General features: G+C 46.9%; 2 protein-coding genes and 1 non-coding gene across 5 annotated transcripts; 2 read left to right on the top strand and 1 right to left on the bottom strand.

Annotated features, from left to right (window-relative positions):
• The first annotated feature begins 24095 nt into the window (after positions 1-24095).
• LOC136496518 (UMP-CMP kinase 2-like) lies at positions 24096-29170 on the top strand. 3 transcript variants are annotated; one of them, XR_010769070.1, is made up of 10 exons: positions 24096-24323; positions 24429-24476; positions 24612-24660; positions 24872-24989; positions 25089-25245; positions 25751-25831; positions 26196-26303; positions 27266-27330; positions 27823-28046; positions 28196-28817. XR_010769070.1 is itself a non-coding variant. In XM_066492217.1 (9 exons), the coding sequence occupies exons 1-9, from the start codon at positions 24216-24218 to the stop codon at positions 28200-28202; spliced, it is 741 nt and encodes a 246-aa protein (XP_066348314.1). In that variant the 5' UTR covers positions 24098-24215; the 3' UTR covers positions 28203-28817. The 3 variants fall into 3 exon arrangements, 1 of the variants encoding a protein (XP_066348314.1); XR_010769069.1 differs by lacking the exon at positions 27823-28046 and adding an exon at positions 28824-29170 and having other exon boundaries at positions 24098-24323; positions 28196-28318; XM_066492217.1 differs by lacking the exon at positions 27823-28046 and having other exon boundaries at positions 24098-24323.
• A 10708-nt stretch (positions 29171-39878) lies between these two features.
• On the top strand, positions 39879-42796 carry LOC136496517 (UNC93-like protein 1). The gene is made up of 2 exons (XM_066492216.1): positions 39879-41199; positions 42270-42796. The coding sequence occupies exons 1-2, from the start codon at positions 40022-40024 to the stop codon at positions 42511-42513; spliced, it is 1422 nt and encodes a 473-aa protein (XP_066348313.1). The 5' UTR covers positions 39879-40021; the 3' UTR covers positions 42514-42796.
• A 25129-nt stretch (positions 42797-67925) lies between these two features.
• On the bottom strand, positions 67926-68031 carry LOC136498727 (small nucleolar RNA R71). The gene has a single exon (XR_010769734.1). It is a non-coding gene; the product is annotated as a small nucleolar RNA R71 (small nucleolar RNA).
• Positions 68032-72089: the final 4058 nt, after the last annotated feature.

Below are 72089 nucleotides of genomic sequence, written 5' to 3' on the forward strand. Positions count from 1 at the left end.
CCGGACGCGTCCGGTCGTGATTCCAGAGGATTTGGACCTCTCTGGAATCGATCGGACGCTGGGTGGTAGCGTCCGGTCGCTACCACCGGAGCGTTCGGTCAGTAGATCTCGCGCGTCTTAAGGACTCTTTTCCCGTTTCCTTCTCTGTCGCGCGTTGGGGGTTATATATTCGGATCTCTCTTTCTTCTTTGACCTCAGCCCGAGCCGCCGCCGTGCCCTAGCCCACGCGCCACCAAGTCACGCCGCCGCTGCCTCGCCGAGCCGCCGCCGCGCCCAAATCGCCGCCATCCTTTGCGCCACCGCGCTCGGCTCACTTGCCAGCCACGCGCCGCCGCAGCCCAGCCGCGTGCTACCGAGCCCCGCGCCAGCTCATCTCGGAGCACCGCCCGCGCCACCTCGCCTGCTCAGCTCCTCGCCGGCCTCCTCTCGTCCAAGGCTGTCGGTCTTCGCCAAGTGTTCTTGCCTTATTCTCTCTGTGATTGGTAAGGCAAGTCTTGTGCCTCACTATTGCTCTCAAATTGTGACCTAGATCAAAGTCTAATCGCACTGATTTCCAATTGCATTCAGAGCGTTTTGACCTAACCCTAGCCGGTTCCGAGATCCCCCGCGTGACAACTTACCTCTTCTCGGTTCGCGGTTCGTCAGGTAGAAAGCCATACGATTCAATCTCGCATCTACATTGCTTTCTCTATTAGGATTTCGCATCTATTAGATATATGGTATTTATTTGTATATCCATCTATTCTATCGTGCAGCGAGTCGGTTCCGTTGTGTTTCGTCTGGCAGTTGGCAGTAAACTCGGAGCCAAGCTCGCGAGTAAGGATCGAGGCCAAGCCTCGAAAGCAGCAGTTTGACAGTTGATCTTCATCAGCGACAGTTCACCATCTTGTCAGTTCAGATGGCTCGCACCAAGAATGTTGGTGGTGGTCCAGGTGATGATGATCGGAGGCCCCCGCCTCGACAGCCAGCCGGATCCAAAGGCAAGTCAACCAAGCAAGTAACATCCAAGAAGCGGAAGTACCCCGACGCCGAGACAGTGAGAGCAGCAGCTGTTGCAGAGGCCGCAGAGCGTGCCGAGAGAGGTGGTACTCGCAGCGGAGTTGTCATTGCAGATTAGCCAGTTTCACCCGCATTCAGAGCTGCGATTGAGGAGGCTGAGCGTCGTCATGGTAGTCCAGCTGGGACTGCCACGTTGGCAGGACGACGGGTTGCCATTGAGGAGGGTCCGTCAGCACAGCAGCAGCCCCCACCAGCAGAGCCTCAGCCAGCCCAGGAGACTCAGGAGAGTCAGGAGACCGAGCCGGCACCTCAGCTACGCCGCTCGAGTCGTACCAGTGCTGCAGTTCCACCGAGGCCAGTGACACGGCGTAGGGGTTCACGTCCTTCACAGGGTCCGCCTCCAGTGGTTCACCTCGACTTGAGGGCCGCTACAGCCAGGCAGGTTCAGCAGCTGCGGTTTGTGGAGTTTGAGGTTTGGTTTCCTCCCAGGAGGGATGAGAGAGCAGCTGAGGGGTTCTACACGCCACTGCATGAGGATTTCTACAATGCATATCTTAACAGTGGGGCAGTGTTCAGATCACAGAGGGTCTGTCAGATAGAGTCCATTGTGGCAGCAGCCGGAGAGAGCATTCGGCAATACTTGTCATACTTGCCAGGATTGTCAGATCTGATTGGACGGACGGGGATATATGTACCATCTTGGGTCCGTCAGTTTTATGCCTCGCTCTATGTTGATCCTCATCACAGATTCATTCACTTTGCCTTCAACGGCAAAGACCACAGAGTGACTAGTGGCAGAGCCAGGGAGATACTGAGACTACAGGAGCAACCCATAAAGATGCATGAGGTTTGCTATGGACAGCAGGGACCTCCCAGGCGTCCCCATGGAGGGTTGGTGCCCCCTACAGACTTAGTGTAGCATTGCTTCAAGGAGCCGTTTGGTGAGGGGTCGAGCAGGAACCCCAGTGACTTGACTCCTACAGCGAGGATACTAGAGGCCATCATCAGGAGGACACTGCTTCCCAGGTTGGGATACAGGGAGGGCCTGACTCGCTTACAGCTCTGGCTTCTCAATGCCATCATGCAGATGACAGTGTTTGACATCTGGGACCTCCTTCTTTTTGAGATGGAGGATACTATAGCTGAGGGATTCAAGGGTCGCAGGCAGCTTCCCTATGCTCACTGGATCACCTTCCTCATTCGCAGAGTTGTGATGGATAAGCCCCCTGGCATGATGGATGAGTATACAGGTGCCACCACAGAGTTCCCAGCTTACAACCTGTCACAGCGGATCAGACACGCCACTCCTCAGGCACCCAGTCAGCCTAGCCGTCGCCCCGACGTGCCAGAGTCTGCAGCTCAGCAGGATGAGATCATCAGAGGGATTGCAGCTACTGAGGAGGCGGAGCTAGAGGCACAGCAGGAGGTGAGCGAGTACAGTGATAGCTCCGACGACGACTACCAGCCTATACCTCAGATGCCTCCACGCAGACACGATGCAGAGGCCGGTAGCTCCAGTTCTGCTCCACCTGCTCCACAGACAGACCCCGCTCTCATTGCTATTCTTGAGCGGATGCAGCAGGATCAGACACGACAGGCACAGGAGACAACTGCCAACTTCGCACAGTTTTAGGCTCGTCAGGACGAGTTCCAGCGGCAGCAGCAGCTCCTTCAGCACCAGCAGCTACTAATGCAGCAGCAGCTCATGGGATTCATGCAGCATGTAGTGACAGCTATTGGGGTCCCCATGCCACAGCCTTCGCCCCAGCTTGCACAGCCTCCTACCACTTCGACGACTCCAGCAGTACAGCCCATCGGGCTTCAGAGTCAGGGACAGCCTCCAGTTCAGTTCACGTCACCTCTAGTACAGGTGTCCCAGTGGTTAGCCTCACCGGGTGTTGCCCCGCAGTTCACGCCCTTTCAGACGGGCTTTACACCAGAGCAGTCTTCCTCGCTGTTCGTGCCTGAGTCGTCAGTCTCCAGGAGTCTTGGAGCATCATTCAGCGAGTTGACCGGCATGCCTACTCCGCCTCACATGCATACTGCCAGTCCGTCTACAGCAGCTCCAGCTATCATGACCACTCAGAGGCTCCCCTCGTCTGTCGCCTCGTCAGATCCTACGACAGACTTACTTGCAGCGTCACAGGCAGCACCAGCCCCAGCTCAGACCCAGACCGCTTCAGCGACACTTCCTGCTTCAGAGGGTCAGTCAGTTCAGAGCTCAGGATCTGATGATGATGCCGCCCAGTTCCATCTTGCTCCACGTACTTCAGCGCCCGACTCGTCCGCTGCGGCCCCGCCGTCCGACCCTTAGGTTTTGGTGTTTGACGCCAAAGGGGGAGAGGGTTTGAGTATGTAGACTTAGGGGGAGCGAGTTTTAGGGGGAGCTAGTTATCTAGTAGTAGCTTATTATATACATTTGGAGTTTTATTTGTGTGATACACTATTACTTATGCATTCGTGTGTTTACTTTCATGCATACTATTATATATATGTGATAGTGTTATCTACGTGATTGTGATATTTGACATGTGTGATTTCTACTTTGCATTATCTATATGTCATATCACTTGTGTAATGCTCATTTGCTTTTGCTTCCGCGTTTATACTTCGAAGCAAATGAGCTTTGTTATTTGTACTCTTGCTTAATTCATATCCTTTGAGTACATTGTGTTGGCTTGGGTCATATAAGCTTGACTAACTCTTTGTTCTTATTGACAAAAGCTTATATGAACCAAGCCCGTCAAAAACCTCACTCCATAACATACTCGAGGTGGTATTGTCATCAATCACCAAAAAGGGGGAGATTGAAAGCATCTAGGCCCCTAGTTGGATTTCGGTGATTAATGTCAATACAAGATTACTATGACTAACGTGTGTTTTGCAGAGGCAATTAAGTTAGGTCATGGTAATGGAGATCGATTGGGCAATCGAGGTTGTCATGCCCCTACGATGGAAATCGTTTCGGTTTTCAAAGGATGAACGACAAGGTTAAGGATAACTAGTTCTAAGTGTCGATTGGAGTTGGAGAGACACTTAGAGTAGTTTAGGACTTTGTTTTTCCTTTGGCCGTACTATGAAGGGGGGTATGAATGAGTAGCTTGACCTAGTTGAGTCTAGTGAGTTAGGTGTGGTGCACACTTGTTAAAACTAGCTCTAGGTAGCTCCTATGAATGCCTAAGATCCTTTGGAGCAAACTTCATTCACATATGTTCGAAAGTTGGAAGTGAATGGAGGGTCAAACACTGACCGGACGCTGGCTCCGGTGCGACCGGACGCTGGCCGCAGGGTCCGGTCAGTTCGTTTGACTGAGGTGGTTAAGTCTGTTGTGACCGGACGCTGGAGGGTCGTGTGACCAGACGCTGAGAGCTAGCGTCCGGTCGACTCCAGTAAGGGTCCAAACTTGGGAAAGTGCGACCGGACGCGTCCAGTCAGTGCGACCGGACCCTGAGCGTTCAGCGTCCGGTCGAGTCCAGTAAGGTTCCAGTAAGGGTTTTATACGACCAGACGCATCCGGTCAGTGCTGACCGGACCCTGCCAGCGTCCGGTCGACTCTTTAAATACTGGTTCGCGGGTAGAACTGACCGGAGCGTCCGGTCATCACGACCGGAGCGTCCGGTCATCCCGCAGAAGCTCATAACGGATAGTTTTTCAGGCTGCCTTATAAATAGAAGCTCCACTCGTGAGTGGAGTAACTTTTGCTCATTCCAACAGCTGAGAAACACGTTTGTGAGTGCCAAGAAGAGCAAGGTCCTAGTGAGGTGTTTGTGATTTGAGAATCCAAGAGAGTAGCCTCACTAGCAAACCAAGAGTAGCAAAGTGTGCATCCATCTTCTCATTAGGCTTCGCGTGGTCAAGTGAGAGTTCGTGCTTGTTACTCTTGGTGATCGCCATCACCTAGACGGCTTGGTGGTGATTGGGAGTTTGGTGTTCACCCGGCGGAGCTTGTGGGTGACCCAACTCAAGTTGTGAGCGGCTTTGGGTGATTCGCCGCGACGGAGTGTCGAAGAATCAACCCATAGAGAGCACTTGATCCTTGCGCGGATCAAGGGGGAGCTTCACCCTTGCGCGGGTGCTCCAACGAGGACTAGTGGAGAGTGGCGACTCTTCGATACCTCGGCAAAACATCGCCGCGTTCCTTTCTCTCCCTATTTACTTTGAGCACTTACTTTGAGTATTTACTTTGAGCAATTCAATACTTGTTTTACATCCATAGAATTGCTTGCTTGAGTAAGGTTGGAACATAGGTGGTGAGTTCGTTGTGCTTTAGTTTGATAGAAACACTTTTCTAGGCACAAGGGGTTAATTGGGCTATCCGTAGGATTTGTTTATTGCAAGAGAATTTCGAATTAGCCCAATTCACCCCCCCTCTTGGGCATCTTGATCCTTTCATGCTTGATCCATGGTGAGCCAGATGGACCTTAAATCAATAGTGCGTTCTCGTCATCAATCTCATGGAGATCCATGCCAGTCCACGATGACGATTCATCACTAGCTACACCAGCCTCCGTGATAGTAGATCCGATCTCAGAACCACCTCTAAGGTTGCCTTCACCAACAACTCACCGCCCGCCAGGAGCTCACCATCAATGCCGACCAGATAACGACATACGTAGCCGACTAGACTTTTTGTCTAAAGCTAAGTCATGCTTTAATATTTTTCTAAATATTCTCCAATCTCCATATATCGTCATGATGTTTCTCCGAGCTATTTTCTCCATGTTTGCTCTCCAAATGATTTTCCGAACCCCTGAACAGTCATGTTGATGCTCGGACGTCTCCAGAGACGGCCCTGTCTCCGGCTCCTCCCTACACATGCACGAGCGTCTGCCCTCTGCATTATGGGTGGTCGGCAGCGGCTCCTTAGTGACGTCTGTTCCTCCTACACGTGCACAGGCTCCGTGCTCGACGTTATGGACTATGGGCTAGCTAGGGCTGTAGACTCAGCTACACACTAATTGGTCGGGCAGTTTATATTAAATATAAATACATCTTCGCTCCAACTGATCGCCGAGCTACATACATTATATTTTTTCTCCAGAGCCCATATATTTTTACATCATGTACTACCCGTTCTACATGCTTGTACTGCAGGATCAATGTCTAGGTTATCGGACCACCTGGTGCTCGAGCTTCTCCATCCGTTCAACTGGTCGGACCGCTTGGTTCATGGACTCCGTCACCGACTAGTTGATCGGACTGTTCGCCGGTCGCTTCTACTCAATGCTCAATTCGCCACCGACTAGTTGACCAGACTGTTCGTCACTCATGCATCATCGCTAGCTACGCCGGGGATTCCTCGATGCTCGGTTTCTTCGTGCTCGAGGACTAAGTGGGAACACTTCACTGCACGGATGCCGCCAGCTACGTCGGTGCTTGGACCTCGCTAGCTTCACCAGGAACTCCTTGGTGCTCGGACATCGCTAGCTACGCTGGGGACTCCTCGGTGCTCGGACATTGCTAGCGACGCTGGGGACTCCTCGCTCCTCGATGCTCGGACATCGCCAGCGACGCCAGAGACTCCTCGCTCCTCAGTGCTCGGTCATCGCCAGCGACGCTGGGGACTCCTCGCTCCTCGGTGCTCGGTCATCGCCAGCGACACCGGGGACTCCTCGCTTCTTGGTGCTCGGACATCGCCAGCGACGCTAGGGACTCCTCACTCCTCGGTGCTCGGTCATCACCAGCGACGTCGGGGACTCCTCGCTCCTCGGTGCTCGGTCATCACCAGTGACGCCCAGGACTCCTTGCTCCTCGGTGCTCGGTCATCACCAGCGACGCTGGGGACTCCTTGCTCCTCGGTGCTCGGACCTCGCCAGCGACGGTGGGGACTCCTCGCTCCTCGGTGCTCGGACATCGCCAGCGACGCCGGGGACTCCTCGCTCTTTGGTGCTCGGACATCACAAACAACATCGGGGACTCCTCGCTCTTCGGTGCTCGGACATCGCAAGCGACGCCAGGGACTCCTCGGTGCTCCCTTAGTGGTCGGATCTTGCTACATCTCATTGGTGTGCTATCAAGCTACTCTATGCTGTTCGGATTAGGGTGCTGATCTTAGGCAGCACGTCTGGGGTCTTAATGTGCATATGTCGGATGACGTCGGCAAAGCTTTCAGACTTCTTTTTCTTTGACCCTGCTACAAGATTCATTCTTCATCTTCTAGCAGGCTCGAGGACTAAGTGGGCACACTTCACCTTGCGGTGAATGTGCTTGTTCTCATCTCGAGGCTACACCTAGGGACTGGCTGCCTGCTCGGCTGGTCTTCTACTTTCTGACCCTGGTACCACGTGACTACATCACCTACTGTCAGGCTCAGGGACTAGCTATGGGGGTATGGCCCCCGGTATCCACAAGACAAGACATGGGCCACACCATCAGAGATGGCCTAGCCCACAAGATCAAGACGTGCACAACGCTGCTCGGCGTGCACCGCAAGCTATTGTATAGTACCAAATAGGATACTTTCCTTGTAACCCTACCCCTCCAGAGTATATAAGGAGAGGCAGGGGTCCTCTAGTGGACAGATCCATACATCTCAATGCAATACATCAGAACACAGGATACAGGTATTACGTCATACCGATGGTCAAACCTGTCTAAATCTTGTCTCTTGGTGCTTGTATTACCATCTTGCTCCTGATCTCGCTCACCTCTACGACAAATCTACCATCGTGGGATACCCCTCGGTGGACTGTCGAGCATATTTTGTCGACAAGTATCTACACATCACTGTCGGTTTTAGTTTAAAAACCGACAGTGAATTGGGCCTTCTATGTCGGTTTGAGCAACCATCTGTGATAGAAGCTATCATTGTTGGTTTTAAAACCAAAACCGGCAGTGAAGGGCCCTGCCGCCATCTTTTAGTAAAAAAATATAAAAAAGTTTGGCCTGCCTAAGATTCGAGCGTGGGTCGTGGTGTTGAGAGTGTGCGGCCTTAACCGCTGAGTTAGGATAGGGAGTTCGGTTAGAATGATTTCATTTTTTTCTTTTATCCCATCGTAATGCACTACTAAATAATAAATGCGAAATCAAAAAAGTTTGGCCTGCCTAGGATTTGAGTGCGGATCTCAGAGTACAGAGTGCTTTTATTTATTTATTTATTAATAGAAATAATGCAATTAGTTTATATTCTAAAATAACACAAAAAATTTGTGTCTTGATTATTTAATTCTATGATAATTAATTAATGGTCTATAATTATCAAATAGTAGTGTTTGTGAACATTATCTTAATATTTGATTACATAGTCAATAATTAAATTGTAGAGATGCGCACAAAATATAAATTAAATATTTAGTGCGAATTACTGATACAACGTCTGCATAATGATTACATAGTTAACAATAATCTAACTATCTTTAGGTGCATCAACAATGAGGGCCTCATTGTGATCAATTCATATGTAAGCAGGTTTATCACCCTCTTGAAGGATAGGTAGGGGTACGTTTGCCCCGAATAGATGCATTTCCTGATAGCCCTTGTAGTCTTCTGAGTCCATCACTCCATCGACACCGACAATCTTCCTTTTCCCTTCTAGACACATCCAGTATAGCCTTTTGTCTTCTCTCCAGACAATGAACCTCAACCTAGCAGGTCAGTGATTGTAGCGATAAGTACTCCCTTGATCGTGACATGTTCCTTTTTGTACTCGTCCTAAACATCCGACACACCCTTTTCAAACATCTCCACTAGTTCATTGATCACTGGTTCCAGAAACACATCGATGTCATTCCTAGGTTGTCTTGGCCCTTGGATCAGTAGTGGTATATAGATGTATGACCACTTCATACAGACCCAAGGTGGAAGGTTGTATATACAGAGCGTCACTAGCTAGGTGCTATGATTGCTTCTAACCTGGTCGAAAGGATTCATCCCACTTGTGCTCAAAGCAAACCAAAGGTGCCTTACCTCTCCACCAATGTCCTTATAGAACATAGTATTGACAGTCCTCCAGTCATGCCCATCAGTGGGGTGCCTCATCATTGTATCTTTCTTACTCTCTTCACCATGCCAGCGCAACAGCTTGGCTAACTTTGCACATGCAAACAGCCTATGCACCCGGGGAGCTATAGAGAAATACCAAACGACCTTTATGGGACCTCCTCTGGTCTTGGTACCCTCATCTGATGGCTCTTCCTTGTACTGTGGAGCTCCACACTTGGGGCACTTATCCAAGTCTTTGTATTTTCTCCATGGTACAATATGCAATCATTGTAACACGCATGGATTTTATCAACCTCGAGGCCGATGGGGCAGATCATTTGCTTGACCAAGTATGTCTTTTCTGGCAACTCATTTTTTCTGGGAGCATTTTCCTTATTATACCTAACAACTGATCGAAGCCTTTATCGCTCAATCCGTTTGTCGATTTGAACTCTAACAGCATGATGTTGGCTTCCAGTTTGCTCATTAGACAATCCCTATACAATGGTGTTTTGCCATCTTGTCTTATTTTCTCTAGCTTTCTCAGCTGTCTTTCACTAAGACATCCGGTCTCTACATTATGTAGTAGCTGAGAAATGCCATCGTTATCCTCGGTGTCATCAGCTAGCGTGTTCCTAAACACATTATTTACTGTGGGCATAGGTTCCGTGTTGACACTGGATTTCTCGTCACCATCATGGATGGCTATGTCAGGCATGTCCACATCATCATCGTTTTCCTGCAGAACATTCACACCAACCTCACCATGCACAGTCCATATCATATAGTTTGGCATGAATCCCCTAGTAATCAAGTGCGATCGTATAGACTCAATTTGATGAAAGTTTCTTTGATTCTTGCAATCTTTGCATGGGCAGAAGACAGGGTTCCCATTTCTAGCATGGGCTTTGGCATCAGTGATAAAATTGGCTAATGCCATGCATGTACCGCTTGTCCATTTGGGATAGATGCATCCAGTCTCGATCCATCACTGCACAAAAAATACCAAGACAGTAATTACAAAGAATTAATAAGAAATCGAGCTTCATGAACAACAATTGTAGCTCGAAAGTACCATTTTTGGAAAACATTATTGTACACTAATTATTGGAAAATTGAAATTGGTAGCCCCGGCCCTATAAATTGAAAATCATAGTAAAAAATAATTATTGCACAATATTGAAGAACAACTATTCTACTCTACTTCTAAGAACTAATTATAGCATCACATATTAACAATGATGATCTTGACCACCATGGAATAATTAGCCATGAATTTAAATGTATTCATAGACACCAACCGTTTGGATGATAGATTCACCACATTTTTGAGCCTTGCACAAATGTCTAATTGGAAAAGTGCTCTCTAGAATGGAGAAAGAACTAGAATGAGAATCAAGCAATGTAGCCATCAAAATGAAGCTAATTAAGAAACTAAATCAAAGGAGTGATGTTTATTACTAGCCTTAAAGCAAAAAGATTAAGCCATTCTTCAAAATCCAAGCGCTAGCTTCATGGGGAAGAGCAGCCGCAACAATGGAGGGAAGGGCCCAAACGCGCACCTTTGTTCTCGGGATGGAAGAGAGGAGGAAGAAGAGGATGACTACAGCCTTTTGTGCTGTAGGCTTATCATCGTCGGTTCTTGGCTAGAACCGACAGTGATAGAGTCCAATCACTGCCGGTTTGTGGCTTCAACCGGTAGTGATGAGTGGCTGCCAAAATACTATCGGTTTAAGCTACAGAACCGACAGTGATGTGGTGCTTCACTGCCGGTTTTAACCTAGCCCCAATTGTTTTCTTATTTTCGAGCTCATAACGGGTAGTGAAGGAACATCACTACCGGTTCTCACAAATCCGACAGTGATGAGGCTGGCAGTGATGTCCAAATCTGGCGTAGTGCCTGCTGCCCCCCATTTGGTTTTGTCCCATCAATCAATTCAGCAGCCGCTGGTCCCCTGGCTCCCATTGTTGTTTCGCATGTCTGTAGCCTGTAGGGCTCTCTCGCTCGATCACTTGTATGCATGGTTGCATGCAGCTTCTGTCGGTCCGCCTGCACGCTGCTGCTGCGCCTGGCCGCGCGTTGCTGCCACACCTACCCATGTGTTGCTGCTGCTACCGTACCTATTGGCCTGGCCCCGCCTGCTGCTACGGTATGCATGCTCCTGCTACCACATCCGCTTCGCTTCCCGTGCAAGCGGGGACTGCTACACTTGCGGGACCACCTCTACCTGCGTCATTTCCCATGCCTGCTCATGGAACACTTGCATGAAGCATTTGCTGCAACGTATATACATCTAAAATAGATTAAAACATTTAGAGCATACTCTTGCAACATATGGGTATGGCCACTTGCAACATACCGGACGACGACTGATACCGTACAATAAAGATGGACGGTTTAGTCCAGTCATCCTAACATAAAACTATGGCTAATTTTATATCATATAATATACTACCAAGTCAGCAAAAAATCCCATATGTCAAACAAATTAATGAAGAAAGAGTGAATTTGATTTCACTTCTAAAAAATATAGCGAAACGATTTCGATGCGCTAGCCGACGACTGAAGACACACGAGCTAACGATTTGGTGTTAAGGTGAACAAGCAATTTCTTCCACGATTTTTATAGGCCCACGGTTGTGCGACGCCTCGGTGCTCAACCACCTTGCCCTACAGCTGGTTGGTCGTTGGACATGTGGATGAGAGAGTTATAATTTTTAAGGGCTTTGCTAGCGCCTAGACATCCGTCGCGCGAGACACGTCTGGGTGCCCGCGCCTACTGCCCCCATTCGGTTTTGTCCCATCAATCAATTCAGCAGCCACTGGTCCCCCCGACTCCCATTGTTGTTTCTCATGTCCGTAGCCTGTAGGGCTCTCTCGCTTGATGACTTGTATGCATGGTTGCATGCAGCTTTTGTCGGTCTGCCTGCATGCTGCTGCTGCGCCTAGCCACGCGCTACTGCCACACCTACCCATGTGTTGCTGCTGCTGCCATACCCGTTGGCCTGGCCTAGCCTACTGCTATGGTATGCATGCGCATGCTACCACATCCGCTTCACTTCTCGTGCATGCGGGGACTGCTATGCCCACGGGGACCACCTCTACCTATGCCCATTTCTTATGCCTACTCATGGAACGCTTGCATGAAGCATTTGCTGCAACGTATATACATCTAAAACAGATGAAACATTTAGAACATACGCTTGCAACATATGGGTATGGCCACTTGCAACATACTGGAAGACGACTAAGACCATACAATAAAGATGGACGGTTTAGGCCAGTCATCCTAACATAAAACTATGGCTAATTTTATATCATATAATATACTACCAAGTCAGCAAAAAATCCAAAATGTCAAACAAATTAATAAAGAAAGAGTGAATTTGATTTCACTTCTAAAAAATATAGCGAAACGATTTACGACTGAAGACACACGAGCTAACGATTTGGCGTTAAGGTTAACCAGCAATTTCTTCCATGATTTTTACAGGCCCACGGTTGTGCGACACCTCGCTGCTCGACCACCTTGCCCTGCAGCTGGTTGGTCGCTGAACATGTGGATGAGAGAGTTATAATTTTTAAGGGCTTTGCTAGCGCCTGGACGTCCATCGCACGAGACACGTCTAGATGCCCAGGCCTACTACCCCCCATTTGGTTTTGTCCCATCAATCAATTCAGCAGCCGCTAGTCCCCCTGACTCCCATTGTTGGTTTCGCATGTCCATAGCCTGTAGGGCTCTCTCGCTCGATCACTCATATGCATGGTTGCATGCAGCTTCTGCCGATCTGCCTACACACTGCTGCTGCGCCTGGCCACGCGCTGCTGCCACACCTACCCACGCTGCTGCCGCTGCTGTCGTACCCGTCAGCCTAGCCCCGCCTGCTGCTATGGTATGCATGCACCTACTACCACATCCGCTTCGCTTCCCGTGCACGCAGGAACCGCTATGCTCGCGGGGACCACCTCTGCTTGGGCCCATTTCCTGTGCCTGCTCATGGAACACTTGCATGAAGCATTTGCTACAACGTATATACGTCTAAAACATATGAAACATTTAGAACATACTCTTGCAACATATGTATATTGCCACTGCAACATATGCAACATCCAAATAAAACACTTGCAACATATGTTTAAAACAGCTGAAACATTAGAAACCTACACTTGCAACATATATATATAGCCAGTGCAACATATACAACGTCTAGATAAAACACACTTGCAACATATGTTTGAAAACAACTGAAACATTTGAAGCATACACTTGCAATATACGTGTATAGCCAGTGCAACATATACAACATACCTTTGAAACAGCTGAAACATACACTTGCAATATACTTGTATAGCCATTACAACATATGCAACAATTAGATCTACTTTTGAAACATACATCTGAAACATTTGATATATATGTAGCTCAGGCCCATACAAATATTTTATATGTGGCTCTAACATATCAGGGCCCATACGGAAATGGTTGCTATTTTTTATGTTGACCATGCTAAGTTGACTAGCAATATGTTCACGCTCAAGTATATTTGTGGTTTATAATTATTTTTAGACCAAAGGCTTTTTCTGCACATGCATGCAAGTATAGACAGTCACCATACATTGTTGTAGCTTGTCATTCAGTATAGCTCTCTATGCATGTCGATTATGTCCTTTTTCTGGTATACATGCATGTCACGTATTCACATTCTGATGAGATTGTTGTGCATACGTGTACGTGCATATTTGTGTTATACGTTGGTAAGTTGCGTCCATGGATTAAAATATATCTGGGTCCACTTTTTGGATTAAAATAACAACGTGGGCAGGGCGTGGGGTGGGCTGTGTGGAGTTGTCTATCTGGACACACTTGTTTGGAATAAAAACGCGAGGCCTATGGAGCGGTGCGCATAATTTTTTATATTTTAGCTTTTTTTTTAAAGTTTCTCACAAATAGACCCCTGACGAAAAGAATTTAGAAAATGGACCCTTAGCTCAACGCAATTGGTGCTGGCGCTGAGCTAATATGTCTCGGTGCCAGCGTCTCTGGCGCCGAGCTCACTACCATTTAACCCCGACCAACCTTCCTGCCCGAGCGTTCTTCCTCTTCTTTCTTCTCCCTCTCAGGTTTTTTCTCTCCGCACTTCACCCTACCTCACGAATCGGCATATTAGACCTTGGAAACTTTGATTTGATCTATAGATCTTTAAGAGCAAGGTATCCTCGCTCCCCTCCTAGTTTTTTTCGCATCGATTCGGTATGTATTAGTCGGATTTTGGAACGTAATAATCGTCATCACTTAGGGTTTCATTGTATCCATCAATATATGTATTATACAACCGTAAGATGATGTCAAGGCGTGAAAAAGCTAGCAAACCTAAGCATATGTAGTTATATTATGGGTTCATTGTTGTGCATCAAATGGGAAACTCTAGGTTTATGGTTTAATGTTAACTGCTTTGGGTTCTTAGAACGAAATTGGTCGTATTGTAGTTATGGTTTTCATTGACATTTATTTGTGATGTTTTGATTTATGTTTGTTAAATTACATCCGTTTTGTTAGATGCAAGAAATGTTTTGGGAGGAGTTTTGACGAAAACAGAGTCGTCCTCGAGAATTATACCCCGACGCGTCTAGCAAAGATGCCCCCATCCCTCCTGACCTCCCTGTCCCTAACTATGACTATGGTTTCCCGGCCCATGTTTTTCAATCGAAACATCCGGACACAGCGGCGCGTTACTTCTACATATGCAGTCGTTTTAATGTAAGAAATTGTTTCCACTATCCTTTTTCTTTATTTGTGTGAGTATGCTACTAATATTTTATTGGAATCTCATTGTGTAGGACCATGAGAGGTGCTTTTTCTTTCAATGAATCGACGGTGCAGACAAGTTTGATCCTAGGTACCTCATTTTCGACGATTGGTTTAGAGGGAGACATCTACGTGAGCACTTCAAGCGGTGGGTTCCACCCCCCTAACCCTCCGCCAATGACGGCTAAGGAGAAGCACCTAGCCATAGTTAAATGACTCAAGGAACCTCCTCTATGCGATTGTGAAGATAGAGCTGTGATAAATCCTGAGAATACGTTAGAGTTTGTGTGTCCAAACAAGCATGAAGTAAGTGCAAAGTGTATGTGTTGAAATGTTGAGCTATATGTGTTCATGTACTAATGCCTACTTATTTAGGTGTTTTCAATGGTGAAGTGTCATTTCAAGGAGTGGTTTTATGGTCCTAAGAACCAATGGCCAGAAGAACCATGAAAGGTTAAGGAAAAGAAGAAAGAAATGGTAATTTACAAAGCACCTCCTGTCACGTGCGAATATGGTGTTAAATTCAACTGTGGCCTAGTCCCTTTGGAGCTTGGAATAGGCTATTATTACGGTCATATGGTTGAGTATGATGAGGTTGGTTATTTTTGTAGTAAACATGAAATCATATTTTGTTTCTTTTGCTAAGACATATATGATAGAATTTGCCGTTTGAACAGAGCACTAGGAAATGCAGGTGGGAATGTTATGATGGTCAAGCTAAGTTATTGGATGAACTAAAGAAGAGGCAAGTAATTGCACGGAAGAGGGGATATGCACCTGACTACGTCAACCTATTCGTTAAACATCACAAAGAAAAGATGCGTGAGTTTGCTAGACAGCGCGGTATATGTAACCCAATCGATGTTGGGCTTAACAAATGGGGATTGGAGAGGCGGATGATGTTAGAAGAGGAGAGGGCAAGGAACGAGGCAAGGAAGGAGACAAGAGTATAGATGCAGATCTTGAACGAGCATGTTGTTGCATTATGTGGTAGTGAGTGCTTGAAAGCATTTTTTCGTTGCATGATTTTAAATGAAATATAATCGCGTTGCTAACCGATTACATTTTATACATGAAGGGATTGGTTGTAGTGAGGAACATGCCACAGAGCTGGCTCGTGCAAGGTATGAGGAGAAGAAGTTAGATGAGCATAGATCTCGAGTTGGTCGCACCGTTCATTCACCGATTGTGTTGTCTAATGAGGGGGCGAGGATAAGGACGACACTGGTAGACTGAGTGAGCTCATTGCTCTAGCAGAGGTTGGCTTGCAGGCGTAGGAGGCTGAGGACGATACTGGTAGACTAAGCGAGCTCATCGCTCTAGCAGAGGCAGGGTTATAGGTAGAGCAGGAAGAGGAAGACACTGGCAGACTGAGTGAGCTCATCGGTCTAGCAGAGGAAGGCTTATAGGTGGAGGAGGATGGCGACGCATTCTTCACTCAGACCATAGCGGCCATAGATGAAGCGGAGGCCGCATACTATAGGCGATAGGTAGGTCAGAGAAACGCAGATGAGCCTAGCCACAGCCACAGGGTTGTAGTAGAGGACTGGTACTCGGATGATGAGTTGCTTACTCAGTACGTTTCAGACTAAGGATTTGGAAGTGCATTTGCCCCTATTTCTACTATCGGCACATACTTCTAGTATTAATATGTTGTGTAATGTGGCATAGTATTGAACTTTTCATTATGTGGTTGTTTTCATTATTTATGGTCTTAATATTCTGCTTAATGATACGGACGTATTGAAATGTGAACACATGCTGTAAATAAAACCTAAGGACGTATGGCATTATATAATTCAACACACGAAACAAATGAAATGGCATGTGAGAACATGTACCAAACCTGGGTACAGAGTTTCCTTCGACTAAACCTAACATGCCTTAGGTTATTAAACCAAACAACAAACACATAGATGTGGCATGTGAATAACATAAAGTCATCCTAGTAGTGTGGCCACATAGCAAATTGTGTTGCACCTTCTCCATAGTAGCCTCCCGTTGTTGGTGGTGGTGGTGGCGGGGGTGACGGGGGAGGCCCCTTGTTCTTGTGGTTAGGGCAGGTGTAATATGGATCATTGTAGAGTGCCTACTGTGAATCGGCACCATTGTTGTTGTCGTCCTGTCCATCGTCCTTGTAACCGCTGCTAACTTCCCTTTCTAGATCGAAGATATGGTTCTGCAGGTAGTAGATGTATTCCGCATGCGGATAAATAGGTCGAGGATCGACCCACCTACTGAACCCACAATTGTCTTCGACCAAGGAAGACTACAATAAGTATGTCGTGTAAGTTATATACAAGAGGAATATATTGAAGAAACAAATAGTAATAGCAATTACCCATGCTCGTGGGCATTTGAAGAAACGACGACCTCCATCTATTCCCTCGGTGAACATCTGCACTAAGCAGTCCTCACCATGCATGCATTTTGGCCACTCTTCTTTCCCTTCATCATATCCTCTCAGTGGTATCCCCAATAGCAACTTATTGAATGACTCCGCCATGTTCATGCACTGAAACTCATACTTCCATCCACCACCGTCGTGAGCTCTCGTCCATTTCTCTAAATCCCTCATCAAACCTATGATCCATTGCCTACCTTCTGCATTTGATGCGGTTTTGACCTGGTCCAATTTTTCCTGAAAGTACTTGTCCTCAAGCTGTCGAGCAGCCTCCTAGAATAAATCAAAGTTACCCTTCACACCATCCTTCTAGAGTAGATTCTTGGCAAGGTGCCGAGTACACCAACGATGGTGCAAAGGTGCATACCCATCCATCTACTCTCGCACGACATTAAGTATGCCCTGGTGCCCATCAGATATGACGCCAACCTCCCTGCCAGGCCCAACCACGTGTATTCGAACTAGCCTCAAGAACCATTCCCAACTATCATTGTTCTCCTTCTCAACCAAAGCAAATGCCAAATGAACCAACTTATTGTTCGCGTCACATGATATGGCTATAAGAAGTGTGCCATGGTATTTACCAATCAAGAACGTACCATCAATGGAGAAGATGGAACGATAGTGCCTAAAGGCCTCGACACACTGAGGAAAGCACCAGAAGGCACAGAAGAATATCTGCCTCCCATCCTTTCATGCATTAGGTTTTGGGATGTACTCATAATGCATGCTTGGATTCACTGCTTTGATTGCATTGAAAAGAACTAGCAGCTGCTCATACCCATCCTCCCAGTCCCCATATATCATCTTCCACGCTTGCTGCTTAGCCCTCCATGCTTTACCATAAGTTATCACATATCCTCCATACAACGCCTCAACGGTCCTGATAATTGTCCTCACCTTCATGTTGGGTTCTCCCTACAAAATTCCCATCAACCGCTTGGCAATGAGGGTAGATGTCAACTGTCGATTGAAAGGTCCTTGTTTGGTTTTGGTAATTGAGTGACAACCTAGGTGGACTAATTGTGTTTATGTGAGATACATAGGTGATTAGTCCATAGGTACATGTGTGTGAGCAACATATACCATGAAGGTGAAAATGGCTTGGAGATGTTGCAAAGCTCACACATGTGATGATAAAGGAGCTTAAATGCACATGAGACATGACATTGAGTCATGTGATCAAGGTGGAGAAGATCAAGACAAGACTTGGCTTGATGGACCGGTTGCAAGCGTGAAGGGCAAGTCAGAGGCTTTGGAGCAATGGACCACGTGGCGGTGAAGCTTGAGCAAGACTTGGCGCCGATGGACGATGGCAACAGTGAAGAGCAAGTAAAGTCAAGATCCATGAACCAATATGATCACGTGATGATATGAAGTGGATCATATCATTGTTGATCATGTTGGTGCATGTGTTGCATCGACGTTGGAGGAGATGGAATGGAATGCGCAAGGCAAATGTATAACCTAGGGTATTTCATTTCACCGGTCATAGGTGTGTAGAGAAGTTTATGACCGGGTTTAGGATAGATGGCCGTACTATCAAGAGGAGCAAACTTGTTTGCATATCGGTCATCTAGTGCCACTCGAGTGATCTAACTTTGCATCGTCACTAGGATCGAGTGGCATGGCAAGTTGAGTGGCTAACATCCTTTGGGAAATGATTGTGAAAATGCTAACACACATACACATGGTGGTATACACTTGGTGGTGTTGGCACATTTACAAAGGAGGTGGTGTTTGCAGGGTTGAGATGGGTTTGGGTCCCTCTCTCCCTCCCGCCAAGCTTGTGAGGTGGGATTCGGCGCTTTCGGGAAAATGGAATGCCTATTTTCTATTGCGCCGGATGCAAATTCTTGGTGGTTAGCACATTGGAGCAAGGGTGAAGAAGTTAGAAGTGAAAACGAGTTGATCGCGAAGATGCTGGCGTCGATCAACTGACCGGACGCTGGATCTGAATGCACTGGACGCTGGCAGGCTGCGTCTGGTCTGGCTGACGTACGATGACGCAGAAGCTGGAGTGTGACTGGACGCTGGCTGCATCCAATCAAGTGTGACCAGACGCGTCCGGTCGAGGTTGGTACCTTACTGGAAATGACCGGACGCTGGGGGTTCAGCGTCCGGTCAGTTGAAAGTTGCTACGTCCGGTCAAGTCAAGTGACCGTTGGAACCGGGACACGTGGCCATCTGCGGGCGACCGAATGCTGAGGTCCAGCGTCCGGTCAACACGACCGGAGCGTCCGGTCGGCCCGATTTTTGCCTAGTGAAGGGGTAACGGCTAGTTTAGCCCTTGGGGCTATAAATAGAAGTGGCCTTCGGCCATAGCTGGTGTGGAGCACCTTGGGGGACTTTGTGTCCATGCTTAAGAGTGCTTAGGAGCCCTCCATCTCACACATACTTGATAGCGATCATCCGATTGTGTGAGTGAGTGATTCTAGTGCAATTGCATCGTGAGGTTGCATCGAGTGGCAGTAGGTGATCGAGTTGCAAGCCGGTGGTGCTTGTTACTCTTGGAGGTTGCCACCTCCTAGATGGCTTGGTGGTGGTCTCCGTCGAAGCACGCAAGAAGCTTGTGCGGCGCTCCAGAGAAGTGCTTGTGAGGGGCATTGTGCTCGCCCCACGGGAGCCGCAAAGAGCAATTCTAGTAAAGCGTGTCATTGAGCTACCCTCACTTTCGGGGTAGGTTCTTGCGGCGCCCGACGTGCGGGCTTAGTGGGTGATGCTAATTAGCTGTCGAACCACCAAGTGAGCGGTCGACACAACGGGGACTAGCGTGTTGGCAAACACGTGAACCTCGGGAGAAAAATCATCGTGTCAACCTTGTTCTTCCCATTGGTTTGCATCCCCATTACACAAGCTTGCAATTACTTTTATACATATTAAGCTTGTGTAGTTGCTCTTGTAATTAGATAGCTTGTGTAGCTTGCTAATTACCTTCTTGCTTGTGTAGCATAGAAGTAGCTCCCTTGCGTGGCTAATTTGGTTTTAGTAACCTTGTTAGTCACATTGCTTAGTTTGTGTAGCTGAGTATTTGCGCTCTCTAATTAGGCATTAGTTGCCTTGTTATTGAGCATTGCTAGTGAGCTTAGTTAGCTTTGTGCTTTTGCTTACTAGCATATGTAGGAGCTCCCTTGTTGCTTAAAGTACTAGTGGCATAGGTTTGTGTAACCTTGCTCCTAGAATTGTTTAGGAGAGCTCTAACTAGCCCGGCACCTTTGTTGCATAATTGTTATCTTTGCAAGGTGCTAGTCAACATATATAGTGGGGTATAGTCTTGGCTAGACCGATAGTTTTAATTCCGTATTTGTATCAGTTAGCCGACGCGATTAAGTTTTAGAAAAGACTATTCACCCCCCTCTAGTCGCCATCTCGACCCTTCATCGATGCCTCATGGTCAGCACAATTGTGTGGCCTGACAACTTTTGTGATCTTCCATTTTCTGGTTACCTGTTGCTTCCTTGCATAAACCCTCCATGGACAGCATTCCTTGTTACACACAACTATATAACGGCGCTCCGCATATGAATGCAATACCCTGTAAGGCCTCTTTCGTATCACTACAAAAGCCTACAACCACCTCTTCAAAGCAAAGAGGTCATTGAACACCCTCCCATTCTCAATTACCATGTTAGGACCGGCCTCAGGAGCTTCTAAGAGCTCATCATCACGTCCTTCTGCAAACGCCTGGTCGAAATGAGCAAGATCGCTGAACTCGTGAACTCTAGGATTACGGCAGCTGGGAAAGATGCGCCTCATCATCTCAACATCACTCTCCGTTAGCTCTCCAACAGGGCGATCATCATCAGAATCAAGCGCCCTAGCCATCTCATATGGCTCTGAATCATGCATAATTTCAACACTATTGGAGCCACAAAATCCATCTCCAAAGTGCACTTGCGCAGCAACAGGGGGCACATCCACATTCTTAGGAATGTCTCCTGCAACATCAGTAGAGAAATGAGGAAAGAATGAAAGAAATAGATGTAAAGAACAGGGTAAGCTCCCAAAAACCATGCAGTTAAGACACTTACTCGGATGATTCTGTGTCAAAGGGATCTCATAAGGAGGATCTGCCACGGAAATATGAGTCTAACAACCATCTCCAACTACCGCATTGGGGACAGATTGAACATCAGGAACCGTCGGTGCAATCTGCACATGCAGATAAGGTTCCAGAATGGGAGGGTCGATGTGTGCCTAATGATCCATTGGTGGGGTAAACCCATGAGGGATGAGATCAACTAACACCCGATGCACAACCACATCCAAACATTGTAGCTGGCTCTTCATAGCCGATCTCACATAGTTCTCTCACTGATCCGCACAACCAATTGAGATCATTCGCCTGAATATGTTGGGAGGAGAACCTAGGTGCAGTACACCATCAACTGCAATGCCATCATCTTCAAGGCAATGCAGCTCCTCCCAAGCCCTTGCAACCATCTCACTAAATGAAGGCCTATCATTGAATAGCACATGCACACTTTGCATGTCAACAAACTCAACATATCCATAGCGATCGCTTTCAACAGTGCCTCCATGATATATGATGACTAGGTTGTCCATCTAGTTCAAATACGTAATGAAACACATGTTATTTAGTCCAAATTAGACAATAGATAGTACCTAACAAGTACTTTCTAACTACAAACTAAGTAAATAAGATAATAACTATATATATATAGTGTACTCACTAAATAGCTAGATCATATGTAGTTAACTAAATATGTAACTACATATCTAAGTAGCTATCTAACTATATCTATGTACCTATGTATCTATGTTTCTATCTATCGACATATATATCTCACTAGATCACTAACTAAATCAACTACCTGAGTCATCACATTAACTAGTAAATAACAAATGTCAACTAAGTAGGTACATTGCATATTAATAATTTTTACCTTTCCAACGACTGATCCGTGGACGTCGACGAAGTCGCAGCGGACGATGGGCGTGGGTCAGGCCGACAATCCGAGCCGGCGGTGGCACGATCGGCCACTGTAGGTGGCGGGATCGGCGGTGGCGCGGCCGACGACAGCGGTGGCGCGCGGCGGGCGTGGGATGCCTGGGGCTCCGAGCGGCAAGTCCGGCTCGACAGGCGCGGGAGGCACGGTGGCCACGGTGGAGGGCGGCAAGGCGGGGTGAGGCCAGCGGTGGAGGGCGGCAAGGCAGGCCACGGCTGAGGCTGGCGGTGGAGGCCAAGGCGAGGACGGTGGTGGAGGGCGGCTGGCAGCGGCGCGGGCGGCCAGCCGCGGGCAACGACGCGGCGTGGGGGGCGGCACAGCCGCGGGGCTCGGGGCAAGCAAGCGGGCGCGGTGGCGCGACACGGCGTGGGCGAGGGCGGACGGTGGAGGCAAAGGCGCGGGCAACGGTGGCGGCTCTGCTAGGGCGAGAGAGGGAGAGGAAGAGAGGCCCGGGGCCCATAGGTATTAAAGGCTCGACGCTAGTAACTCTGGCGTCGAGCACGGCGTCGAGCTCACTGCCATGTCATCTACCCTGCCCAGGATATCGGTGCCAGAGACGCTGGCGCCGAGACGTGTTAGCTCGACGCCAGCACCAATGGCGCCGAGCTAAGGGTCCATTTTTTGAATTCTTTCCGCCAGGGGTCTATTTGTGAGAAACTTTCAAAAAAGGCTAAAATATAAAAAATTCGGAGCGGTGCATCCGGATGGACGGATGCCCGTGTCCAATCATTTCCATTCTTTTAATGTAGGGGCCTCATGTGTCGCATGATTATAGTAATGAACTCAAGATAGAAGCCTATGGTTACTTTTTTTTAGAATGCCTATGATTACCTTATGAGAATAGTTCCTATCAAGTTTTTTTTCTCATTATTATCATAGGGCCCACCATCGCTGTTGTCGCAATTTTGGTGGCAAGTGAAGGAAGTGGCAGGCCGGCAACAGCTTTTTTGGGCCAAATTTGGCCCTCAGCTCCCTTGGGCCAGCAATGAGCTAAGCTTTGCTTCACATGGCACAGACACCTAAAATAGTAGCAACATAACATAACTTTGGTCCCATGAGCTGAGCAACACATATGGTAAGCTAATCAGATGGAGGGGGAGCCTCGACCGCTCCTCCTTCTCCTCCATCGCTCCTCCATACGGAACGAGTGGGGTACCGGTGTCTTCTTCCCTGCCCTTGGTGATGGCGCCCGTGGCCACCTCTTGCCGCCGGCGTCGCCATCCTTGTTCCTGTTCCATATGCCGACAGTTGTAGCTCACGTAAAAAATCTCAAGTATTTGGGAGAGAGATTTTTGTTGAGCTTTGAGGGGTTGGAGGATAGATTTTGAGGGGTTGAGAGAATTTTTACTCATGAGGACTAGACTGAGGATTTATTGGAGCTCTCAAATCTCCTAGACTACAGAGTTTTCACATTAGGGGTGAGAATTGGGGGTTTTATTGGTAGAAAGCCTAAGGCCCTGTTCGCTGATTTGTTGTGAGAGAAAAACAATGTTTCTTCGTTGAAACAGTACGGCTCATAAGACAAGCAAACATGGCCTAAATCTGACTAAGGCCCAATTTGGATCATAGAGTTAATAGTTAGCTGCTAATAATTAGCTTCTTGGATTCAAACAGGTCTAGCTAATAGTTGAGCTAGACTATTTCAATAATTAGATCAAACTAGCTAATAACAAATAATATTAGCTATGAATTATTAGCCAGCTAACTATTAGCTGCTAATGGATACAATTAAGACCTTGAGGTGGATTCAGTATCCTTGGTCAATTAATTAATTAAAATAAATAAATATTTCATGTATTCGATACTAATTTTGATATTAGTCAGATAATATCTGGTAATACTTTGGGCATTTTATATTTTGAAAATTTTAAACAAAATAATTATCCGTGAGCTTTCGAGTATGTGTCGCTCGATCGGGAAATAATTGCCGTCCCAGGGCCCGACAAGAGCCAGTGGGAGGCCGCGCAGTGGACGGCATGATGGGCCGCGCACAACCGTGGGCCTGGAAAACCACGGAGCTTCTGCTTCTCATCTCAGGGAAGCAAGAGTGGCGAAAGGAGAGACGGCGGGGAGGAAAGAGGAGAGGACGATCCGCTAGCGTGTGCCGGCGACGAGATGTGGCGGAGGCGAGTGGGCGCCCTCCTTCTCCGATCCCAACCTGCTTCCTCCTCCACGGCCGCCTCTTCCTGCCAGCGTCTCCGACACCACCTTCTCCCCAGCGAGGTAGGCTTCCTCCTCCCGCTCCTCGCGCATTCCGTCGACCGCCTCGTGCGCACCTCACCCTCCCTTTTCCCACGACCCTTATGATCTTCGGATCTGTGCTGCCAGGAACCTCTGGCTCTCAATCGTCTTGCCAGGCTCTTCACGTCCCAAGCTGTAAGTTTGTTTGCTCCCAAGTCCCAAACACAGAAAAGCTTGCATTGCCACCTGCAGCAGCAGCAGCAGCAGAAGCACCTGCTCCTCGCGTGAGTAACGGATTCACTGGTGGAATCTCTTCTGTTCTGTCCCCAGGGAAGTGATGGTGGCGATACCCAGAAGCCCTTTATTGCTTTTGTCTTAGGTATAAACCTTCCCTTTTCCTTTTTCTATAAGATGGAGCATATACTCCGGCCACTACTTTACCTTCACTTTTGCCCCAGTCATACAGAGCGTAAAACCCACCCACATAATCATTTACTGAGCAGAATTCTTACCGAATGTCAATCCATGCTATTTCAAGGTGATTCAATGCTTTGTGGTCACATCATTTATCAATCAATTCGTGCCTGTAGGGGGTCCTGGGAGTGGCAAAGGAACACAGTGCACCAAGATTGCTTCGGATTTTGGATTTGCCCATTTGAGCGCTGGCGATCTTCTCCGGCACGAAATAGCATCTGGCAGTGAGAAAGGGTATTACCATCTTGTTGTATGATCTCCTGTTAATCTTTTGATTGTGCCCTCCCTGTGCGAAGGGTTTCAGTGCATTGTTGCTTCATCGTTGCACTTCAGGGAGTTGATCCTAGACATCATAAAGGAAGGGAGGATTGTACCGTCTGATATAACTGTGGAACTCATAAGAAAAGCGATGGAAACGAAAAATGCTAAAAGGGTTCTTATTGACGGCTTCCCAAGGTGTGAGGAAAACAGAATCGCCTTCGAAAAAATTGTAAGTTCTCAATTTGATTTTCACCACTACATTGCATTGATAGTTGAGGATTCCCTATTAACTTACCTTGTTGGTTATCAAACACAAGCCCCACATGGTTCTTCACTTCTGGCTGAATTTTGTTTGATAATACTGCACATGGATGAACCTTTCTTACTGTTTTTTATCATTTAAGCACACGACATTTTGACATCAGTATTATTTAAGCAGACAATTTTTTTTTACTGTTTTGCATTAGTATGCATGCCAGCCTAGATTTCTATTACTACTAGTTACTAGTAAGTCATATGCAGTAAGTGGATGATTACAATCGAATGAATCACTTTGAGGATGATCCACTCTGTTAGAGGACTAACATCAATTTGTGCTGTTGAAATCAGTTATTAAGAAGACTAGAAGGTCAACTGAACTGTGCTTACTGTTTTCCTCCATAGTAGTAATCTTAATGAATACTCCATGATGCCTGTTCTGAAATATCAATCTATTACTTACCTAAATATTTCAGGTTGGAACAGAACCAGACATCGTGATCTTCTTTGACTGTCCTGAGGATGAGATGGTTAAACGCCTTCTAGGCCGTAACCAGGTTAGTAACCAGGTTTAGTGCCAGATTGATATTTACTCAAAGAAAATAGGACTTTCCTACAGTATAGTGTAAGCAGTGAATCACATTCCCTTGTTTAGACTTTGGAATAGACTTCTATTCATGTAATATAAGAAAAGAAAAACCAACTTCTTTATTCAGTAATCTAAGGCGCATAAACTAAATTGCATATTGATGATTGCTAAAGTACAGGTAGGATTGTGCATTGGGGGCTCTCAAAAGTACAACTGGAAGATTAAAAATCCAATAATAGCTATCACAATCTACTGAAGTTTACTCTTAAGTTATCTTGACCCCTTTCTCCTTTTTTTCCTGTTATTTTATCATTTTCTCATGTGCCTTTTAGGGGAGAGTTGATGATAACATTGAGACAATCAAGAAGCGTCTAAAAGTGTTTGAAAGTTTGAATATTCCTGTCGTTGAGTACTACTCTTCAAGGGGAAAAGTTCACAAGGTAAGTAAACAGTTATATTTTGCTTACAACTATCTGAGCAGGACAAACTCTGTATCTTTCTGTTACATTGTGTTGCTGTAAGAGTCCTCCTGGGGGAGGGGGTTGGCGGCTGTGGTGGAGAGGGGCTAGCGGCTAGGGTTGGTGGCGTGGGTGGGAGACGGCGCAGGGAGACGGGGGCGACGGGCACAGAGAGAGGGAGAGGTAGAGGAAGGAGCAATTGCTCTTCTATTGCTTGATTGGATTGATTACATCCTCCCTGTATTTATAGTCCCTAGTGGACTTGTATTCCAAGCAAGCTATAGGAGATATCCTTATAGATTGGATTCTCCTTTCCTTAACAAACCAAACTCTAATATGGTAAACCTCCTAATCTAATCTCTTCCGGATGACAACGGCAGCTTGGGCGACGGCGCCCCTCCTCCTGGCGCGCGCGGCCCCCTTAGGGCGCGCTGGAATCTGTTGAGGCCGGCCAGCGCCCCTCTCTGGGCCTCGCTTGGCCCATTAGCTATAGGTTGACGGCCTCTCATTAGACGTATGACAGTTGCTAACTTTTGCCGCTAAGTTGAATGATAAAGCTTCTTTGTCTTACTATAAAACATCCACTTGTATCCCTGAACTTGTCTAATCTCAATTCGCGCATTCAAGTTCAAGAAGAATTTGATTAGCAAAGTATAAATGGTGGCATTTGTCAAAACTCAAAGATAAACAGATATGATGCAGTTTCCTTGTTTAGCTTATTATTACTGTATAATCCCTACATCCTATCTTTTGTGGGAGATAATTAAAATCTAATGGTTGGTTTGATATTAGATGGGCAGCTATATTATGATCATCCGGAACATGGCTTACATGCATTAAGTGGTTAATTGCTACAATGGGATATATTTAATAGAACGTTTTCCACTGTATGTCAACTCAAGGATCTAGGATTTCTAATATTAAAATTGTTCAATTGCTTGCAGATAAATGCCACGGGCACTGCAGATGAAATATTTGAAGCAGTCCACAGGCTGTTTTCTTCCTTAAGGTAAATCTTAGGGCATGGCATGTCAAATTTCTGAGATTAATCATAGATTTTAGAAATTGTTATTCTGTATTTCTTCCCCCGGAGTTATATCTGCTAGAGTTAGTGAACCGTTAGTGGCTCTCCTGAAGGAACTTCATTTTTGTTTGACATGACTGGTTGCAGTTATTCTCTAGTAGCACCAAACTGTCTTTGTATATTGAAAATTGAGTACCAATTTTGTCACTTGTAAGCTTGTTGTAGTTAAGTGAGCCATCTGCCAGGCAAGTCATTTACTGCTAGTGAAAGCTTCCACTTTTATGGTCCTGTGGCTTTTGTGTTCATGGTTGGATCACATGAAAGAAAGTCCAAGTCACAAGCAAAATGAAGAAATACTGTTTTTCTTGTGGTAGCAGCATAAGATAAGGATGTGGAGTGGGATGTATTTTGTCCTTTTGTTGACTTATTGAACTTATGCTTGTAGCCATTTAGTTGACTAGATGGTATGGTATGCAGGCCCTGACTTTATTAATGCTATGAATGAAAGGTGGCTGTAGAAGGGGAGCCTTGGCGCAGTGGTAAAGCTGCTGCCTTGTGACCATGGGTTCAAGTCTTGGAAACAGCCTCTTGTAGAAATGCAGGGAAAGGTTGCGTACAAAAGACCCAAGTGGTCGGACCCTTCCCCTGACCCTGCGCAAGCGGGAGCTACGTGCACTGGGGCTGCCCTTTTTTAATGGAAGGTGGCTGTAATATTTCACTGAGTCTAGTGTAGCTTGCGCTTGAATTTTTAACATGCAGGCCAAAGAGAATTTTAATTAGTGTCAGTTTTGACTTTCCGCATATGTTAGACCTTGTGCATTAACAACAGATATCTGAACTCTCTTCATAGGTTATGATGAGGCTAGCGTCTTCGAGGGAACCTGGGGATTTGTCTCTTCCACGCTCTTGCATTTCATCAGAAAAAGAAAAACACTACACATTTTGATCAGGATCCACAGAGTTATGTATCAATGTATGTGCCCCTCAGCACATTAACATCTTTGGCATGGTAACTGTACATATATATGAATCATGAATGTGAACCATGGGATATTTCTGAAAAGCTGAGCACAAAGTTATAGTAGTCGACAAAATTTCTGCTGGTGGCCTGTGACAAATTCCCCTGGATTTTGTGTCGCTGTGGTTCCTCTGAAACAGAGGAGAGGAAGTTAAAATGGCGGCATGAGTTCAGGAAACTGAATGCCAGTCTTGTGGCTGGTTACTGAGATGGAGCAGAGACTATGTTTGACATGGAACCAGTCATTGAATCGATTCTGAGTCAACTGGGTGCCGTGGCTGGCCGGCGTACTTTGATTACTTCAGAGAAATCAGAAAGCTTTGCAGGCAGGCAGGCAGTCTGCTAAATTTTAAGGGGTTGCTAGGTTCCCGGGCGGCAGGGGATGTTATTTTTATAGAATATATGAGATAGAGTTTGAAAGCATTTTGTAATTTTGTATCCAAATCTTGTCTTGCTGCAGCCGGCGTGCATATGATATGTGTGTCCGTCTGCTGAACTGAACTGGGACTGAATGAATTCGAAAGTGATTGACGCTTGTGGTGAGGAAAGAATGGTGGAAGGCCGGCGCTGCCACGCAAACGCTGAAAGGAACGCAACGGATGTTCAGTATCGCTTCAATCATGCAGGTAGGCATCTCGTGAGAGTGGGCCACTCCATCCATGTCTGTTCTTGTGTCTTTTGTTGACTTTTGCACTGCCATTTGGCCCCGTCTCGATCTGATCTGGTTAGCCTCGTCCCTGAAAATAGTGGATTAAATTCAAACCTCTGCTTTCTAATTTCCAGCGGACCAAGATCTGAGAGCGTTGGTTTGTTGATAGGGGTGAGTGTGTGTGTGTGCGTGTTGAGCGTTTGGGTCAGTACACGTATAATTCGAAAAAAAAACCCGTAGGGATGATTTTAGCTGGAGCCTGAAGATTGAACACATCACAACCAAACAAAGCGAAGATGGAGGCCCTATCTACCATCGGCATTCGCCCATTAGGCATGATGTGTTGTGTTTGGACTTTTTTGGTGTCTCCACGGAGGCGGAGGCGGAGGCGGAGGCGGAGTATCGATGCATGTGCCGGAGACCACGATGAATGCACGGACGCCTCCAAAATTGCTCATGTCACGTCTGCTGCTGGCTTCTTGTTCGCAGATGAGAGGGTGTGTTGTAGGAGTATCCATCTATGTTTTTGCTGTGCTCCACAGCGTACGTGAAATCCGGAGCAAAATCAGGCTACATGTCCTGTTGGTGAATGACAAATGAACTCGATGACCTCGAGCTACATGAAGAGTCACCGTCTAGCGAGCAATATATAGCAAAGGGTATAAACCATTAGAGATTAGCTTAGCAAACTTTATAGCACTGGCGGATCTATTAGAAAACTGTAACAACCGGCTGACGCCAATGTTTACGTTCTATATGCAAATTTTATATAGTACCTTTATATATTTATATATATGCACCACTTTTCTTTTACAATGAGCTTCAGTTAGTTTCTTCTTTTGTCAAGTATTTGTCAAAGTCTCAGCTATACATATTACGGGCGGTAATAGCCCCAATTAAGCACCATAGCTATCAATATGTACGCGAGGTGAGACGGCATCAATTTTGGACTCGAGGTAGCGTAGGGCACATCATGCATGTTGTCAATGCAACCTCAGCTTGCATTGCTTGCATAAAGGTTACTCTAGCTAGCTAGCTATCTCTCACTAATGAGTAATGACAATGTCTCCTAAATATACAATTAGCTGGCTCGTCTTGTATTCCGGAGAATTAGCGAATGGGATTTACTAGGACGGACAAAGATGCAGTAGCGATCATGTCCAAAATTCCCAACCGAAGAATCTGAGTGCTGTCTTTGAGGTAATCAGCTGGGAATACTTGGATTATTTCCAAGCTGTCATGCCAGATCGATGCCCGTGAATCTTGATGCATGCATGGGGGGATAAAGCTAGGCTCAGTAATTTATTCATTCACTCACTTGGATAAACAATTGGCAGATTAGGGTGGACTCCACAAATAAATTCTGAATCGAATTTAATATCTTTGGCCTAGGAAAAACAAGTTCAAGATTTTAGGGAACTATTTCACAAATGTCCACGGATTATGGCCCTGTTCGCTTGTCTTATGAGCCGTACTATTTTAGCGAATGAACAGTATTTTTCTCTCACAACAAGTCAACGAATAGTACTTTCAGCCATGGTTTTTCAGTGAAGCGAACAGGGCCTATATATCCTCCCAACTTTTTTGAACAGTATCTCACGCCTGCGGAGCTTCGACGAGACCCTATCGCCCGCGGTGGGGCTATGGGCGGTGGGCGTCCAAATCTGTATGCGGGCAGCGGGGAAGTTGACTTACATCACGATATCTTTTTCTTCCTCATTCTGATTTTGGTTTTCGTATCACTGATGTTGGTTCGCGCTTTATGGCATTTCAACGAGCAAACTAATCCAATCCCGCAAAGGCAAATATTCCATCCTGAAAGGAAGTACTCCCCTCACCTTCCATTCTTCATTATAGATAGAGTCAATTGCGGATATTAGCTTTACACGATTCAAATCAATATAATATGAAAATAGACGACTAGAAATCAACATTGATTTGGTTTGTGTCCAATCTGGGGGCGCCAAGCGCAATTCGCTGGATGAGCCTTTTTCTTTTCGAGAACTAGTACCGCCAATTCAAGCCGTCATACTTCTCCTCGTACCTTGCGAAAAAAACGGCTTGCATAGCGCAGGTCTCCTGCATGCCTATCTTGCGATAAGTGGATTCAAGGGATCGAGCCAGATCTAACCGAAACAAATAGAAATCCTACAAAAAGAAGGTGGGCTTTAACTGAATCGAGCTGGGTGGGAGAAGATACGCTTATGAGAAAGAAGGCTGCCCCACTACTTACTTAATGAATCTCATGGGCCTTGTCCTGGCTTCAAAGAAAGACCTTTCGAAATGTCTCCCTCTAGCTTTTCTTGGGAAAGATCGACTAACTCGAAGCGGAAACTTGAAAATACCAATCATCGCTAACTGATTCTAGCTAGCTATTCCAAGAAAGAAAGAGAAAATGGTCTACGGGCCTATCACTTCGATAGCTAAGCCTGCTACTCATCCTGGGTGGTCAAGCACAACATGTCCAATTACCAAAAACTCCTTTTCACTTGTGAACCACTTAGAAAGTTTTCTACTTGATTGGCAGGTTAGTACTTGGATCAAACTCTCGGCTTTGGGGCATTTTTTCTACCTTGGGTGACCTAAGGAGAGAGAGAGGGATCATCAGTCTGAGCTATGGTTCCTGCATCGAAAGGATTCAAATAACGTACCAGAATATGTATAGAGGCATCTTCTTTATCTCTCTATATGGGAAGAATTACGGTCAAGGACTTACCTTTTCTTTCTGAACTCGTTCGTTTCCAACAAACAAGGAAGTAGTGAGTGAACCGTTTCAGAATACGGAGTGAGAAAGAGTAGTTCAATGAGTTCGTGCATGTCACTCTATTCCCTTAGGGAAGCAGGTCAGCAAGTGGGACTTTAGGTAAGAAAGAATCGTTCTATCTGGACTCTTTTTATAGGGTGTCGCATTCATTCCTCATGGGAGTGTAGGATTTCGAGGATCTACGCTATGAGGTAAGAGTTCTTTGTATGCCTTTCTTTTGTGGGTCACCAGTGCAAGGGAAAGTTTTTACATAGTTGTTTTTTGGGGTGGAAGATGAAATAAAGAATAAGGCCATCGAAGGCTTTCCACAAATTGAGAATTGGCCGTAGAAGGATCGAATTGTATCCGAGGAACAAGGGGATACAAAAAAAGTAATAAGAGAAACACACAGACCAATCAATCATATCGGTCTTATTAAAAAATTTGGAATGAAAAGAGGAGTAATGCTTCCTAGCATGGGACAGAGAATAGGACCACTTAGATCGAAATAGCATTCAATGAAATGTTCTAACATAGAGTAGAATCGAACATTGAAAAGATTAGTTGACAACAGTCAATCAAAAGATGGGGCGCCAAATTACTAAACAATAGGGGTCTTTCTGTGCAAGTCAGCTGAACACCGTAATTGATGAGTGAGTAGGTGGGTTAGGTGCACCCCTCGCCCAGTGGGAAGTCATGAGGCTAACCCCCCCGAATGAAGAAGTAGTGGGGCCCCCTGCCTGCGAGCTGCAGATCGTAATGCTCCTAGAAAGGCATATTTTGAATATAGAGGACGTTCCCAACAATCCACAAGAATATCATACCCAACTATGAATCGTACGAGCACATCCTCTGTCACCCCCACCGCGCTTACGGCTCTATACCCCAACCCAACTTGCTCTAGCCCTGGGTCCTCCCGCATCTCTTCCTCGGTAAGCGGACTGTGGAAGCTAGGGGGTATCCGCTTGGGACTGATAGGGTGGGCGGCGCAGTTAGCGGCGAGGCGGCCCTGGCCAGAGGCGGCAGGGGAGGAGCGTCGGTGGGTGAGGAAGGGGTCACGAGAAGATGAACACTAGATCTGGAGGAGAAGCTCAAGTTAGGGTTGGCCTTAGTCAAGGGTGGCGGGAGAGGCGATGTATACGTCGCGCGAAGCTGGGTGGGTGAGGAGGCGGCAAGGGAGCACGGGAGGAAGAAGAGAAGGCACGTGAGGCGAGGAAGAAGGACGTGTGCGGGTGAACGGAGGGATGCAGGCGGAACTTTCTACGACTGCGCACGTGGGTCCAATAAAAGTACAATTTAATATTTTTGAACTTGGAAAACAAGTTCAGGATTTTAGGGAACTATTTCACCAAAATAAATTGCACTAGTAGGAAATAAAATAGGGTATGTATGGGCGGCAAGTGATTGATGCTGTCAGTCATCTTCAACCTCTGTGCCCCACCTTTGCCTTCTTCCTCCTCGCACCCATCACTGCCTGCCCTCCTCCACGTCCTCGCCCCCGGCACTGGCCACAGCCCCACCACGGCGCGCTAGGGTTTTGCCAGAGCTCCAATGAAACCCTAGCGCGCTCGCGGCAGCCGCCTTCTTCCCCTCCCCCTCCTTCTGCGGTGAGCTCTGGCCATGGACGGACCCACTCCGAACTGCCCCAGCTGCCTCCGCGTCGCTAGGATCCTAAGCCGCCCTGCCTCCATGATGAGTACAGGCCCGATCTTCCGAGAGGTAGCCGGTAAGTTCGATTTGTGGAGATCTCGACGTTGGCGATCCGGCTTCAAATCAGACACGATTCGAACCCTGCAACCGTTACACCACTGCTCCGTTGGTTATCAACCAAGCACAACTTGATTGACCTCGCCAAGAAGGCTTTTCCTGCAAGCAAATCGAAGAGCACAAGCAAGAAGGTAAAACACGCAATCTGAAATTACAAATATGAATGATGCGAATATCAATAGAGGGTTCAAGAACTCGGTTCCAAAGGACTAATCGACACAGTGGAGGAGATCAAGAACGGGGGCCCTGGATCACTGTAAAAGGATTTGTCACCACAGTTACAATGAACGATTCAGTTTCTCGATGGAAAACTAAACTCTAAACAAAACCCAATTGTGTAGCAGCGGCGGCGGCTGTGTTTATAGTCTAAGACTCGACCTAGGGTTGGGGACGGCTAGGGGTTGGGCGCCCACAACTTGGGCTTAAGGCCCGACACGATACATGGCCAAGTTGGCCCAAATAGGTGATGCAGCACCTTGCCGTGGTCACACAGAATGATCCATGGACCTTCTAGAGCTGGGACCAGATCCAAAACGACGGCATCGTCGTCCCTTTTCCAACGCATCCAAGAACGGCCCGTTTCGATGTCGTATGAGGAAGTTATGACCAAAACAGTGACGACGTGTCTGCTGAATCCGAGGACGACGTGGCAGCTGAGTTGGAAACGAATTGCAACTTGGGGAAGACCATGGCGTCGATGTGTCCAACGTGGCGATGTCCTCATCATCCTCCCCTTCTAGAATTGGAGTCGTCCTCGACTCCATCTTGGCGATGTCCTCATCATCCCCTCCTTGTAGAATTGGAGTCGTCCTCGACTCCATCCCATCATCAGCGAACTCCTGCAAAAGGTTAGTGACAGCAGGCAATGCACCAGACATAAAAGGTTGACAAAACATAGTATAACATGGTGCATCAGGATTATCACATAACTCAGCAGTAGCAGGAGTTGTAGCAAGAAAAGTACCTCCTTTTAACTTAATCCCATTATTTTTAGCAATGTCTGTTGGAGGTTTATTTTTGATCTTATTAGCATATTTAATAATATCCGTAGGAGACAAAGGCAGCAATGTAATTTTCTTGTCCTTATGTATGATAGTGTATGTATTAGTTCTACCATGGTGTAAAGCATCATTATCAAATTCCCATGGGCGACCTAACAAAATGGAACAAGCTTGTATAGAGACAACATCAAAATCAGCAGTATCATGATAAGAGCCTGCGAAAAAGCTAATGCGTGCTGATTTAGTTACCTTAGTCTTACCACTATTATTGAACCATTGAAGTTTATATGGATACGAATGTTGTCGTGTGGTCAAGCCAAGCTTGTAAACCAAATCTGAACTCACCAAGTTGTTGCAACTCCCGCTATCAATGATAGTGAGAACACGACAACCCTGCACAATGAGATACATGTGGAACAAATTGTGGCGTTGGATCTTCATCTCTTCTTCATGACCCACACGTGTACTCAACACACGCTGTACAAGAAGGCTAGGGTAGTCCGTGGCAGCAGCCACGGAGTCAATGGTGATGGCCTCCTTGTCATGATCGCCCTCGGTGGGATCTGCATCAATGTTAGCAGCAAGGGCTAAATCATCTTCAACATCACTAGCACTTACATATCCATCCTCGGTAGCAATGAAAGCGCGACGACTGGGGCATTCCTTCATGACATGTCCCATGCCTTTGCATCGGTGGCAAATGATTTTAGAGCTGGACGAAGAGGAGCTAGTAGAAGCACCCGGAGTGACACCTTTCTTCAGCTGTGGAAACTGCACATTAGACAATTTACTTACCCCGGAAGAAAATGGAGGTGTAGATGGCTGTGGTGCAACAGGAAGCTTGGGCGTCTCCGGCTCGGAACGCTGCTGAAAATTCCTCCCATTGTTAGACCTGAAAGGCTGGTGTTGTTTGCGTCCCTGTACTTCTCGTTCGGCCTTAATAGCAAGATGATACAATTGGGAAAAATTACGCCATTCTTTGTAATCAAGTATGTTTTGTATATCATGGTTTAAACCACCAAAAAATCTAGCACTAGCATCATCATCATCTTCATTTATACCACAACGTGCTAAATCAATAAGCAATTCTTGATAGTATGCTTCTACTCCTTTATCACCTTGTTTTAAAGTTTGTAGTTTCAAACGTAAATCATGTTGGTAATAAGGAGGAACAAAACGAGATTTCATACGTTGCTTTAAAACATTCCAAGTTTGAGGCACAGCAGCTGCATTATTGGCATTGCAAAGATCACTCCATCAGAACAAAGCAAAATTAGTAAACTCACTAGTAGCAAGTCTAACTCTATGCTCAGCAGGAATATTATGAGAATCAAATTTTTGTTGAACAGCAAGCTTCCAATCTAAATATGTCTCTGGATCAACATTACCAGCAAAAGGTGGTAGACTAAATTTAATTTTAGTAAAAGGATCATTATTACCATGATTATTACCTGCCATACCGCGACGATTGAAGTTGAGGCGGCGACGGGCACCACCGTCAGCATACGCATCTTCATCACCAGCATCTTCATCATCAGCACGATAAGGTGGAGGGCGTTGCTCAAGCTGTTCAATGCGGGTGACCAGATTGTTCACGTTGCGCGTCAGCTCGGTCATAAGATTGCGTTGTTCAGTCATGAACGTTGCAAGCTCTCCCTTAGACACGCACTCATTGAAGTCTGTCGGAGTTCCTGCCATGGTTAGAAGATAGAAAAAGACAACACCAAAGTATTATCCCTATCAACTAAAAAAAAACAAGTGGTGGTGGTGAAAGTGGAATGCAAAATCACAAGTGGCTTACCACCGTCTTGCCTGTATTCTTACCAACGCCAAACAGGAGCAAAACCAAAGTGGCGAAGCAATCTGTTGTTGAGCGTGGGTAACAGTTGCAAGATGAACCTGTGCTGACAGAAGAATATGTGGAGCTATGGGTAGGCACACAATATGACAGCAAGGATTAGCAATTAACGAGTGCAGAGTAGCGATTGTTCAATCTGGATCCAAAGTACAAATCACAGGTGCTGGCTAAGACGTGTCAAGACGTAGCGCAACAAGGTGAAAACAAAGGACGATCGAAAGAACTCACAGAACAAGCAAATAGCCCGGATTTCTCCTTTTTCCTGAATTTTTCCCGGATTTTTCCAAAAGGCACTAGTAGGAAACAAACTTTTTTTTACTATTTTTTATACTTTTCTCTGAACAAGGATCACAAAAGATGCAACCACAAAAATTGGCACCTACAACTGAGGTGGGATGTGGTCTACAGAAATTCAGCATGTTCTCTGAAAAGCGTGCAAAAACTTTGACAATTTTTTTTCTATATTTTCCCGAATTTTTTTGGCAATTCTGATGAAACCAAACAGGGCGAAGCCGAGTTTGGGTCGGGTCCAAATGGTGTCAAGAAGCTGCACAAAAAATTTCAGATTTTTCTGATAAACGAGCAAAAAGTTATGCCTGTTTTACCGAAGGTATCTCAAGGTATGTTTTCCGGGAGGCACAACACGGCGGCGGCAGTTAGGGCAAAGCGTCCCTAAACTCTAACACCGATCACAGCAGTAGGTATTCGCCTGATGATGTAAGGAGGGCTGCGATGCAGGCAAAATAAGAGCGGCTGACAACCTATCTAGGGTTTGTGCGGCGGCGAGAAGTTACACAAGGCGGCTAGCGGGGCAAGTCGAGTAATGTGGTGGCTTCGACTTGTTGTTTGGGAACGGTGGATGGGATAGCGGCGGAAAACAAAATCACAGCAACGGGCGGTTGAACTACGACCACGAACACAATCCTAAACCAGCAACAAGACTCGACCACGGACACAAACTCAACAACACGAATCTGAAACGAAATTGCAAAGGCACAAAGGGCGATAGGACAACGGAAATTGAAATATTTTTAGGCTTTTTGTGGACTCTAGGTAATGAACAAATATGAATCTAAGGCAAACGAGATTATACCTCGCGGTAAACCTGAAATATCTGATACCAATTGATGAGTACAGGCCCGATCTTCCGAGAGGTAGCCGGTAAGTTCGATTTGTGGAGATCTCGACGTTGGCGATCCGGCTTCAAATCAGACACGATTCGAACCCTGCAACCGTTACACCACTGCTCCGTTGGTTATCAACCAAGCACAACTTGATTGACCTCGCCAAGAAGGCTTTTCCTGCAAGCAAATCGAAGAGCACAAACAAGAAGGTAAAACACGCAATCTGAAATTGCAAATATGAATGACGCGAATATCAATAGAGGGTTCAAGAACTCGGTTCCAAAGGACTAATCGACACAGTGGAGGAGATCAAGAACGGGGCCCTGGATCACTGTAAAAGGATTTGTCACCACAGTTACAATGAACGATTCAGTTTCTCGATGGAAAACTAAACTCTAAACAAAACCCAATTGTGTAGCAGCGGCGGCGGCTGTGTTTATAGTCTAAGACTCGACCTAGGGTTGGGGACGGCCAGGGGTTGGGCGCCCACAACTTGGGCTTAAGGCCCGACACGATACATGGCCAAGTTGGCCCAAATAGGTGACGCAGCACCTTGCCGTGGTCACACAGAATGATCCACGGACCTTCTGGAGCTGGGACCAGATCCAAAACGACGGCATCGTCGTCCCCTTTCCAACGCATCCAAGAACGACCCGTTTCGATGTCGTATGAGGAAGTTATGACCGAAACAGTGACGACGTGTCTGCTGAATCTGAGGACGACGTGGCAGCTGAGTTGGAAACGAATTGCAACTTGGGGAAGACCATGGCGTCGATGTGTCCAGCGTGACGATGTCCTCATCATCCTCCCCTTCTCGAATTGGAGTCGTCCTCGACTCCATCTTGGCGATGTCCTCATCACTCCATCCCTACCATTTGGCCGACCTTCCCCCCGCGAGCCCTTCTCTTCTAAGCTCGCCATAGTTGGGGAAGAAGAGAGGGAGAGGGCGCCGCCGCTATAACCCGCCAGGCGCGATGAAAAAACAATTTTTTTAGGCGACGACAACGGAGTGATTTTGAATAAAATATCACAATAAGAAGAAATTTAACTCTGTTCCACACTTCTGCAAAATACCAGATTAGTTTTCTGACATTTACTTAATTTATGATATGACAAAACGTTGTCTATATCCAATGCAATAATAACAAATACTGAGTAGATGAGATGAACGAATGGGACAATATTATACTCGCGGTGACTGCTGCGCATCGTCTCTCCAAATGTCACAATGTAGCTTGTTCATCTCCGTCCCCCAAATCCAAATGGCGACGCGACGAGAAAACTAAACAAATCATCAGGGCATGTACAACGGCTTTTCAAAAGCCGTCTCTATGATGTATATTTTACAAAAAGCACCCCACCGATACGAGGAGACGGGTCGGCGTCGTCTCGTGAGACGACGGCGAAGTCCCGTTGCCCGAGGCCGAGGCGACTTCTCCAGCAGCGTTGTACGGGCGCTGCCGTCTCCAACCCTGAGGGCGAGGATCCAGTGCGCGCGGTTCAGGGAAATCTCGCTCAAGAGATCCGTTCGTTCCAGGCCGCCGGAGAGGCCATCGCGGCAACGGGCATCTCGTTGCAAGCCGCCGGAGGAAGCAACTGTTCTGGCCATCGCGGTCGTTCGGTAGGTGGTGTCATGCGCCGCAGCCGCTGCCGGAGAGCGCAGCTAGCCTCCGTGGGATTCGGCAAACGTACGATGACTGTTGGTCGACGAGCGCAATCCTGCCCAGCTATGGCGTGCGCGTTCTTGATTAATCACTTGATCTTGTAAATTGAAGCTGGTTAGGCTGTTTGGGATTAGTAGAATTGTTCCTTGATCACAGAACTTGATGACTAATGAAATGTGCTTCATAGAATCAGGGTCGGCTCTGGCATTACGGTGGTCTGGTGCGAGTAAAAATTGGGGGTCTATTCCTAATATATATGTGCAATATTTTTTTCTAATATATAATATAATCAGTGTATCGATGGTTTTGTAAAAAATATTGTAATTATGTTGCTCTGCAAGCGGTAGAGTCTTAGTCTTCTCGCATTGCACAGGCGATGGTAAGACTTGCCACTGACACACTTCCCTAGACCCGCACAGAGCAGGAGCTCTTTGCACTGGATACGCCCTTTATATTGCTCTTATTTATCTTTGATATATTTTCTATCAACTAGCCACACAATATATACAAATATTTATTTATAGTTGATCTTAACTACATGCAAAGCATTAAATAGCTTAGAGATATAACTCTGTCTATGGGTTGTATGACTAATCTTTATACTTGCCTATATGATAGATTCGAGGCACTTAAAGACGGACCTATGGGTTGTATATGCCCTCGGGATTCATGGATCCATCTCCTATATATATGCCACCCTCCGTCTTCGCCTTGGTCTCCGTTACTGATTCCATCCGGCGACGCCCACCCTGACTCCCCTGACGGGAGCGCGGCTCACATTTTCCCCCACCGCCACCAGAGAAGAGACCAATCAAATCAGATTATCCAATCAGCAGGGAGGGGGGCAAGGCAATGGCCGTGACGGAGGTAGAGGGCCCGCCGGCGGCGGCTGCGGCGTTGGAGGTGCCGGCGAAGCGCGGCCTCCTGCGGTACAACTCGCCGCTGGCGCAGGTATCCCTGCTGGGGCTCATCTGCTTCTGCTGCCCGGGCATGTTCAACGCGCTGTCGGGCCTCGGTGGCGGCGGGCAGGTCGACGCCAGCACCGCCGACAACGCCAACACGGCGCTCTACGCCTGCTTCGCCGTCTTCGGCGTCCTCGGCGGCGCCGCGCACAACCTCCTCGGCCCGCGCGCGACGCTGATGCTGGGCGCGCTCACCTACCCGCTCTACGCCGGCTCCTTCCTCTACTACAACCACCACCGGCACTCGCAGGTGTTCCCCGTCACGGCGGGCGCGCTGCTCGGCGCCGGCGCGGGGTTCCTCTGGGCGGCGCAGGGCGCCGTGATGACGTCGTACCCGCCGCCCAACCGCCGGGGCACCTACATCTCCCTCTTCTGGTGCCTCTTCAACCTCGGCGGCGTGCTCGGCGGCCTCCTCCCCTTCTCCTTGAACTACAACAGTGGCGACAAGCCCAAAAACGTCAGCGACAGCACGTACATCGCCTTCATGGCCTTCATGCTCGTCGGCGCCGCGCTCACTGTGCTCGTGCTGCCGCCCACCAGGATCGTCCGCGACGACGGCACCAAGGCCACCAGGGTCACCTTCTCTTCCCCCGCCACCGAGGGCGCCGAGATCCTCAAGCTCTTCGCCAACTGGAAGATGCTGCTCGTGCTCCCGGCCGCCTGGGCCAGCAACTTCTTCTACACCTACCAGTTCAACAACGTCAACGGCGGCCTCTTCACGCTCCGCACCAAGGGGCTCAACAACGTCTTCTACTGGGGCGCGCAGATGATCGGTTCCGCCGGCATCGGTTACTTCCTCGACTTCGGCTTCGCCAGCCGCCGGAAGAGAGGGCTGTTCGGGGTCGTCGCCGTCGCCGTCGTCGGAACGGCCATCTGGGGAGGCGGTCTGGCCAACCAGCTCAAGTACAGAGCTGTGCCGTTGTCCGACCCCATCGATTTCAAGGAAGGCCACCGCTACGCCGGGCCGTTCCTGCTCTACTTCAGCTACGGCCTGCTGGATGCCATGTTCCAGAGCCTCATCTACTGGATCATCGGCGCCCTCGCCAATGACTCCCAAATCCTCAGCAGGTACAGTAATTACTCTGCTCCTACTATTCAAATTACGTAGACAAGATTGCTAGCTTAGTTGAGGGGGAAGTTCCCGAGTGATCTTGTTGCCTGAAACTAGTGCTAGTATCTTCAGTTAATGTTCTTGAGTGATTCAAGATCCTCATCACTTGACAATTCAGGATTGTAGGAATTTTTTTTTTTTTTTTGGGAACAAGGATTGTAGGAATTAAACATAGTTCGTAGAACAAGACATGTCTGTATAGCAGAGTGAAGTGATCAAATATTTAATTCCGAGAGAAGGGATCCGATAGGGCACTCCTGCCAATTCCTTATTAGTCAAATTCAGTAGATCTGTATTGGAGATTCCACCAACTACTAACCATTGGAAGCCATGCTGCCATCTTAATCGTCAAAACTCGAATTAGGCTGTGTCCTTTTCATACAAAGAATCTACCCTAACTGAAGACGTGGAACATTGGACTCTTTCTGTACTGAGCGATGAGAATTGAGAATCACAGAAGATACACCAGGAGTTTATATGAGTGGCCACCTTGCAAATATTCTTTAGATGCCAAATTTCATCTTTAAGATGCTGAAACAGAGTTCATGTTAGACAGCTTAAGTTCATCTTTAAGATGCTGATGAAACAGAGTTCATCTTTAAGATGCCAAATTTCATCTTGCAATATCCTTTTCCCAGCTTAAGTTCATCTTATCTTAAGGCAAGATACTAGTAGGTCATCTCCGATAACGAAGGACTTCCAACAATCTTGAGAAGATTTGGGGATAGAGATTCTTATCCAGCTTTCCCGCAAAAATTCTTCTCCAACATGCCTTTTTTTTTTCTTTTGATAAAATTTAATTTGGGACAGCATTAGCAGTAAATTACTATCCTGCTGCCAGGCTGTGTGAAAAAGGGAAAGAAAGAAGAGACAAAAACAGACAGGTTCTTATGCTCCGTGGATTAATAAACAAACATATGTATGGTTGAGTGCAAAACTCTTGCAGAGGCCGGAATAAAATTCCTTTATCTAAAAATACAAACAATCCTCTTTGTCTGAACAACTCTTCCAACTCTGATGGATGCAGGTACGTTGGGTTCTACAAGGGTGTGCAGAGTGCGGGAGCGGCGGTGGCATGGCAAGTAGACAAGCAACACACGTCCCTGATATCCCAGCTGATTGTGAACTGGGGGCTCATGACCATCAGCTACCCATTGCTTGTGCTGCTGGTGTTCCTGGCCGTGAAGGACGAGGACTACTCGGTTTCTTCAGTGGAGGAGGACGGCAAGGAGAAAGGTAGTAAGCTGTCGGCACCAACCAGCTTCCACTAAGGAAGCAAAGGATAGACCAAGATGCATGTTAATGTTACGGGTTTTTTCATGGAAGTTGTAGAAATCAAGAAACAACTGGAGTACCTATACAAAGCTAGATTATTTAGGGTGTAGCGTTTCTATGTATGTGGATTACCTGATGGGGATGACAGTATTCGTTTGGTGATTATTATTCTCTCTGTCTGTGTTATTAGCTTGAGCATGCTTGCATTTATTCCTTGTCCGTGGTGTAACACATGCCATTTTTGAGCAATGAAAGGTTTATTCCTTGTCCTTGGTGTAACATACAGAGAGCCTAAATTAAATTTATGGTGTGCACAGAAACAAGTGAGGACTTTATACAACATAATAAATAAATAAATAAATGCTAATTTTAACTGCATTAACTAAATCATCAAAACTACCACTATCTCTCTCAATATACTTGGGCCAGAAATCATCAGGTGTTGTTTATTTCAGCCAGAAATCACATAGGGATGAGACCATAAGCTATCTTAATGCAGTTTCATTCTTGAAAATGGTGCTAATTACCGGGTTTCACTTTCACCAGGATGAAACTCGTCTCCTACCTCCACTTTTTTTTGTTTAACTTTTTTCTTTGCGATATCATAATTTTGCTAATAAATATGTATCACCTCATTAAATGAGTATGAAAGCTCGCTTGGTGTTAATGCAATATCATAATTTTTGCGATATCATAATTTTTTGTTTGGGGGCAGCCACGCGCCAAAAGCGAGTGCACTTCTTCATTTGGCTGCTAATGCAAGGAAGCTAGAATCCAATGTCCGGTAAACCTGATGCGGAAGAGGGTCGTTGACACGGATGTTTGCGAGGAGGTATGTCAATTGCAGCCGGAATCGGCGGATCATATGATTTCAAGGTGTGATTTTGCTAAAGCCTTTTGGGAAAAACCTATGTTGTTGGCACCTATATATGGAAACGCAGGAATGGAGTGATTTTCAGGTCCGAAGGCACCAATCTTCGTCAGACAATTATGACGTGTGTGTCAGACGTCAAATTGTGGAAGCTAAAACTGGCTGAAATTTGACTGAAACTAGTTGAAAAAATACTGTTCCGACTAAAAAAGAAGCCGAACAAACCATTTTTAAGACAAACGAACGGGGCCAAAGAAGGACGGATAGTACTCCCTCGGTACAGGAAAGAGTGCAATTATGCAAAAACATGGCAATCAAAGTAATTGATGAAGTTTATAGTAAATAGTATTAGCTTTTATGTCTCAAAATAAATTTATTATGAAAATATATTCTATAACTAATCTAATGATCGGTCTCATGAGTGTTAGTACATTTTCATACAATTTTAGTTAAAGTTGAAACTGTTTCACTTCTTGAAACATGAGAATTACATTCTTTCGTGGACCGAGGGAGTACACTCGCGGATAACTCGCTTGGTGTTTTCACAGCAGCGTCGCAAATAGGAAGCCATGTATGTGAGCAATATGTTGCAAAGATGTAAAAAAGACGTAATTCTCGATCTGCTGCTGACTTATTAGAGCACGGAGGAAGCAATCAATAAAAAATCAGCTGGTGGGGATCCTCTCCCCCATGACTTTAAAAAAAAAAAAAAAGAGAATATACTCCTACATTTGATCACGGCGGGCCAGGATCGATGATGCCGATGTATAGTAGGTTGCGCGGCACGGATACGTGTGTACGTACACTGTGCAGTGTGCACCCACACCACACCCAGGCTGCATTTGGGGGTTGCACTGCGCACGCCGTACGTGGCCTTGCATTGTCGTTGGGCGCGGCAGCACCACGAACGCATGACCGCCCGGTGGGCTGGCTTCGGACCGCACGTCTTGCTTGCCTAAACTACGAGAGGAGCAAAGCTTCCGATCAAAAAAAAAAAAAAGGAGCAAAGCTTTTCCTTATATATTCTCCTTATTAATTATCAAATTGTTTTTAACATTTCTCATTTCAAATTTGGACAAGTGAATGATATTCAGAAGTTAGGGGAGTTTGTTGTTTGTCCTGCACATTCTAGTTAGTCATGTGATTCTTGCTCTTCCGTTCCACCTGTGTCATGCAGATTGTTGCTTGGCCCATTAATTCAGCTACCTCTTGCGTTTTCTTGTTTCCATGCCACAGGTCCGTATATAACGGGCTATGCTCGATCGCGGAAAAAATGCCACTGATCTGTATAGCATTTTTTTTTCAAACTTTTAAAATTTGTTTTCTTACACGAACTAATTGTCTCCATCAGAAATTTGCAGAAGTATATATATACTACGGATGATTGAAGTGGTGGGATTTCCCTTACCGCCAATTAATTGGCTGGATTATATAGATTATTTATGCACCAGGATGGCTTCACATCAAAATGTTTTTTTTTTAATAGCCTGCCTTTCATTATAATCAATCGGCCGAGGCCTCAGACATCACCAAGTCAGAGACACACGCTGGAGTTACATGCCATACCTCCAGTCGATGTAACATGAGCAACCTTATTATAAATACGATTACCAAAGGAAATAATAAACTCATGAAAGGCAAGACTGTCTTCTATCTCCTTCAATACGGGATTAACGATAGACCGCTGCAGATGCTTCTTCTTCCACAGATTCACTAGTTCGAGGTAGTCAGTCTCCAACAGCACCTTCTGCTCCCCATGCTGTTTGGCCAACATCAACCCATCCCGGCATGCCAGCACCTCCATCATGCAAGCATCCAGTCCCTGCTTACTCATACCAGCGCGCTTGTGCCACTCTGAAAGCGCCTTGGTGGTCACGAATAATGCTTGCCGTCGCGCCCACACTGTCATTTTCCTGAAACGAAGCATCAACATTTACTTTAATCCAGCTCAGATCTGGCGGCTTCCATTTCAGTTCAAGCCTTGGCTTCTCACGTTGCAGCAACTGACTAATCTGCCAGAGGTCAATTGCCATGTCCGTAGCCCACACCACAGCTTGATGAACACTCATGGACTTCTCTCCATGCCTACGCTTGTTTCGCATCATCCATAATGCCCACATACCGCAAAGAATGAGTGCGGGCGGTATCACGCTTCATGCATATATCTGATATGAGATCAGTGGTCCAGGTCACCGGGTTCCAATCTGGAATTTTGACCCCTGTACCCAGCCGGACCTGATGCCAAAAAGCTCTAGCTATCGAGCACTCCATCAACACATGTTTGATAGACTCTACTGGATCACCACAGTCCTCACAGAAGGCCACAAGCTCGATATGTCTCTTAAACAGAACCGAACCTGTCTTGCTGGAAGAAAGTCATTAGATACCCTCCACCAAAACAACCTCACTTTGGGAGGGACCTTTGAAAGGACCGAGGATGCCGCCTAGAGTGGGGTGAATATGTGTTTCTAAAATTTAGGGCCTGTTCGCTTGAACTTATCAGCTGGCTTACACAGTATTTTTCTCTCACAAAAAAAAAACAGTTTCAGCCGACTTTAATACCATCCGAACAGGCCCTTAACCCTTTAAAATACGGAAACGATTAGTGTTGGAGTTTCCAATCACTTAGAAACTCCAAGTCAGAGAAATAAACCCCTCACGAGTAAAACACAAAGAATACAAAGGTATAGAGAAAGTATCTAGGAGCTACGACCCTGCAACACAAAATTAGAACAATCAAATAAATAAAGTCTCCTTAGTCCTCCAATACTGGACGTATCCGGTGTACACGGGGTCTGCATACTAGCTCTCAACTTTCTCCTTTCGAATTCCCCTTTCACACTAAGTTGCAGGCAGCTGCTAGTAACCTGAAGACAAGCTCAAAAGTAAAGATACATCGAGACACGGTATTGTTTTACCAAAGTTCGGACTCCGTCGAGTCCTACTCTCCATTGAGGAGGCTACGAGCGACCCAGCGAAGGTCAGCTTTAGAGGACCACGGAGGCCACTCTAGCCAGAGTCTTTTCCAACTCCTTTTTCTCCTTCCACTAGTTGATCCCTTCCCTTGCGGCAGTGGAATCGAACCGTTACAAACTTTCCGAGGCACACCACAATCTCTTGGGTGCTCTCTGGCGACACCTAATCATCTAGGACCGAAGAGTGCAAGAGTAACAAATACAAATCACGAGATCAACAAATATGCACAAGTGCTCAACGGTGGCTTGCTCTCAATTTTGAATCTCACTCAACCCACAAGATGGATTTTGTAAATTGGATCAATCACTTACTAAGAGAAGGTTGGAGAGTGTTCTCAAGGCTAAAAAACGTGTTAAAATGTCAGCAGAATCAGCAGCCTCCAAAGGTGGAGGCTAAGGGGTATTTATAGCCCCTTTGAAAAACTAGCCGTTTGGGGATACCGGACACGTCCGGTATTGCCTGTACAACCCCAATGGTCACTAAGTTAGTGTCGCTGTGAAGCGCCGGAACTCCCGACGATTGCCAGGACTTCCGCGCCCCGGAACTCCCGACGTTTGTCGAAACTTCCGATGAGCCTAATCGAAAACACCAAGAAGGTTGATGTGGCTGGGCAAATACCAGACACGTTCGGTATCTGCAAGTCTCAGCAAACGCATGCTAGCTCTTTTGGGTCTCAAACACTCAAACTTCACATAGGTTGACTTGAGCACTTATGAATAAGTATCTATCAAGATGATGCATCCCTCTTAATAGTACGACATACCTATTAACTCAAGATCAAATGAAAACAGTGGTTGAACCACTTGAGTTGATTCCCTTCAAACCAATTGCCATAACTTTCAATCTTCATTAAGTGAGGGTGTCATGATGTCAATTTTGATTTTCTCCTTGAGCATAGCCATCTTGAGCATGTGACTTGATTGTATTCAATAAATATGAGTTAAGTCCAAATGTATCAAGTCACTTCAATGATTCATCCAAGATTTGTTTCTCCACTTCAAATGTGATCGTCATGGTTTGATTGGTACTTCAACTAAATGCAAGTACTTTCTTCTTCATCCTAGCTTGGTTGCTCGGTCGCCAAGCCATCGCTTGTCTTTCACCCTTGCTTAGTACCTCAAAGCCTTTCCTTGCTATCTTCACCATCTCAAGCCATCAAGTAACACGTTGTGTTGAATCATCCATTAAGTTCAATATAATTGTCTTTTAATGTAGCAAGCTTTAGAATGTGAGAGCATTGCATATGCAACCCCTCATGTCTCTTTAACCAAGTCTCAATGTGCTTGCTTTCACATTATTTATAGAAATCCCATAATGAATAAGCCTTGCATGAATATCTTTGCATTATTGTCTTGTGTTTGAACTAGATTGATTATACAACAATACATTATTTTGGCTTTCATTAAGTACCTATGAGATAACTCATTTCCTACCCAACACTTAACACATAGGTTAGACCTTTAATCATATTGTCATTCAATCATCCAAAACCCATTAAAGGGCTAGATGCACTTTCAATCTCCCCTTTTTGGTGATTGATGACAACTTAATTAAAACTTATAAAAAGATATAAATATTTAAGGTTTTGGGTTCAATGATTTATGAGAGGCTCCCCTTTAATATGTGCTTATGAATAGAATTCACAAAATGACCTCAAATGCCAATTGCACATATTAAAAACGCATAGGAGACTCTCCCTATGGGGGTATGGCCCCCAAGATGTGGGCCACACCATCGGAGGTGGCCCAGCCCACAAGATCAAGGCGTGCATGGTGCTGCTCGGCGTGCACCGCAAGACATTGTATAGTACCAAATAGGATACTTTACTTATAACCCTGCCCCTCCAGAGTATATAAGGAGAGGCAGGGGTCCTCTACTCGAGATCATGTATTCAATACAATACACCAAAGACATAGGACGTAGGGTATTACGTCGATCAGATGGCCCGAACCTGTCTAAATCGCTGTCTCTGCGCCTTGTGTCACCATCCGGTTCCTGATTACGCGCATCCCCACCAACAAATCTACCATCGTGGGATACCCCTCGGTGGACTGTCGAGCATCTTTTGTCGATAGTTGGCATGCCAGGTAGGGGTGTGCGCTTGATCCATGGCAAGCCAGATGGATCTTAAATCAACAACGCGTTCTCGTCGTCAATCTCGTGGAGATCCATCCCGGTCCACGACGACGATTCATCACTGCTACACCAGCCCTTGCGACAGGAGATCCAATCTCGGAACCACCTTCGAGGTCGTCTTCACCAACAACTTGCCGTTGCTGCTCTCGTCAGCCCTCGCCGACCACTCGCCGCCGCTGCCCTCATCAGCCCTCGTCGACGACTCACCTCCGCTGCCCTCGGCGGCCTTCGTCGACGTCCCTCACCATCGACTCATCGTCACCGCTCGGCGGCCTTCGCTGACATCTCTCGCTGACGTCCCTCGCCGTCGACTCGTCATCACCGCTCAGCAGCCTTCGCCGACATCTTTCGTCGACGTCCCTCGCCGTCGACTCATCGTCACTGCTCGGCAGCCTTCGCCGACATCTTTCGCCGATGTCCGTTGACTCGTCATCACCGCTCGGCGGCCTTCACTGACATCTTTCACCGACATCCCTCGCCGTCGACTCGTCATCACTGCTCGGCAGCCTTCACCGACATCTTTCGCCGACGTCCCTCGCCGTTGACTCGTCGTCACTGCTCGGCGGCCTTCACCGACATCTTTCACCGACGTCCGTCGACTCGTCATCACCGCTCGGCGGCCTTCGCCGACATCTTTCACCGATGTCCCTCGCTGTCGACTCGTCGTCACCGCTCGATGGCCTTCGCCGACATCTTTCGTCGACGTCCCTCGTCGTCGACTCATCATCACCGCTCGACGGCCTTCGCCGACATCCTTCACCGACGTCTCTCGCTGTCGACTCGTCGTCACCGCTCGGCGGTCCTCGCCGACATCCTTCGCCGACGACCCTCGCCGTTGTCTTGTCGTTATTACTCGGTGGCCCTCACCGACATCCCTCGTCGCCACCGAGCTGCAAGCAAGCTGCCTGCGTCACTGACCAGATAATGCTATACGCCGCTGACCAGACACTCTGTCTAAAGCTAAATCACGTTTTAATATTCTTCTAAATATTCTCCAATCTCCGTATATCGTCATAATGTTTTTTCGAACTGTTTTCTCCATGTTTGCTCTCCAAACGATTTTCCGAACCCTCGAACAGTCCTGTTGATGCTCGGAAGCCTCCAGAGATGGCCCTGTCTCCGGCTCCTCCCTACACGTGCTACGGGCTCCGCGCTCTACGTTATGGGTGATCGGCAGCGGCTCCTTGGTCACGCCTGTTCCTCCTACACGTGCACGGGCTCCGCGCTCGACGTTATGGACTATGGGCTAGCTAGGGCTGGAGACTCAGCTACACACTAACTGTTCGGGCGGTTTATATTAAACATAAATATATTTTCACGCCAACTGATCGCCGAACTGCATACGTCGTTTCATCACCATTGCTGATTTTTCTCTGGAGTTTATTTATTTTTACATCATGTACTACCCGTTGTACATGTTTGTATTGCAGGATCATCGTCCAGGTGATCGTACCACCTGGTGCTCGGACTTCTCCACCGATCAACTGGTCGGACCGCTTGGTTCATGGACTCCGTCACCGACCAGTTGATCAGACTGTTCACCGCTCGTGCTTCATCGCTAGCTACGCCGGTTACTCCTCGGCCCTCGGATTCTTCGTGCTCGAGGACTAAGTGGGCACACTTCACCGCACGGATGTCATCAGCTACGTCGGTGCTCAGACCTCGCCGCCTATGCCGGGCACTCCTCGGTGCTCGGACCTCGCCGCCTATGCTAAGGACTCCTCGGTGCTCGGACATCGCTGCCTACACTGGGGACTCCTCGGTGCTCGCACCTCGCCGCCTATGCCAGGGACTCCTCGCTCCTCGGTGCTCGGTCATCGACAGCAACGCTGGGGACTCCTCGCTCCTCGGTGCTCGGTCATCACCAGCGACGCTAAGGACTCCTCAATGCTCGGTCATCGCCAGCGACGCCGGGGACTCCTCGCTCCTCAGTGCTCGGTCATCACCAGCGATGTCAGGGACTCCTCGGTGCTCAGACATCGCCGCCTACGCCGAGGACTCCTTGCTCCTTGGTGCTTGGTCATCGACAGCGACGCCGAGGACTCCTCGCTCCTCGATGCTCGGTCATCGCCAGCGACATCGGGGACTCCTCGCTCCTCGGTGCTCGATCATCGCCAGCGACACCGGGGACTCCTCGCTCCTCAGTGCTTGGTCATCGCCAGCGACGTCGGGGACTCCTCGGTGCTCGGACATCGCTACCTATGCCGGGGACTCCTCGCTCCTCGGTGCTCGGTCATCGACAGCGACGCCGGGGACTCCTCACTCCTCGGTGCTCGGTCATCGTCAGCGACGCCGGGGACTCCCTTGCTGCTCGGATCTTGCTACGTCTTGTCGGTGTGCTATCAAGCTGCTCTATGCTGTTCGGATCAGGGTGCTAATCTTGGGCGGCATGTCTAGGGTCTTGATACGCATATGTCAGATGACATCGGCAAGCTTTTAGACTTCTTTGACCCTGCTACAAGATTCATTCTTCATCTTCCAGCAGGCTTGGGGACTAAGTGGGCACACTTCACCTTGCGGTGAATGTGCTTGTTCTCATCTCGAGGCTACGCCTGGGGACTGGCTGCCTGCTCGGTTGGTCTTCTACTTTATGACCCTAGCACCATGTGACTGCATCACCTACTGTCAGGCTCGGGGACTAACTGTGGGGGTATGGCCCCCAAGACGTGGGCCACACCATCGGAGGTGGCCTAGCCCATAAGATCAAGGCGTGCACAGCGCTGCTCGGCGTGCACCGCAAGACATTGTATAGTACCAAATAGGATACTTTACTTGTAACCCTGCCCCTCCAGAGTATATAAGGAGAGGTAGGGGTCCTCTACTCAAGATAATGTATTCAATACAATACACCAAAGACATAGAACGTAGGGTATTACGTCATTCAGACGACCCGAACCTGTCTAAATCACTGTCTCTGCGCCTTGTGTCACCATCTGGTTCCTGATTACGCGCATCCCCACCGACAAATCTACCATCGTGGGATACCCCTCGGTGGACTGCCGAGCATCTTTTGTCGACACTCCCTAAATCATTGCATCCATGGGGCACAAGTGTGTGTGACAAAATAAAAACTGTGATGCATATGACATGATATATCACACAAAGAAGGAATATATAAAAGCATCACATCATACAAATCCACTCTAAGCATGTATGGTCCTTATGAAAGTAAATACAACATGTAAAACACACACATAGCACTCATCACAAAGATTTCTCAAGTCCACAAACCACTAAGATAGATTATATTACAAGATAACGATCATGATACATGAGTCTCAAAAGATACATCCATAAGAAACAAGTCTCATCACATACATGATACAAAGTTAGGGCTCATATAATCTGTCTCAACTAAACATGACACATTAATGAAGCTCAAAATATAAAGACAACTACAGTTGCAGTACATATCTCCAGGTATAAAAGCTAAACAAATGAACCATCCTGAAGCTTTAATCAATCTCTCTGCCCCTTTGTCATCTATCACCACAAAAGGTCGTCAAAAGGTCAACAAAGCACAAAGGGGCTGCAAACTGTATCTAGAAGCTGTGATCACTCCTCATCATCGTCGTCATCCTGTCCGCCATCATCCTCATCCTCTAAGCGTGGAGCACCAAATGGATGAGAACCACCCTCACCAGAAGGGTCATGGCCACCAAACCCAGAGTAGCCATATCCACCAGTGAGGTCGCCCCAAAAGTCTAAAGCAAACTGCTCTCCTGCACTAGGACGTGGCTAAAAGTCAGAAGGCACTCTAGCCTGAAGTGGCAAGGTTTTAGGGTACTGCAGTGCCTGCTCTTGCTCCTGCTGCTCCTATCGCTAAAGAAACTTAGCAAACTGTCTGTCATATCTGACCTATCTCTGATCCTCAGTCTTGGTCTCACTAAAGGGGGTCATCATCTGAAATAGGAGACCTAGGAGGATTAAGCTCCAAGTTCTCAAAAATCTACTTGAGAGTCTGGTGTCATTCCTCCTAGTCTCCCTCTCCTTCCGCTATCTGACCTCACTGTCCTTGCACATCCCAAATATGGCATTGAAGAGCTTGCGAATGGGAGAAGGAGGGCTGCGGTGGTGAGAATAAGAACGTGGAGGAGCACATGGTGGAGGAGGTGCTCCTGCTGCTGCTGCACTGCCCTCAGGTGCATCTACCTCTGCTACTGCTGCTCCTACTCCTAGACAAGGTGGAGGAACTCCAACCTCTATCAAGTCAGCCACTATCTTCAACATCTTATGTTGCTTGTCATACTCAAATGTATGCCTTGTCACCTGCTCGATCATATGCATAATGTAAGGTGCAAATCCACAACTCTTGAGGGGACTCACTCCCATGCTCCTAATCTCAGACCAGATAAAATCAAATATTCTAAAAGGTCATGCACCTGGTGCCATCCTGTGGAGTAGGTTCCTGGAATAATCTGCAATATTACCCTTGTCACCACCCTTGTTGTCAATGGTCTTCTTGAACATTCTATCGAGGTACCAATAGGTGGGGTGGAGACCATTCACCTTCCCAACTGAGCCACCCCTATACATGTAAGCATGTCACTCGAGGGGTGTTGACGGTAGTTAACAACCATTATAAACCATCATTATAACATGCATAAGGGCATAAATATAATCACCAACGAAGGTCTAAGGGTTTAAACTAACAAATTCCACGAGTTTTGGTGAATCTGTATTTTCTACAGGGTTTTTCTAGAAAACCATCAAGGTGGACCTACATGTCATATTTGATCGCGCTTATACGCAACGAAATGAATACCAGAAGACTCAAGAGAACTCCACACCGAGGCAGATCCTGAGTGGCTGCTGGGTGGCCGCTTGGCCCCTGGGGCCCACTGTCAGCCTCTGCGTTGCAATGTTAGTTCTCCACCACCTCCTAGGTTGCATCTACGCCATCCTTTAAGTCAGTTTGATCCAAGGGCTCATGATGGATGCTCTGTCCTATATATACCAGCTCCTACCCCCTCCCTTAGGCATTAGATAAGTCATTTGAGAAGACAGAAACCCTAATCATCCTTAGAGCTCCACCAATTCTAGGGCATAGCTAGTTAGGCTAGGTCTAGGGGGAGGCAAGCAAGCTTTGCTTGGATTCTTGATCTTGTCAAGAACGTGGTTTGGTATAATCTTTGTACCCCCTCTCTTTTGTATCTCCATTACTTTATATACTTGCTACAATTGTTATGACAATATTAATATTCATCTCATTTATGTTCTTCATTATAATGTTCATCGTCTACTTTGAATATATGCTTAGTATAGTTGGATTATCATCATATTCATGCATAAGTATGTATAGTGCTCACTTTAAGGATCCATGGGTGGGTGGTCAACATTGTGTAAGCGTGGTGCTTATACGTTGTTTACCTGTAGATACACCCTATGTTCCAGGTCATGTGGTAGATCGCTGACATGACACTCCTATTGAGTCCTTTGTAGTCCACTCCCTGAATGTAGGTGCACGTGTGGGGGTATTAACCCCTATACCCTTACGGCTAGGCTTGGGCCAGCCCGGATCAAGGGGTCTGGCCCACTAGAAGATGACACGTGGCCCGACCAATCTATTCAGAATCCCGCGCAAGGAATCAAGGTAGATTTGGAGGTCAAGCAAGATCCTAGTTGGTTAGAATAGGAATCCTTATCCGGCCACCTATGGCAATTGTAACTGGCTAGGATTAGTTTCTAGATCTGTAACCCTGCCCCCCAGACTATATAAGGCGGGCAGGGGACCCCTATAAAAAACATCTCTCATTGACATACAGTAATACAATCAGACGCAGGACGTAGGTATTACGCCTTCATGGCGGCCAAACCTGGATAAAACCTCATGTCTGTCTTGCATCACCATCTTGTTTGTGGCTTGCGCATCTGTCTGCCGACAATCTACTACCTTGGGCATACCCCTAGGTAGACTGCCGACCATATTTTGTCAACAGTGGCGCACCAGGTAGGGGGTGTGCGTACTGCTCTCCAGGCAAACAAGATGGTCATCATCCCCGGCTCCATGGCTACACCGAACAACCTCACGTTCACCATCGGTCAGATCACCTGGACCACTGGCTCCGACGACTTCATCGCCATGACCACAGAGGAGGCGTGGATTCAATCTATGTCAACCACTACTTCACCTACATCGGCTACAGCTCTGACCACGGTGGATCTGGCTTCGGCCACGCCCGCATCGTCTTCAGCCACGCCGACAACCCATCGTCCGCTTCCTCGCTACAAAGGGAAGCAGATTGACAACACCGACCTGCTCGACTCCATCGATCGGGTCAGTACCAAACTTGCTAAAACCCTAGCTCTGGTAAGTCCAATTCAAAGTCAACCTAATAAGCAGGTAACCACTACCCACAACAGATCTACCCGACCAGCTTGAGCCAGTCATCCTGCATGACTCGGTATGGATCTCGTGGTCACATCTACTCCTGAAGGGCGCTCCGCTCGTCGCCGGCCAGCCTCTGCGATAGGTCTCCAGCTCTCCGAGTATGAAGCCTCCATGGAGAACTACCAGGCCCAACCCTACGGCCTGCGCAACTTTGTCAACGTGGTCCGGATTAAGGATTATCAAGAAGGATCCGTCCACACAGTTCAAGAGGGTGGCTCAAGCTCCTCGTCTGGTGTCGCATCTAATGCCTCCATCCACACCGAGCTCTAGCATCATGATGATGAAGGCATTGAATACGATATGGATATCCCAGACCACGCCCCGGGGTTCCCACGATTCCCATCTTTCCCACCAAGGTGAGGGACTTGATCAATGTTGTCAGTAATGATGAACCACCGGCAGTTGGCGAAACAGAACAAGAAAGGCTGGCACGTGAAGCACGCAATATTGACCAGTTTAATCGCCGACAAATCGAAGCTGAGGCAGAAGAGGAGGCACGACGCATAAGGGTCCAGCCACGCGACCTTAACAATGCCTTCGACAGGGTGGGGAACAAACATATCTTCAGGACTCCAAGCGCCAACGTAGCTGTTGCTATGGCGACAATGCAACGACTACCCAATACCCCGAAAACCCAGGCAGTTCGGGATGATATACAAGCTTACCTGACGACTGCTATGGCTCAGACCATAGAGATTGTAAATCAAGCCCGGGCTCCATCCGTCTTAGTCAAGTCAAGCCATAGCCGCCAGTACTCAAGTCGCTCATAGCCACTCAACCAACGTGGCTCATGCAACGATGACCCCTAAGACAACCGTCAAGGCAGAAATAGTGGCCATGATGGTGGTCGGGACGACAACCGCCGCAACTACCGGGACGACAACCACCGAGACAACCATGACAATCACTGTGATAACCGCGGTCGCAGGGTTAACCAGGGTGCCAACCGGGATCGCCGCGATGGCAATAACGATCTCCGCCATTACCTCGGAGAACGTGATCTACGTGATCGCATTAACCAAAGAGCCCATGATCGTGCATCCCACAAAAGCTATCGCCATATGAAATACAACACTACCCATGGCCCTCCAGGTTTGAAGTAGTTTACTTCTCACCTTCGCTAAGTTATATGGCCCAAGAACTTCAAGCTCGAGAAACTTCAGAAGTACGACGGAAAGGAGAACCCTGAATTATGGGTTATGCTCTATGAAACTACGTGCAGATCAGCCATGGCTGATGAGCACGTCATGTCTAATTACTTCCCAGTCGCCGTCGGCCATGCCGGGCACCAATGGCTGGTCAGCTTGCCGGCGAACTACTTTGATTCTTAGCAGGAGCTCAAGCAAGCTTTCATCGACAACTTCATTGCTACTTGTGAGCAACCCAGCAACAAATATGATCTGCAGCGGATTTGAGATCAGAAAGATGAGCCACTACGTGAGTATGTTCGGCGTTTCTCGGAGATGTGCATCAAGGTCCCGTCAATCTCTGACAACGAGGCAATTGAGGCTTTCATCACTGGCCTCCGCTTCCATGATTCCCTAAGGGACAAGCTCCTCTATAAGAGACCTAAATCAGTCACAGCGCTTCTAGCCACTGCTAAGAAATATGCGGATGCCGACGATGCTAAAAAGATAATCATCGAAGAAGCAGCAAGGGTTCCACGCTCCGACCACCCCCCACACCACGACGATTACCATGGCAACCATGGTCAGAACGACAATTTTGATCACCGCAACCAGCGTAACAACTCCCACGACCACCACAACTAGCGTAATCAGCGGTGTAATCGCCGTGACGATTACAGGGGCAAGCGTGCTCGGGAAGACGGTGGTGAGGTCAACACCGTTAAAAAAGGTGGCGGATGTCGTAACTACAAAGAAGACTACGCCATAGCATTGAAAGGGCCCTGCCAGCTCCATCCCAAGTCAAACCATACCATGGAGAATTGTCGCATTCTCAAGTCTATCTACACGCATCAACAGGCTCCGGATACATCCGACAAGCCTAACGACATAGGGGAACAACGCAATGAGGACAACGACAATGAAGACGTAGATCCCCGTCACAAGTACGTCAAGCCAATCGATCGTGTCCACACCATCATTGGAGGCAAAGTGTCCATTGAGACCAAATGAGAACGCAAGCTGCTTGCCTATGTCTGCTTAAACGTGGCCAACACCGACAACCTCATCGCCGATCCACGGCTCCCTCCTTGGTCTCACCACGAGATATCCTTCAGCAAAAAGGACCAATGGGCTGTAATACCCGAGCCAGGACATTTTCCTCTAGTCCTCGATCCTTGTATCAACAAGGTTCAGTTCGATAGAGTGCTGATTGACGGCGGCAGTTCCATCAATATACTGTTCAAGAATAGTCTAGCAGCCCTGAAGATAATCCAGGCAGATCTCAAGCCATACGAGGCACAGTTCTGGGGTGTCCTCCTTGGACAGAGCTCTACACGTCTCGGGCAGATCATGCTACCTGAGCAATTTGGTACCCCGGACCACTTCCGCACCGACTACATCAACTTCGTGGTCGCTGACTTCGATGGCACGTACCATGCTATCCTTGGTCAACCATCGCTCACCAAATTCATGGCCATACCTCACTACAGGTATTTGGTACTCAAGATGCCTATCGAGAAAGGGGTTCTAACTCTTAGGGGCAACATATACACAGCTTATACCTACGAGGACGACAACTTCGAAATAGCAGAGGCCCATGACCTCTCTATTTGCATGGCTGAGACCATGCTCAACGCCAAGAAGACCTCAGCCGACCACCTAGAGATCCTAGAGCTCGAGGCTCCACGCAAAAACATCAAGTCCAAGGAGCACAAGGCGATCCAGCTGGTCGATGGTGATCCCAGCAAAACAGCCCTTATCGGGGCCAACCTGGATCCTAAATAGGAAGACGCGCTCATCGGGTTCTTGAGAAGCAACGTGAGTGTGTTCGCATGGAAACCTACTGACATGCCCGGTGTACCTCGGAACTTGATCGAGCACTCCTTGAATGTCAACGGCAAGGCCAAACCTATCAAGCAGAGGCTACGATGGTTCACTCGTGATAAGAAGGAGGCGATTAGGGTAGAAGTTACATGGCTTTTGGCAGCCGGATTTATCAAAGAAGTGTATCATCCAGAGTGGTTAGCCAACCCGGTTCTTGTACGCAAATAGAATAATGAATGGAGAATGTACGTTGATTACACTGATCTCAACAAACACTGCCCTAAAGACCCCTTCGGCTTACCTCGCATAGATGAGGTCATAGATTCAATCGCCAGTTGCGAGCTGCTTGCCTTTCTCGATTGCTACTCTGGTTATCACCAGATCACTCTCAAAAAGGATGACCAGATCAAGACATCTTTCATCACGCCTTTCGGCGCCTACTGCTACATGACCATGTCGTTCGGGCTCAAGAATGCTAGGGCTACCTACCAACGTGCCATACAGGCCTACCTCAAAGACGAGATAAAAGACAACCTCGTCGAGGCTTATGTTGATGATGTAGTTGTCAAGACCAAGGAAGCACATATCCTTGTTGACAACCTAGAACACACCTTTGCAGCCCTTAATACATTCCAATGGAAATTAAACCCAAAGAAGTGCATCTTTGGTGTTCCTTCTGGTATACTACTTGGCAACGTCATCAGTCACGACAGCATATGCCCTAACCTAGAGAAAGTCAAAGCTATCTTAGACATGAAGCCACCCAAAAAGGTGAAGGATGTCCAGAAGCTTACCGAATGCATGGCTGCTCTCAGTCGTTTCATATCAAGATTAGGTGAAAAAGGACTAACATTTTTCAAGCTGCTCAAAGCATCCGAGAAGTTTGAGTGGTCGGAGGAAGCAGACACTGCCTTCACACAGTTGAAACAATTCCTTACATCACCTCCGGTCCTCACTGCTCCTAGAGAAGACGAAACCCTCCTGCTTTACATTGCGGCAACTAATCAAGTGGTCTCCACTGCCATGGTGGTTGAGCGTGATGAGCCTAGCCATGCCTACAAGGTACAACGACCAATCTATTTCATCAGTGAGGTACTCAATGAATCCAAGACCAGGTACCCACAGATTCAGAAACTAATCTACGCCATACTGATAACATCCTGAAAGTTGAAACATTACTTCGACGGATATCGTGTGGTGGTCATGACCGAGTACCCTCTAGAAGACATCATTCGCAACAAGGATGCGAACGGGCGCATCGTTAAATGGGCAATGGAGCTATGCCCTTTCTCCTTGGAATTTGCAAGCCATACTACAATCTAGTCTCAGGCACTCATCGATTTCATCGTCGAGTGGACAGACTTAAGCACACCTGCCTCTCAGGGGCCCGATGAGTATTGGAAGATGTACTTCGACGACTCTCTCAACATTGATGGCGCAGGAGCAGGAGTCCTTTTCATGTCACCATTCAAGGAGCAGCTCTGATACGTCCTCAGGATTTATTTCCTAGCATCTAATAATGCTGCCAAGTACGAAGCATGCCTACATGGTTTGCGCATTGTGGTCAAGATTGGTGTCAAACGTCTCTATGTCTATAGAGACTTAGCTCTGGTCATCAACCAACTCAACAAGGACTGGGACATGACCAGCGAAAAGATGGATGCATACTGCAAATCGATCAGAAAGCTGGAAGGCAAGTTCTATGGCATCGAGTACACACACATGGTTTGGGACAAAAATCAAGCAGCAGATGTGCTATCAAAGTTAGGATCATCTCGAGCCAAAGTCCCACATGGCGTATTCGTTCAAGACCTGCTCATGCCTTCCATCGAAGAGGAAGATCCCACGATCGACAAGCCTCCAGACCAGCTATTGGTGGCTATGGTTCCGGCGTCAAACACAACCGAGCCACCTCTGACCACTAATGAGCCTGACTGGAGAGTACCATTCATCAAGTACTTGATAGATGGTAGCGGTTACACCGATCAGATAGAAAACGAATGCCTGATGCGTCGTAGTAAGTAGTATCTGCTTGTCGATGGCAAATTATGGCGCAAGAACGCAAAGGAGGAAATCTTGATGAAGTGTATAACCCAGGAGGATGGCGAACATCTCCTGAACCAAATCCACTCTAGCTCCTACGGCAACCACGTGGCCTCGAGAATGCTGGTTGGCAAGACTTTTCGAGCAGGGTTCTATTGGCCGTCAGTTGTAGCCGATGCAGAGAAGCTAGTCCACCATTGTGAGGGTTGTCAGTTCTTTGCCAAGAGAATCCACGTACTAGCACATGAGATCTAGACAATACCAGCCTCTTGGCCCTTCACACGCTGGGGACTGGATATGATCGGGCCCTTCAAACAGGCTCCTGGGAAGTTTACATGTGTCTTTGTGCTGATCGACAAATTTTCTAAGTGGATAGAGTACATGCCCCTGGTACAGGCATCTTCAGAAAAGGCTGTCACGTTCATCGACTAGGTCATCCATCGCTTTGGCATACCCAATAGCATCATCACTAATCTGGGTACTCAGTTCACCGGGAACGCTTTTTGGGACTTCTGCGATGAAAGGAGCATAGTAGTAAAATACGTCTCGGTGGCGCACCCTAGAGCTAATGGACAGGTCGAGCGGGTAAATGGTATGATCTTGGACGCACTTAAGAAGAGGATGTACAGAGAAAATGAAAAAGCTCCTAGAAGATGGCTTAAAGAGTTACCAGCTGTGGTCTGGGGCCTTAGGACCCAGCCCAGTCGCAATACCGGCGTATCACCATACTTTATGGTTTACGGTGTTGAGGCAGTGCTCCCAGCAGATATAGCTTTCAGATCAGCACGGGTAGAAAACTTCAATGAAGACAAGGCCAATGAAGTGCGGGAGCTAGAAGTGAATAATGCAGAAGAGAAGCGGCTTGATTCTTGCGTACATACAACCAAATACCTTGCTGTTTTGCGCAGGTACTACAACAAGAATGTTAAGGAGCGATTCTTCATGGTTGGGGACCTGGTCCTGAAGTGGAAGACGAATCAGGCTAGTGTCCACAAATTCGCAACTCTATGGGAAGGGCCCTTCATGATCAAGGAAGTTACACGACCAACATCTTACAGGTTAGCTCACCTAGATGGTATGGACGTACCCAATTCATGGCACATCGACAAGCTTAGGCGTTTCTATGCTTAACTACTAAGATATGTACTCCTCTTGTACTTTTGATTTAATTCAATAAAGCTATTATGATTTCTCCGACCACTCTAATGTGTCACTTCGAAGTCTATTGTTATTCTAACTTAACCAGTCAAAACCAACCACCATTCCTTCCCGAGTTTTCAGAGCAGGCCCTGTCTCCGGTTCCTCCCAACGCGTGCATGGGATCTGCTCTCTATGCTATGGGTGATTGGTAGGTCCCCTCTAGTTTGACTTGTGTGCATCTACGTGTGCACAGGCTATGCACCTCACACTTTGACCACAGGACAAACCAGGGCCATACAAACCTGTCAGGATGACGTGTCGACTAAACTAGTATAACTAAATAGAACGCTAACATGTTCTCACTTAGTTACACCAACATGAGATCCAAGCTTAAATACGTTTTCTACAAAACAAACAAGCTTATGCTGATATACAGTTACGTTATTACAAGCTTGCCTAAAAAGGTCTAAGTTTACAATAACACAATTACATTTTCTTCTACAGCTATAGCCTATCCTATTGGCTGATCGGGGCACGTGACACCTGCTGCTCGCTAGGCCTGACATTGTGCTCGAGTCTCAGGGACTCTTGTACTGGTCGAGCTGAAGAAGATGGCCCCGCCGATGCCTGGCTGGTCGAGACCGTAGGCTTCGCTGGTTGGCTTAAAACTGATGGTGCTTCTAGCTGACTTATTGATGGCATACCCTATACAGGTGCTGCCTCGCCTCCACACAGGTTAATGTCGCCAATTATTTTTGCCGACAAGTCCAGCTGGGTCATCCGAAGCTCCTAAGCCTTGTCTGGATCTACCTCCTTTGGGTATCCAGCCTCCAGGCGCTTGAGATCGATCAAGGGATAGTGAGCACGCACCATGCTTAGCACATGTGTGCTTGTGTACTCACCTACCTCCTTCATGAACTCCTGGAACCATCCCCATGCCTTTCGGCATCTATCGACCAGTTCGAGCTGTGGCGTCCTTGGCACGTCCTCTGTAAGCGCTGGATCGATAAGGTTGAGAACCGGCAAAATGCCCATTGCCACTTCCTGGCACCAGTTTTCCATGTGTCCCGATCCTTGGTGATCTCTTGGCACTGCGCCTTCCAGCCATCACGGTCTTTTAACATGGCCTCCAGATGCTTCTTGGCATTGACTTTTAAAACTACAAACCGCACAAGCCATTAAAACATCATACCACGACAAGATAAGGCGGGCAACAAAAGTGTGCAAAGGGGTTTGGAAAACTTACTTTTTAGTTCCTCTTTCATCTTGGTCGTGTGGTCCTAGAGCTGCGACTGGTTGTGCGCCAGTTTTCTATTGTCCTCCTTCAGGCGATCACACTCTACGACTGCACGACTGTTCTCCTCTTAGAGACAGACCACTTCAGCTTCTAAGCCTGCACTACAACTGTTACTACCAACAACGCAACAACACTTGTCATGCACTCGTTGTGATAAAGTGACTACTTACTTGTTCTTTCCTGCTCTTTGTTACTAAGTTGGACGACTAGGTTCTGGTTCTAGGACTCTTGCTCTGTCCTCTCATGGTTGGTGGCTTCAAGTTGGTGGCGCAAGCGTTCCACTTCGATCGTCAGCTCTTTATTGCTTGCAGTGATCCCCTCAATTTGGTGGAAGCATTTCTTACGGTACCTTGCGGTCTTCATTAAGTCCTATGTGCAAAAAGCTAAGTAAGAAAGTTTGACTAGACAGCAAGATCAGGTGGTGAAACAAAGCATACCTGGACCTCCGTCACCAGTCGTTTCGCCGCTCGTTCAACTTTCTTGGTCTCTTCGACCTCTGGGATTTCCTCATGAACAACCCATTGGTCGTTCCACTAGCACAACACATATACATATTGTTGCTTGTCCTGTGGATGGCCTAGGACCTCCTCTACTTCGTCCTCTTCAGCCTCTTCTTTGGGTATCGGTGCTGGTCCGGAGTTAGCAGCTTCTACGATCACTATGGCCTTCCCACAGGCTATAGCATCGACAAACATGCTCTGTGCTATCACCTCCAGTCGCTGCTCCTTGGTCTATTCTGTTACCCTTGGTGCTGAGGTGTTGCCCTCAGCAGGGTTAGTGCTCGAAGCACTTGTGCTTGGCTTGGCTCTTCCCTCGACCCCCTACTCGGGGACTGTCGTCTAACTGCTTGTGTGCTGAGGCTCAAGCAGACCTTCTGCTATGGGTTCCTCCATGACTGGCTGCTGGGCAATCTTCTCTGAAATTGTTGGCGGAGCCACGCCGCTCCCGGCTAGTTGGTTTGGATTTTTGGTGGATGCCGAACTAGTACATCCGAGATAAGTTTAGAAGGCAACCATAATCAATACAACTTGCAAGCTTACATCAAAGTTACAAATACTTACATGTTGGAAGCACGGAATGATGTGGCAAAGGCACGTCTCTTCGGTCGTGCTTGCTCCACATGCTGTCGGGTGACATCTGGTCTCCCTCTACATCCAACACCGATGCTGGGGCATGGTGCTCAACCCCTCCGCCGCTTGTCCTTCATGCTGCAGTGTCGGCGATGTGGGTCCCACCGGCACGAAGGAGCCACCTTGCTCCATCGACTCCAGTTGCCTCCTCCTCTTTCAAGGGACGAGTCGAAAGATGTCTGCATCCTCTCCCTTCTCTGTGTCATCGTCCGACAGAGTAAAGATCGCCTGACGACGCTTGCTGGCCGCCGGCCGCTTACCAGCAGCTTTGGCCGCTGCCTCCTCTCCGACTCCGAGCACGGCCCAGTCGATGTCTTTGACCCCGGCACTGGTCTGGGCGGTTGGGTCGGCAACTTGCGGCCAATCTACACCAGGGGGTGGTGACACAAACACTGTTGCTCTATCCCGACCATTAATCTGGGAAACAAATAGGAGATAACACAGTAAGTTTCTATTACAATATAAGACTACAGGTACAAGGCAAGATGAGTTACCTTTGGGAGAGGTCGGGCGAGCTTGAAAGCGTGCTCAATGTCGCTCAATCTGACATAATTTGGATTAGCTAAGTTAAATAGCTCTCCAATTTTGGCCCTGACTTTGATCTTGTCAAGCGCCTCCTGCCTCGTCCTCGTTGGGTCTACGCTACCTTGGTACTCATAGCTAGGATGTACCCTCCTCTGGCAGGGCTGGATCCGTTGGCTGATGAAGCTCCCGACCATGCTCGGACCATCCAGTTTCTTCCACGGGATCATCCCAAATATTTTTGGAATCTATTCCAGGTGCTCGGGCTTCTCTAACCAGCTTGTCCACTTCTCTGGAATGAACCCCACGTCGCACAGTGTGATTGTGTTCGGCTCTTCGTGGATGTAGAACCATTTCTTGTACCAGTCGTCAAGCGACGTGTTCCAAGGGTAGTGCAGGTACTGGGCCTTCATCCCATCATGGAGGTTGAGGTACACACCTTCGGCTATCTTCGAGCCACCACTTCCTTTCTTCCATAGACAGAAAAGATGGAGAAAGAAGTCGAAATGGGGCTGGAAGCTGCCATATGCTTCACAAAGATGAATGAAGGTGGCGACAAGGAGGATCGAGTTGGGATGCAGATTGCAAATCTCAATCTCGTAGTACTGACAGAGACCCTAAAGGAAAGGATGTACTGAAACCCCAAAACCCCACTTAAAGAAGTCTTCGAACACCATGATCTCACCTAGTTGTGGATCGGGGTACCCTTCGCCCTCTGGTGCACGCCATCCTGTGAGCTCCTTGTTGTGGAGTACTCCCATGATGACGAGGTCTTCAATGGTCTACTCGTTGCTTCTCGATTTCCACCACTCCTTCGCCATGACTCCTGCTTTCTTCTGTGCATCACTTTTCGCCATGGATCTGGCCTTGCTAATGAACGAGGAAACGGTGGAGGATTGATTGGTGGTGATTTTGCCATGGAAGAAGAAGGCTGTGACTACGAATGGTAATGGGGTTCAGTAAAAAGTAACTTACCAATTCTATACTGTATTTAACCAAGAGTTCTGCCGTTTCGTCTGCCTGAGATTCTTGGGAGACGTGCGCATACACCATAGATGGTTGTTTTCATAACCTCAAGATCTATGCCAATATATGCGCCTCTTCGTTATCAGTGTATGCGCCTCTTCGTTACCAGTGTGAGAGGGCCCACGCTGACGCACCTACTTACAGGTGCCACATAACTGTTTGCTTGAAAGGATAAGAAGGCAGTGTGACGTGCTATGCCCATCTACTTTTTTGACCAGACGTGTCAGATTGGACTTGACAGAGCAAGTAAATAAATAAATCTACAAAATAATAGTACAAGTGGCATTTGGTTTTTCGCCGCACCTCTTGTGCTCAGGGACTGTCCAGTCCACCATCGTGATCAGGAACTATCTAGCCCACCATCGTGTTTGGGGACTGTCTAGACCACTACCGTGCTCGGGGACTGTCCAGACCACTACCGTACCTGGGGACTGTTCCGACCACTACCGTGCTCGAGGACTTTTCCGACCACTATCGTGCTCGGGAACTGTTCCGACCACTGCTCGGAGACCGCTCTCCTCGGCTACATGTGATTTGTACTCACATATAGTTGAGAGGCATTTATTTAGACCTTGCTACAAGGCTTATACTTCGCCTTCCAGCAAGCTTGGGGACTACATCGGTACGATGCACCTGCTGGTGCATCTCGTATTGCTTGTACGATGATTGGATTCTTAACTTCAGTGGAAATTCTTTTTAGACCCTAGCACCACGTGCCAACGTCACCTACTACCAGGCTCAGGGACTAAGTGGGCACACTTCACCTTGTGATGAATGTGCTTATTTTAACGACCCCTATGCTCTGGCTGTTTGCTAGAACTACTATTGTCCAAGGGCCACTTACATTTCTTTTCAGAAATACAAGTGGGCACACTTGATAAGGAAAGAAATCTTTTTCTTTTTTCTTTAGAGCACCTTGCATTCTTCGGACAACCAGAATCTTTGGCTATAATCGTGGTCCACTGCTCTCTGTTCTGACCAGAATGCTGGCACATTCGATTATACAATATTTCAACCAGTTGGAGATGACATGACGACGGATCGCATTAGTTGAAGGAGATCGAACGGCGTGTCGTAGCATAATATAGGGTGCTCGGGGACTAGCTGTGGGGGTATTAACCCCTATACCCTTATAGCTAGGCTTGGGCTAGCCCGGATCAGGGGGTCTGGCCCACTAGAAGACGATGCGTGGCCCGGCCAATCTGTTCGGAATCCCACGCAAGGAATCAAGGCAGATTTGGAGGTCAAGCAAGATCCTGGTCAGTTAGAATAGGAATCCTTATCTGGCCACCTATGACAATTGTAACTGGCTAGGATTAGTTTCCAGATCTGTAACCCTGCCCCCTGGACTATATAAGGCGGGCAGAGGACCCCTCTAAAAACATCTCTCATTGACATACAACAATACAATCAGACACAGGACGTAGGTATTACGCCTTCACGGCGGCCGAACCTAGATAAAACCTTGTATCTGTCTTGCGTCACCATCTTGTTTATGGCTTGCGCATCTGTCTGCCAACAATCTACTACCTTGGGCATACCCCTAGGTAGACTGCCGACCATATTTCGTCGACATCACGTAGGATGCGGTTATGAAGGAAGACAAGCTCTATTCTTAATCTTCCTTAGTAATATCCCTTATATGTAGACATGACGATGGTCTTAACAATGATTATTAGGTATAGTTGCACTAATCAATGTATGCTTTGACTTGTAATTAAGAATGACTTAGGAAGTATTCCTCTAATATTCTACTGACCATGCTAATGCCTTAGAAAGGAGTACTTTGAGTGATTTATCATTATCATTGATCAATACTCATCATATATATATATATATATATATATATATATATATATATATATATATATATATATCTTATCCTATGGCTTACCCCTATTATGAGTAGGATATTGGTTATGGTTTACTTCTCCATCAATAGTATAAGTTATCAATACATGTCCATGCTAGACCTTCCTTGTGATAAAAATATAAATTATGATACCCGGAATACTCTCGGGTGAAGTGCTACAATGGTATATTATCTATGCGCTTATAGATCCTTTTTATTCATATGTTTATATATTCTTCCTAGTCACATAAAATGGTAAAGAAGTGCTTAGTATTATTCTAGAAGTAATGCTATGTAGTACCAACAAGCATCTCTGGCATCATCACTAGGGATGACAACCTAGTAAAGTAATGTTAGGAGATATAGGTTTATAATAGGTGGCTACTAAAACAAGTGATAAGTTAATAAATACCAACAAGCATTTCTAGCGTCGTTGCCAGGGAAGGTAGCTAGGTAAAGGAAGTATTGATAGACTTATACTTATTGATGTTATCGAAATAACCATTGACCTCTGCTTAAATAGGTTTACCCTTGTTTTATCTACTTTTATATCTTATGCAGGGTAATGTATGATTGGTTTTGGCCTTTGGACAAACTAGGTTGATGTTCTAGAAGCATTAATTAGGGGGACTAGAGCTAAACTCAAGAAACTCCTAGCCTTATAATCGGAAGACAACCAGATAAGGCAAAGCTAAACACCTGAATTTGAAGCCATGGCTAACAAGACTCTCCATGAATTCTCTGCTCCAACTATAGCCAATATCCGTATTGGACCAACAGTCAATGTTGGAGACAATGGATTTGAGCTCAAGCTAGCCCTCATCAACATGGTGCAATCAAGCTAGTTTTGTGGAAAAGCACATGAAGATGTGAGTGCACATCTCGAACACTTCCTAGAGATCTGTAGCACTTTCACCATCAAAGGAGTAACCCAAGATGCCATATTACTTCGCCTCTTCCCACTCTTTAGGAAGGAAAAGCAATGATTCTATGCCAACAAAGATAGAAATACTACATGGGATAACTACTCACTGCCTTCCTAGCAAAGTTCTTTCCCACAGGCAAGACCAATGCTCTGCATGGGAGAATCGCAACCTTTCAGCAACAACATGATGAATTTTTCCTTGAGGCATGGGAACACTTTCAAGATTACATATCAGAATGTCCCCATCATGTGATGGAGAATTGGCTACTCATGCAGACTTTCTACCATGGGTTGACCAACAGTACCCATGAGACTATGGATGCTGCTGCTAGAGGTGCATTCCTGTCACTCACAATTTTAGCTGCAACAACTCTTGTGGAGAAGATGGTGTGGCAGAACCTCCTAAGTTATAGGGCCCACATGCACCTATCACTGTCCTACGACCTTTGACATTTATGCATATGTTTCCAATAACTTAAAAAGACTGTCGGGTGTCCTCGGGGAACCCCGAATCATCCACGATTTCCGAGCAGGATCACGTTACAGAGTCATTGCAGTATTACAACATTTATTCAAATATCAAAACCAGAGTAAAAACAGCGGAAGTCTTACGATAACATAGTTTACAAACCAGTTGTTTCAAACCTTACAAACTAAGTTCGATAATTATTACAAACCATAGTAGTAGTGGAGTGGCATAATTAATATAGACATATCACACAAAATAAACATCCTGCCCAAGGATCACACATTTACTTCTCATCGTCAGAACGAACGATAGTCATGTAGCACGATCCAAAACAGATCTGCTCATGAGGCTCACCTGCAACAAGGGGTCAACGAACCCTGAGTACAAAAGTACTCAACAAGACTTATCCGAAATATTAACTGATAAACTCAGTAATGCAGGCTCAGGGATTCAAGGTATAGCTTTAACAATGATCAAAGTTCTTTTGCGTAAAAGCTCTTTTAACAACATTCTTTATATAGAAAACTTCTCAAGAATTATATACAAAGCTGACACGATCCGCACTGAGATCATGAAACTTCATATCCAACACCTTTACAAGCCTTATTCAAGTTTCGGTTATTAATTCTACGATGATGAACAGTGAGTTGAGTCTCCATAACCGAGGAGCAACGACGATTCGAACCGATTAAGCCCAGCTGGGGATTCCAGACCACACGACATATGCAGGTCCCCGACTCACATATATCAACCTACCCTCGGATCCTCTAAAACAAGAATGGGTCCGCGCCACCCGAGAATACAGTACTCCACCATTCCAGCCCATGGCCACGTGGGTACACGCTATTCCCGCCATCTCTCCACTCCCAGTGCGCGAGTAGCCATTCTCGTAATAGAATTTCCAAGTTCAGGCTTACCGGAGTATGTGGTTAGTACTACAAATTCTCACCTCATACAATTCAACAACGGACGTGCCTTAATCGACACAGGCGGAAAGAACCCGCTCACAAGACCTCCATGTCTTGTGGCTCACACACACCGAGTCCGCCCGGTCTAGATTTATTACTCCACATTCCCATATCACATGCTAACAATATTGACCAATGTCCCATTTAAAACTTGCAGGTGGCAGGGGGTCACCCGACTTTCATCGTTCTACGCATAGCTAAGCAAAACTAGGCATATACGAGTTTAAAACTGGTAATATGGTAAATATGGAATAACAAGGGTGGTAATGCACCAATTAGGCTCTTACTTAACTCCTAATCACTTAATGCAGTAACGGAAAGCAAAAGCGAAATTAATTTGTAAAACACAAGGTAGGGTTGTATGCATCCGGGGCTTGCCTTCGTTGACGGAAAAGTCCGGTTCCTGCGACGTTACACAAGGATTCGATCCGACCTCAACAGACGGATTAACCTCCTCAACAGCTTGATTAACTACCACGTTTTCACCTTCGTTCACTACACGTAATAACAATGCCATGTTTAACATGATGTGGAATATGAAACATGATGCTCGATGATGGATGCAAAATTAACAATTTGAATACAACTTTCCTTCGCGGTACAGTTGCAAGTCAACCAACTAAATCCTTTTTCATAACACATACATCAATTGCCAAGGATCATCATCAACTAAGGACCCAAGGTCATCACTCAATCCAAAAGTCCAAACAAAAACCTAAATCATTAAAGGTTACTATTTGCTTTTATGAATTAATTATTTAATTCAAAATTATGAAATAAATCAACTTATTCTAATTGAGCTCAAAATTTTAGTACATGTTCATTACATGTTAACTAAGTGGCAAAACAAATTTCATAATTTTTGGATAAATAAATAAGCCTAGAAAAATCATGGAAATCCATTTATGAATTAATTGAGCAATTTTTACCACATTTAAAAATTACTGAAAAACATTATTTCATATTTTTCTTAAATACTATACATCACAGAGAAGTCACACAAAAATTTTCATAATTTTTGGAGCTTTAAATAAATCTATACAAAAATAACAAAAACAGACACTATTCATTCAAATCTGAAAATAGAAAAATCATTTGAACGTTGAGTCACTGACAACGGGTCCCACATGTCATCTTCAACCTCCGACGTTGACTACGGCAGCGACGGCTCTGACCAGCGATTTCTCGCCGACGGTGAGATCAACGGCGATGGCCAACGTACCATAATGATCACCAAGTCTAGGCGCATCGATTGACGTCCCTATCAGCACGGATTACGGCCCTACACTAGCTCGTCGTCGGCCATGGTGGATGCGGTGACACGGCAGTGCTACGCCGGCGAAACAAAGCCGAAAATGGGGAAACAGAGGGCATGGGAAGGTCTAGTAGCTCACCACGAACACGTTGGAGCAAAGAATGGGACCGGATGAGCTACGATGACACGGGTCAACGTTGACAGGGTTCACGGCGGAGCGATCTTCAACGACGGCGATGCTCTGGTAGCTGTGGTGGTCAAAATGAGAAACCAATGGGTCACAAAGCACTACATCATTGCAGCGAAGCCGAAGCAAGACTCGGCAAGGGCAGGGACTCACCGTAGCGCGCTGGCCACGGCGACGCGGGCTCGACGGCGGGGCTGCCGGCCGTGGAGAAGAAACACGACGAGCGGTGGTTCCCAGCGAAATTAAGCTGAATTGATGGGTTGGCTGAGCGCGTAAGGCTAAAGCAGAGCTGGGACTAGCTTATCAGCGACGGTGGAGCACGACAACGACGGCACGGGCTCGCCGGAGTGGAGCAGCGGCGACGGGAAAACAGAGCAAGGGAGAAGGGCAACGACGATGGCGGCTCAGGCTTAAAAGGATGGCCAGGAAGCTCAAGGAATGCCACGACGAAGCCTTCAGCGCGCCAACACGATGCCCAGACAGGCCACGCGCGTGACTGGAAGCAAGCCGAAGCTCGCCGGCGGTGTAGCGCAAGCGGTGAACACTGTTCATCGAAATTACAAGTTTGCCATTCGCCAAAATTCACAAATTACTCCCAAATTTTCATAACAACTCAAAAATCTCCAAAAATAAAAGTTGTTCAAAATCAAAAGTTCTACAACTTTGCTTTTATAACCATTTCCTAATTCGGTCTAGATTTTGAAATGAACTTTTGAATTCAAATAGGGAAATTTAACGAATTACGCCTTTTTGAATTACTCAAAATTTTTCTAAACAACTTGAAAAACTCCAAAAATAAACTTTGTATAACTTGCCAAGCTCTACACTTTTGCTTTTGGGCCCAACCCCAAAATATGCTTAGATTTTGAAATGGATTTTTAGGGTAGGATTTAAATGTTGAAAAGCGGGGTTTTCTCGAAAAATTCAAAATCCAAACAAACATTGAACTTGAGTCAAACAATACATTGCAACACATACCACATAAATATAAACTTGTATTAGTGTATGCATCTCAAAGTTTTCACCAAATGCCAAATGCTTTGCAATGCATATGATGACATGTCAGATTTTAATATTTAAACACCCGAGGTGTTACAATCCTTCCCCCTAAAAGAAATCTCGCCCCGAGATTCAAAGCCATAGGGTAAGTAATGGAAAAGGAAATGTGTCGCGAGAACACATACAAACTCTGTTCATAAAACAGCTGAGGTCCCTTTACAAAACACAATTTGTACTACCGAACTCAACTTACATTACTCTATTCTATATTGACGCTAGAAATTCTGGAAACTTTTCTAACAAGTAATCTTCTGATTCCCAAGTAGCTTCCTCTTCTGAATGTTGATTCCATTGTATCTTATAGAACTTGATTGTCCGTCTTCGAGTAACACGATCTTTCTGATCTAACACTCGGATAGGATATTCGGAATAAG

The sequence above is a fragment of the Miscanthus floridulus genome, chromosome 12, assembly GCF_019320115.1.
Source record: "Miscanthus floridulus cultivar M001 chromosome 12, ASM1932011v1, whole genome shotgun sequence".
NCBI classification, from domain to species: Eukaryota; Viridiplantae; Streptophyta; class Magnoliopsida; order Poales; family Poaceae; genus Miscanthus; species Miscanthus floridulus.

What these genes read in the sequence shown, in the direction of transcription:
- LOC136496518 (XM_066492217.1), top strand. Translation starts at nt 24,216, where the DNA reads ATGTGGCGGAGGCGAGTGGGCGCCCTCCTTCTCCGATCCCAACCTGCT. An exon ending in GGCTCTTCACGTCCCAAGCT is followed by an intron (nt 24,477 to 24,611) that starts GTAAGTTTGTTT and finishes TTCTGTCCCCAG; the next exon opens with GGAAGTGATGGTGGCGATAC. An exon ending in CTTTATTGCTTTTGTCTTAG is followed by an intron (nt 24,661 to 24,871) that starts GTATAAACCTTC and finishes TCGTGCCTGTAG; the next exon opens with GGGGTCCTGGGAGTGGCAAA.
- LOC136496517 (XM_066492216.1), top strand. Translation starts at nt 40,022, where the DNA reads ATGGCCGTGACGGAGGTAGAGGGCCCGCCGGCGGCGGCTGCGGCGTTG. An exon ending in GACTCCCAAATCCTCAGCAG is followed by an intron (nt 41,200 to 42,269) that starts GTACAGTAATTA and finishes TGATGGATGCAG; the next exon opens with GTACGTTGGGTTCTACAAGG.